Here is a 60,948-nt window from a genome sequence, read left to right as displayed (position 1 = left end):
CTCTTGTTGGTATAAAAAAGAAAAGAGGGTATAAAAAAATGAGAGAGCTAATCAAGTGAGGATTAGATCGGTCAGCCATATATGCGGAATCGGCTCCCTAGTGCACACATTTGAGAGGGCAGGCCATGTGAGAGGACGGCTCGTCAGGGATTTCGGTGACGCCACTGACCAAGTTCCACATAATGTGATTATGTGAAAGTGTTAATATTTGTGATTGCTATTATTTTGCCATTTGTGTGATTGAATGCATGATCATATAACTAATTGGATGACTAGATTGATTTATTTATGCATTTGTGTGATTGTGTGGGGTGAGAGGGTTAACTAACATACTCACTGAGTTTAGGTGCTTATCCCTGCCTTAATATTTTCTTTTTCCAGATTACAAGTCTTCTAGTCTCTCGTGATTCTTTGCCATCCGACATCTAGAGGAAATGTTGAAACGAAACCTTGATTAAATTTTGTTTAGTGTATTGAAGTGAAATCTTAAATTCTTAGATTGTTCCGCAATTACGATAGTCATATATAATAAAATTTAAAAAACCTTTAATGTATTAATTATTAAAGTTTCTATTATGTAAACATTAATATGTGCCTTGAGAACTTTGAAAATTGATTTACTATTGAATAAGGTGATACAGGCCAAGCGAGCCCAAGACTTATGATATTTGACTGTTAATAATATTGTCTGAGGCCATTTCGGTTAAACAAGAAATTTTCTTTGGTATATTTTGGGCATAATACGGGCTTTGGTGGCTTTAAACCTACCCAGGTCATAGTACCGATCCAACCCAAGGTAACAGGTCGTGATACTAAATTTATGGATTGACAAATATATCATTAAGGATTTTAATTTAATTGGTTGAAAAAATAAAGGTAATTTAATTTTAATTGGTTATATTAATTTTCTATTTAAATCTAAATTCTATTGAATAAAATAAAAAATTATATTATATACTAGGTATATATAAAATCTGGTAATATCATTTTGTTCCACTTTTCTTATAACTGAAACCGATAATTTTAAAATTGAAACCATATAATATAATATTAAAATAAGTTATTTAATGTATATATTAAATATGGTAATATATACATATAATATTGTAATACTATTTGTTGGATATTAAATAATTTATATATTAAATATGATAAGAATATAATATCTTTAAAAATTTTAATTTTATTGGTTATAAAAATAAAGGTAATTTAATTTTGTTTGATCATATTAAAATATTTAGTTTATTTATTATATAATATAATTTATTATTTTATTCAATAGAAATTATATTTAAATAGAAAATTAATATGACTAATTAAAATTAAATTACCTTTATTTTTCAACCAATAAAATTAAAATCCTTAATGATATTTAATGTATAAAATTAATAGGGGCATTTTTTGACAATCAAAATGTTTCCCTCCCCATTCCACTTTCATATATATTATAGATAATTAAGAATTTTAATTGTGAAAAATGAATCATAAGAAGGTTTTTTTTTTTTGGTTCCTAATATATCAACTTTACCAGAAAAATGATTAATTAGCTCTAATCGTAATGTAAAATGTGATTTTAAATCTGTAATTTTTAAACTTAACATAAAAATAAATGTTCTAGTCGTTGTAAAATAAAGAATTTTTTCAGAGTAGTTAATTCAAAATTTAAACTCTTTTTTCAATAACATGTCCGAAGTTTCCTTTTTAAAAAATCTATGAAGTTTCTTTATGGAAAGGGCAAAACATTTACTTCACAACTCAGCATATCATTAGAACAGTAAATAAAAATTTAAACAAAATGCAAATAATACACATTAGGAAAACAGTCAAAACATGACTAAATAAGACTATTTCAAATCTCTCGTCTGTTTAGGTAATAACAAATAACCTTCCTTTTTCACCCCACATAAGTTTGAACTAACAAGGCAATAGCTTTCAATTTTCTCAACTTAAACACACTACAACATGCCATATTAGGAAAGATGAATGCACAGCAATTATAAAGCTATACGAAATCACTTAGATACACTGCATAATTCAATTTAAATGAAATTTTAAACTATAATTAGGTAAAAACCAAAATAGGAAAAATAAAAACAAAAAAATATGGTTTTTATTATATATTATTATAAACCTTATTAAAACCCATGCATATATAAGCAGCCACAATTCTGTTCATTGTTCACATTAGTTCAAGAACTCCTCTTCCCAAGTATATTGTCAATGGCAGTAGAAAATAAGTTTACTAGTGTAGTACTAATAGTTGGCGCAGGACCTGCTGGTCTTGCAACCTCTGCATGTCTTAACCTTCTTTCAATCCCTAATATTATTCTTGAAAGAGAAGACTGTTACGCTTCTTTATGGAAGAAAAGAGCATATGATCGTCTCAAATTACACCTTGCAAAAGGATTTTGTGAGCTCCCACATATGCCTTACCCTCCTAAAACGCCTTGTTTTGTTCCTAGAAGTGGGTTTATTAGTTACTTGGATAAATATGTTTCGAAGTTTGATATTAGTCCTCTGTATTACAGATTTGTTGAGAGTGCAAAATATGAAGAGGAAAGTGAGAATTGGTGTGTTAGGGTTAAAAACCTAAGTTTGGACGTGCAAGAAATATATTATGCTAAATTTCTTGTGGTTGCTAGTGGTGAGAATAGTGAAGGTTTTATTCCTCAAGTCTCTGGGCTTGATAGCTTTCGTGGAGAGTTTATTCATTCAAATAAGTTTGTGAGTGGGAAAGATTTTAGTGGTAAAGATGTTTTGGTTGTTGGTTGTGGGAATTCTGGAATGGAGATTGCTTATGATCTTTCAAACTGGGGTGCAAACACTTCTATCGTTGCTCGTAGTCCGGTAGCATCTTCTCTTTATTTCTCTCTTTTTTTTTTTTTCACGAGTATCCTAATACTCGTGAGTATGGAACTAAACTAGTTTCGGACTGCCCTTTCAGTCATTTTTTTTTCATGAGTATCCTAACATTCTTTCTGAGTATGGAACTAATCTAGTTTCAGAAGTCGTTGCTGCCCTACCAATAGTCATCTTTTCTCTTATATCAGTTTTATATTTTGTGTACTTACACATAATTCATAATTGCTAACATTTATATATATGCGCAGGTGCATATTCTGACTAAGGAGATGGTGTTTCTAGGAATGCTGTTATTAAATTTCCTACCCTACAGAATAGTGGACTTCATATCCATAATGCTTAGCAAGTTAAGGTTTGGGGACATTTCCAAGCATGGGCTTCAAAGGCCTGTTGAGGGTCCATTTTATCTAAAAGCCAGAACTGGTCGGTCTCCTACAATTGATGTTGGAACTATGGACAAGATCAAAAAAGGAGAGATTAGGGTATTGCCATCTATTGCAACTATTCAAGAAAACAAAATCAAGTTCGCAAATGGACTGATGGATCACTTTGATGTCATTGTCTTTGCCACTGGGTACAAAAGCACTGTTAGAAACTGGCTTGAGGTACTATTATTTATCCCTAAATCTTTATAATTACTCTGATTAAATCTTAATCTTATTTATTTATTTATTTAATAATTTTAGGATTTATTTGATTAAGTAGTTAAAATTAGCTATTATTGGTAGGCAATTAGGGTTTTCAACGAGGAAAATACTTATCTAATCTTGTACACACCAAGCCCATAGTTAATTGTCATCTAAAAGTCACAAATTATTATTATTTCTTTTTTTCTCATAAAAAGACACCGATATCCTCTTTTGTATGATAAATTTTATGATTTTACGAGGTTAAATGAGCTAAAATGTTATGAACTATCGGTGCATTGAGTAGACTTTTTTATTATTATTTCTTATGTTTCACTAAATTATAATGAAATTTTTTTTATATAAAGTATGAAATATGGGAATCAAGATTCTGTACTTTTTCACTTCCTTAAAGGGAATGCATAGACTTAGTAAACCTGATTTTTAGGTTAATTTCAAAATTTCAATTTATAATTTTAGCTTCATATATACTCTTCCATTCCACTGTAATAGCAATATTTGCTCTTTTCACAAAATTTTAAAAAAAAATGTCTTTTTTAAATATAAATATAAAAATAAATTACATATGATAAATATAGATAAAATTGAAAAAAAATAATTAATATAGTTTCAAAATCCTAAATGATGACTTAAAGTAGAATAAGGTAAAATGTTTATTATTAAAATGGAGCGGAAGAAATAGTATTTTATAATTGTAATTATAATTTTTGCATTGTCTATCATTAAATTTTGAAATACTGTTTCAACTGTATGTATTCAAATCTACACTTAGGACATAAAATATTGATTAGACTAATTAATCAAAATTTGTTTTCTTTTCATTAACATTGCAGGATGGGAATGATCTCTTTAATGAAAACGGAATGCCTAAAAGAAATTTTCCTAATCATCGGAAAGGAGAAAATGGGCTATACTGCGCTGGATTTGCTAGTAGGGGATTAGCAGGCATATCCATTGATGCACAGAACATAGCAAAAGATATCAGTCAGGCATTAGATCAGAAACAAGTGGATAAAAGAAAATTTTGATGACATTATTGTACATCAAAAAGAGTAGAATTTACCGATGTGCTTTACTAATATATATTCCCTATTTTCTCTTTATTTAGAGAAAACAGGAAAAGCTTTTGAATTAAGAAAATTAGTTAAATGAAATTTTTTCTCTAAAATGCCCTTTATTTCTTCATTAATTATGGGAACAATAGTTGAAACAAAAGACAATCTCAAGAAATGCATTTATTATTTACTTGCATCATTTGAGTGTCAATTCCAACTTTTTTTATTAATTCTATCACACTTTATTAAAACGAAGACGTTTTACATATTATGTGCCTAAAAACGAAAAAAAATTTTGAAGATAAATTAAAGGCCAAATTTTTGAACTTATTCATTGAACGCCATAAATTTTCAAATTTTTCGGTGAAAATAAAAGAGAAAATACTTAAATTTTGGCTCTAACTTGTTTAAACTTGAATAGTTTTTCAATTCAAATTCAAAATTAAAAGTAAAATTTGATTTCTCCAAATTTAAATGAATTTTAGAAAGTAATGCCCAAATGCAATACATTGCAGCCAAAATGAAATAGAATTTGGAGCCAAATATTTTGATTTTACAATCAGACTCCTCTTTTTCTAAACTTTGCCCAAATATAAATGAAATCACAGTTAATGATCTGATTCAAGAAAAATCTATTCACTTTTCCATAATATCTAAATTGGTCACAATATATCCAGAAATTTTCACTACTTTGCATCTTCCAGACTTGAATCTCATACATGATGAAGCAGAAATGACTTTGGTTGTCTATAATATGAGTGACTCCTAAAATTTTGTTCAAAGCAACGTGAGACGAGGGAATAAAAGGAAAAATGTAGCTAATGATGTTAAAATCTCTGTGAGCATCATGCTTCTATCTGAAGTTGAAGATGGTTAGTTAAATGCGCACAGTTGTTTTTCGTTGAATTGGATTCAAACTATCTTCCTTACCAGTCACCATTTTTGATTTTTTAGAAGTAATGCTTGCCTTCTTGTTCTTCGTCGACATTTATACAAGTCGTCCGGCATTGATTAAATCGTCATTTACTAGCGATTACGGGAAAGAGGTGAATTTTAGGGCTTTTTAAGAAAACGGTTTCTAACCAAACTTTAGTTTTTTTTTTTTGAATAATTAAAACACACTCACACTTTTAAAAACAAAACGTGACCGTTTTCAAAACTTAAATGAGCATAACATATATTTGTTTCTGATGTCAACGGTTGTTGCCAAATTTACAATGATAAAAGTGGACATATATTCATCAAACATATAAATAAGGCTAACTTTGTATTTTTGTGGCCATTATTTTGACTTTAATATCAGAACTTTAATTTTGTGGTCAAATTTATAAAAACGACCACTATTATTATAAAACGAAATGAAAAAGTAAGTTGAGAACTTGTCCCTTGAAACACATGTGTATTAAATATTGAGAATATTTGTATTTGTCACTTTTCTTGATTGTTGAGCTTCAATCTCAAAACAAACACATACACTCCAAGGGTTTCCTAATCTTTTTAGCTTGGCTCACAACCCAAAATATGTGTTTTTTTTAAAAAAAATTAGAGTAAAATTCTCTATATAAAAATATGTGCAAAAAGGAAATTTTCTCTAAATAAAGATATATATGTGTTTTTTTTTTTTTAAATTCCACTGATTGAAAATTTCCCATCCAAACATTGCCTCTTATGTTAAATACCAACCAAGAACTTCCATAGATGATGGTTTGGCCAATTTAAGGTGGACATGTGATGGCAATGGCATGTGGAGTTGATTTTGTGTCTTTGTTTCCTTTGAAACGGGTATTTCTCTAATAAGGCATACAAAAGACCAATTCTAAGAGATCAAAATTGATAGTTATCAACTGCTTATGGATATCTTTCAGTCCTTCATTATTTAAGTTTTGATAGCCATATCCCAATTCTTTCCTTTTTTCTTTATAAAATCTGGTCTCAAGATTTGTTGTTATATAGCAATCAGCAAGAAATGCATATTAAATGTCTATAATCCTTGTTTTATATAGATGATTATCCCTAATATGCAATAAATGCATATTAATTACCTATTCATAGTCACATGCACTGAGAGTATGCAAGTAATTTTGCATTCGCTATATATATGATTATTTGAAATATTTTGAAATAAATCCGTTATACAATCGACCCGTAGAATCAGCATATCATGATGTTGATACTACTAGCAAATGACATATTAATATGCAAAACACATGTTCTAATGATTTTTTTTTTTTTTTTTTTATGGTGATTATGAAAATTAGTATTAGGTTTTTCCATCCATTTCAAGTATGCAAAGTAGATAATTTGACAGGGTTTATAAATGATGATGTTAAAGATGCAGTTAACTTTGCAGCGTAATTAGGTTTGTTAATCTCAATTAACATGAAATATTCACTAATTAATTATGTGAATGTATAATAAATTTATTTTGAGGATGGAGTTCCAAAACAAAATTTGACAAACAAATGGAAAGCAGAAAATGGTCTTTGTGTGCTGGGTTTGGAAAAAAACCCATGACCTTAATCAATGTTGGGGTCATAATAATTAAATTACTTTATGATAATTATGCAGTATAGTATATTGCAATTTATAATTGCTAATTAAATTGGTTTACTTGGAGGAATGAATCTCCAAGAAGGATATATATATATATATATAGTATATGTTGAATGAATTTATTTTTCACACTGTTATTTCAGTTCATTGAGCCTCCAATAAATTAAAAATTTTTTTTATTATTTTCACATCTATTCAATACCCTCTCATAGGAGAAAAAATTTGCTTAAGCTGGGTTCATGGCTCCACTTATGAACCAAATAAACAAAATTAAAAAGTACTACGACTTATCTTTTAATTTCATTCATTTAGTTCATAAGTGAGGCTATAGATTCGGTCTAAGTAAGTTTTTCCTTAGTTATAATTAGGACCGTAAATATATCGAGTCAAACTGAATTTTAAGGTGTTAAAGTTTGGTTCGGTAAGCTCTGAATGCCGGTCGAGTTGGATTCAAGCTTTTATATTGACTTTAAATCTATCTCACTTTAATGAATTTACTATTTTCCCAAACTTATACATAATATTACCACAGTATATAGGTTCACGAAACTGTTAATTAACATAACAAAAATAACATTCACAAGTATGTATGTAATTACATAGTTTTGGGTTAGGACTGTAACTTTTAAACGGAGTTAAAAAAAATTTGCAGAAATTTTTAAAAATTTTCACATGAACTAGATTTATAGTTAATTTGTTTGTGTTGAATTATGAATATTAAATCTGAACTAACAACTTATCAAACTGAATGATTAACGAGTGATATTAATAACTTATTGCTTAATGATTAAATTGTTTGGTAAATTATATATTTGAATCATCTGAATGGTGTTTTTTACATATTTAACCTTCTAAAAATTTAAGAACAAATTGATTTATTATATTGCATAAACTAAAGCCAAATATATGGATTTAATTTATTATTCAACTATTTTCACTTATATGAGAAGTAAAAAGTCTCGATTTAGAGTACTTTCGACCATAGTTGTTTAGCTAAGGGAGCGTTGCCCATGTTGTGTAGCCCACGGTGATATTCCGGCCTATCGGGTCTCCAATGATTTAAAAAATATATAATTTTTAAATTAATGATAAATATTATATTACCATAAATAATATAAATAATTAAGTTTAATGAATAAGTTTTTCTTATTTTTTTCTCCTCTTATTGTGATACTAACAATATAATAAGCAACCAGTCAGCCCAAACAAACTTTCATTTTTACCCCTAGCTGTTGCTGCTGTCTGCTAGCTTGGGCACTTCCCAAACATTCGATCGTAACTTAATATCGAAAATTAAGATTTAAGAACCATTTGTTATATTAGAAATTAGACTTAATAAGCTGTCCGAAATGTAAAACTCGTACATATACTGCATAATTTGATTATGAAAATCTACCTCTGAACAGTCCTACAAAGTTGAGTTCATGAGAAATTAGCTGATACTTCAACATCAAATTTCAAATTCTCTTGTTACAGCTCCTTAATTCTCCATCCCAAATGAAAATAATAATAAATAACAACTTAGTTCCAATAGGTTCTAGTCTTGTAGATGTTATACACATCAATGGTATTTTATTATAGATGAGGAGTTCTGCATATGATTGTGCTAGAAAACAGGACCAACTATACTTGGTCTTAGTTTCCTATGGACATTTCTTATTATGGAGTTTAAAGCTCACTGATTGATTATTTTAAGCAATTAAAATATGATAATAAGTCTCTCTTGATGAGTTTTCCGTCATTGATCTTTGCTGAGAGGATCTAAAAGATATTTCCAAGGTACCATCCACTAATTGCCTCTTGTTTCTACTTTCATATTCTTTTGAGGCCCAATGCACTTTCATTAGCTTCCAGGAAAATTCCCTTTTGGATGCTTATCGCCATAGGAAAACGAAAGCCTATTTTTAATTTCTTCTGGACTTGGTCAACAGCTACACCTGCCCCAGCCAACTGAAAAATGCCATTGCCATAATACCATATAGTTCTTGGTCAAACACATGTTTTTCCAATTCATTACATTTTCTTTCAAATCATAAATCTAGAAACAAACCCGAACTAAAGAAAATTGCAGAAACCAACCATGGAAATTCTTCATTTAATTCATATATATTTTCTGAATATAAAACTATTACAGAAACTGTATCAACCGAAACCCAAATTAGCTAATGCAGAGATTATTGTTATACATTAATTTTTGTAATATACTATATATATAAAATTCAAAAACTGAGTCAAACATGATCAAGTTGCTCTAGCTGAACGTCCTTTGCCTTCAAAGGAACATATTCTCCCAAATAAACTTCAAGATGATCCGATAAAGCCGATTTGTCAATATTTTCATGGTGAAACGATTTGCAGACAAAATAGATCACCGTTTGTATAACAAGACCGAACAAAAAGAACATCAATAACAACAGCAAACATATTATCCCATAAGAAACTCTGTTAACCATCCCAATGGATCTTCTATGTCCATGAACAACCAACCTCTCAAATGCAAATTGAATTATAAAAAGAGACACATTCAACATAAAGAATATAATTGAAGTCATCCAAATCTTCCCTTTGATCAAAGCTTTACTCTTCACCATAGCCTGAATTCCACAAGCCTCTTCCAAAACAGAAACAACACTGGCTAATTGCCATATTATGCTCATATACACAATACCCACAAAGTATAAAATCATGAAAATCAACAGAGATATGAACGCAAAACTTGTACCCCAAACTAAAAATGCCAATGCAAAAAAAAGAAGTACAGCAACCATATTATAAGCAAAAACAGCGGCAAATATACACAAAAACGTAACCATTAGCCTCTTCCAAACCTTCGGAACTACGCTCATAATCTTGGCAAAAGTGATTTCTTTTGCTGTATAAATGCATGCTATTGTATAAACAACAGCTGCAGTTGATAGAAGGGAGAAAATAAGCAAGAAAGTGAAATATACAATTTTGAAAAGCCAGAAATAAGTCCAATCAGAAGAAATTAGGCTATTGAGTTTGTTGTATCTTGTAGTGCCTTGTTGGGTTTGATCTAACTGTATCTCGTCATGGATAATATCGGAAAAAATCAAATCTGAGATTTGAATATGAGCTAGAAAGATGAAAGATAGGGGAAGAATCAAGGCCAGGGTTATTTGGGTAAAGATTTTTCTCCATGTAGAGATGATCTTGTAGGATTCTTTGTAGATGCCAAAGATTCCAAGAAATTGCATTTCTTCTTGTTCTCTATCCATGGCTATAGTTAGTTTCTTGAATGTGTTTGTTGACAGTGGAGATGGATTTTGGAGACGGAGAAGATGATTATAGAATAGGAAGAACAAGAAGATTGGAATTTCTTGGTACGAAACTGCCCTTCGTTTACCTATCAATTTCAAAGTCAATGTCGTATTTACATATTTGATGAGAAAAGCAACGAAGATGATTAAGAAACCATTAGAATGTTCCACGTGCTTTGAGCCGCGTGTATTCACATCCAGATGAAAATCAGCCTGAGTGATCTCATACCGTATTATCCATATTCCTACTTATGAATATGAAAAATAATTTTTTTAAATAAAAGTATTTTTTATTTATATACTAATAAAAAATAAAAAAAATTATTTTCATTCATTTTATCCATGTGATTTAGACCGATGTGGTCAAATCTAATCTATCGTATTATAATGAGTAATTGATTGGAAATCTTTTTTTTTTTTTATTTACACATGTTTTTACACTACATTGTTGATGGTAGTCAAATAAATTTTACAAAAAATAGTACATTTTGATTGATAACTATGATTAAATTGAAACATCATTAATGATATATGGTGTTATTGAACGCAATTGTTATTCTATTTCATTTTAAAATTAAATTGGTTTACTTTTTAATCCATTGATTCATGAAAATTTTCAATTTAAAAAACAATAAATTTAATTGAAGTTTTATTCAATTAAAAGTTGGAACTTATAATTTTTCGTCTTGGAAGTAATGTTAATATCATTGAACTAAGATCTTAACTATTAGTTTAAAAATAAATTATAAAAAGGCCCAATGCAAATTTATTTAGGCAAAGCGGTTGTATTTTTAATTACTATTAGCATTAAAATTATTTAAAAATGTAAAAAAGTTTGAGGGAAAATAATAAAATAAAGTGTAGATTTTTGGCATTTAGTCCTAATTGGACAGCAGGGACTTAAAAATGTGGATCGGGTCTTTCACGTCGATGCACGATATTTTCGTATTTTCCAATTTCTAAACTAATTGAAGGAGTCAATTTCTATGAATTGTACTAGTTGAAATCGAGCCCAGTCAACACGTATTTGTTATTGCTATGAATTTTCCCAATCTTTGGAAATTACTAAAAAGGACCTTACTAGTCAGCGGCCACCATTACGGCCTACTAAATGTTCTACAACCGGTTTAAATATGATATGGACACTACTCTTCTTTCCTTTTTCTTTTTTCTTTTATTTATTTCAAATTTATTACTACCTCCGTCCAGTGACACGTCTTTTTTCTTTTTTTTTGTTTAGGGATTGAAATAGAATTTATCAGGGATAAATTTTGTCGTAGAGAAGATTTAAGTTAAAGAATTCTCGCTCTTTATATTTTCTACAAAATATGAAAAAATTAATTAAATCACACGTGATTGGCATAATACATTTAATTTAATTTTTGTATAAATAATGAAATTAGAAATTATATTATTAGACTATAATTTTTATTTATTTTTTAATGTATTCTTAAATTAAATATTAATTACACATATTTTGAAGCTTATGGAATTGGTTAATATGGATGATAATAATAATGATTTTATTGTTTCAAATTAATAATAATAATAGTATATCTTTTTCATAAAGATGCATATTAAATGGGGCCTTTACTATTATATCAAAAATGTATGGTATGAATTTTTTTTTCCTTAAAAAAAATGTGATTTTTGAATAAATATAGAAAATATAATCAACTTATACTCGTTTCATTGCAAAATAAAAGACCTATGTTGATTTTTACACTGATTAAAAAATAATTAATATAGTTAACCATAATTTTTATTTAATTCTTTCCAAACATTACTCTTACATTCATATTAATATAATCCAAAAATGAAGGCAATCAAAGTAATAAATTAACTAATATAGGTGAAAATAATAATAATTTATTTATTTTGAGATTTGATTTATAGTCTATATTCTATAATCTATCTAAACTATATAAGTGTGAAAATAAAAAATAATGAGTTTACGATAACGCTCTTAATCTATCGTATTTTCCCCCTTCCTTGGTCAAACAAATCCGGTGAAGCAAAACACATCGATCCAATTTCAGTTTTATTCATATTAGTGTCCAAGGAATTCTTGGAGGTATCAATAAAAAATTAGATTTTGTATGTACATAGAATATTATTATTATTATATAGTAATTTTACCCATTGTTTTGAAAATCGAATCGAGTCGGCCAGTTCGATTGGGAATCAGACTGTGGTTCAGTCCGGGTTATATAGAAAAATCGAATGCTCAAAAATGGGCTTGTACCGATAAAAACCGAATGAAAACCGATTAAAAACCGATGAATCAGACAGGTTAAAAACTGATCAATTTAATTTCTGGATTTTTTAGAAAATATGGGCTTTTCTTAAAATTTGGACTCTTAATTGGGCCACTGATTTTTTAGTTTTTAGACATCTTTATTTCTAAACCAAAAGTCCTAATATGTTAATCAAATGAAAAATAATAATATATTTTATGATAATTAATTAATTTTTTTAGTTTTAAATTTATTCATAATTTTTTTTTACAAATTATTTACTAATTTTTATTCCTTTTGTAAAGCCAAATTTGAAAATGTTTTTTATTTGAATTCAAAAATTCTTTTTAACATATGTTTTCAATTTTATTTAATAAATATATTTAAAAATATTATATATAAAAATCCGGTTGAACCATATTGAATCCGGTTGAACCCTCCGATTCAATAAACCCCTCTCTTCATCGATTTACTGATCGATCTGGTTCTCAAAATACTGATTTTACCCTTAAATAAGAGTACAATAGAAAACTACAAAAATTATCTTATTTTAAAAAAGGAAATTATCACTATAATTTAAGACAAGCGAAAAACAAAAGTGGATCTATTTTTATGATTGAAGAGAGTTTGGGTTATACAAGTGAATCACACATTAACTAACAGAAAAATAATTGAAAAACTTATTATTGAATGGATGATGGATCTAAACTAATAGATTTTATGCAAGTGAGTTTTTTTTAACATTCACTCACTTATAAACCCTTGGGTGTATGATTCCATATATTTTAACATTTTAATTTTGAAATAGTTTGTTTAACTTAAAAAAAGAGCAAAATAACTATATATATATATATATATATATATATATATATATATATATATTTTGTTGAATTTGGATTGTATGGTTTTTTTTAAATAAAAGTAATTTTATCAACTATTAAATTTAAAATCATATTGGATAAATGTAGTTATTATTGATATACTATCCATATGCTTGTGTTCCACAGTTTTAACAAATATCAATTTTTAATATTAAATTTAAATTTTTAGCATTCCACCTTTATTAAAATCATTTTCTAATATTTAATATAATTTATTTGTAAATATCATTTTACAACTTGTAATTTAAAATTTCATTTAATAAATATAGTTAAATATTTTGTAAATATTAATTGTGATAATAACAATTATAATAATTAATGACAATCAAAATATATATTTGAATGAAAATTAATTAAAGTAATAATTACATCAATATATTTATAAAGCAAGCATTTTTTTCAAAAAATTTGACATGCGGCATTATAATATTGTACCCTATCCTTCTCAATTAAAATTACATAATATTAATATTAATTATTATTCAATTATCATATTATTATGTATTAAATAATTAAAATTATTATAATATTATAATCTATTTTTTAATTAAACATTATCATAATATTGATGTTGATTATCATAATAATATGTACAATAACTTATCTTTTAAATTAATATTAGTATAATACTGATAATAAATATTATAATTATAATTATTATTTATTATTATGACTGAAAATTTTATATTTAAAAGAATTGATAGAGAAGGTTAATGGTACAAATATGTATTAATAGTTTTATTAATAATGAATATTCAAACATTTCAATATTTATTTGTCTTAAAATTGCAATATATAATTGTCTTTATTAGTTTTAATGATAATATATTGAGTTGCATATCACTAGACTATAAAGAGAGAGAGCTCTTTGAGGTTTGGTAAGATCAACTTTTTGTTTTTTTTTTTTGTAATTTCAATAATTCTTATACAATTTCTTTTCAACATTGAAATATTTTTTTTTCTTCTAATTTCTGCTACTCATTAAATAATGAAAAGTTTAACAAATCATAGGAGAAAGTGATTTATATAAAATTATCATTAAGAATTATATATACAGGTCTATGATTGAATTTCTATTATCTCTTTTTCTATTCATTTTATTATTTTTAATATCATTTAAGAAAATTTATTAATTCAAAAATAAATTAAATCAATGATTTGTGAATATATATTTCCTTTTCTTTCAATTTTGTTATAGTTATTAATTTTTATTTAATTAGTCTAATATTTTAAATTTAAAATGTATATTCTTTAATTTAAAAAATTTTCAAAAAAACTAACAAATATGAAATTATAAATAATTTAAATTATAAATTTTTTCTTAATTAAATTATAAATTATATATTTTAAAATATTATTTGATAATATCTCTAATATTATAGATAAAGATATTTATTGTACATAACACAGACATACTGCTAGTATAATAAATAAAGGAAGAAGAAATGCCAAGTGGAGGTTTGAGCGTGCCAGGTGGATGCTTATAAAAAGAATGTGTCATATATATTTTTTGACTAGCCACATGATTTTTCTATGCACAATTTTAATTTTAGTATTTTACTTTTTATTAAAATTATTTTCTAATATTCATATAACTTATTTGTAAATAAATAATTTTAAAACTTGTAAAATTTAAATTTATAATTGTCACAACCCGTTTCCGTGGGCCGGACCAGCACTAGGACCTGGGTGGGCTTAAGGCCCGCGAAGCCCGTAATAAGCTTGTATTACTTAAAACTCGCATTCTATTCACAATTGTGGATTCAGGCCCAATAGTTTATTTCGCAAATATATCCAAAGTACAATCCATATAATAAATGTCTATACTCAATTTATTCATTTACAACCCAGTTGGAATACAATTGTGCAACTCTACTCCATAATTCACCATCTTTTGCATTTACATATTCAATACAACTCCTATCGATCCGTATCTCGTTCGTTCGATTGGACTCCAGGATTCTTCTTTCCATCTATTACCTGGGGAGGGTTGGAGGGGGGGTGAGTACTAGACTCAATGAGCAGAATTAGATAACCCTCTCACCCCACACAATCATACAAATGCTAAAATATTTTCATGTGATCACCTGTTTAGTTATATGATCATGCAGTTTGTCATACAAATGGCAATATAACAGCAATCACAGTTATTATCACCTTCATATAATCATATCACGTTGAAATTAGTCAGTGGAGTCACCTAAACCCGATGAGCCGTCCTCCCACATGGCCCATCCACTCACATGTGCATCAGGGAGCCAATCCCCTATTCTGGCTGACCAGTATAAGCCTCACACTGCCAGTCCTCTGATTATTTTTCCAGTCTCTCTCTTTTTTTTTTTTTTTTAAATGCCAACAGGAGGCAATCCGGTGGTCTCCATCCAATCTAGATCATCAAGTGCTCACAACAGGAGGCCACCCTGCGGACTTCAATCAAATTTAAATTATCAGGTGCCAACAACAAGAAGCCATGGTGACCCACTTACCCGGCTAATCAGGATCCATATAACGGTAACGGTCTCACAAACCCATGGTGACCCACTTCATCCCAATTCCACACAAACAAGGCACAACAATATCACATCACAAGTAATCAAGCAATATTTAATATCAACAAATAGTGCATCACAATATGGCAATAATGCATGATAACATTTAGCCGTGAATGCATGAATGCAGGCGGATGAGGTGAATTATCTAACACTACTCACAGTTCTTTATTGTCCTTTAAAGGACTATCTTTATTACTGCACGCTTCCAGCTTTTGTCTTCATATTCCGGAACCTTATAAGCATCTAAAATAATAAGAAAATTCTAAATAAGAATTCTTATTCGAAAAATGTTTTCACATTCATTTATTAGTTTTGGTTACTAGTTACTTAACTAACTTGTCAAACTACACTGTACATATATAGTGTTTTCTTATTTATTTATTTATTCCAATTAGAACCTTATAATAAAATTTATAGTTATTCGGTGAGGAATATTTTATAATAATAATAATAATAATAATGATATTATAATATTTTAAAATATTTCATAATACCTAAAGTTTTAATCGTCACTACTCATTAGGAATATAACTAATTTAATTCTTCATTAAGTGCTTTACTGAAAATTCGGCAGCATCTCTGTAACATCCCTTCTCGGTCCACCCGTAAACCCGAATAAACCGAGCCGAGATGCTACAAATTGGATGACTTAAATCCTGACATGCTGACATCATCCTGTATATGAACATACTAGCATGCTGATGCTGTTATATTAATACTGTCTATAATCTTTACAAGACATGATACTAGTTACAAAATGGATTGGGCCCAACTGTGTGCCCTGTACATGCCATAAAAAGAATAACAAAATGAGTTTCTACCCTGAAGACCGAGTCTTCTACAGATGAACGGCAGCAGTTGTAAACGGACCCTCTATGGACTAGTCTCAAAACCTGCGAGTTAAACAGGTAACTCGCTGAGCAAATAAAGCTCAGTGGATATCTCAACATAACAAGAAATAATAAAGCACATACATGTATAGAAATAACCATGTAAACGCATCTGGATAATTAAACATATAAGCACATATAGCATGATACTTGCTGTTTATTATGCTGTATGATTCATGAAATCTGTATGGCTCCATAAGGTTATAGCGAAACCGAGGTGATAAGAAAACTGTATAAACTAGATGAATACTGTATACTTGGCTGCTATGGCCCATATATAATCATATCCACTCAACGGCCTGTAGCCGGAGTAACAAACTGTATGAGGCGCGGATCTGCTATCCTATGTCGCGACATGGCCTTATCGACATGGTTTCTACCTAACCTCAATGGAGCATAATGTTGGTATGTCAATAATATAACACAACATCATAGAAATAGTTCATCACTTCATAAATCATATGTTCATATGAGTTCACATCATTTGCATGCTTGAATGTTGTTTTAATCCATGTTCTAATGTTGTCTTTTTGTTTTGAAATGATTGGATGCATACAAGTTGAGCAAAGAACCCAATTACATAGAAAAAGAAAGTCCAAAAATGCAGGAAAAGCCAAGTCGCGAGCGCGCCTGTGGAAGTCGCGAGCGCGAGATGCAGAAAATAAGAGACAGTGTGTTCTCAGGCACAAGTCGCGATCGCGTACTTGAAAGTCGCGAGCGCGTAGTGTGCCAAATGAGAGACAGTGAGTTTTCATGCCAACTACGCGAGCGCGCAATGCAAGTCGCGAGCGCTTCCAGGCCAAGGGCCAACTTCGCGAGCGCGCACTTGAGAGTCGCGAGCGCGTAATGTGCCAATTGAGAGTCAGAGAGTTTGAAGTGGAAGTCGCGCGCGCGCAGTGCAAAGTCGCGAGCGCGCGACGTGCTTTCAGCCTACGCAGTGCCAGGTCGCGACGCGTTTTCAGCCTGCGCAGTCTGTACTCTTTTGGTCATATCTCTCAATATACAAATCCAATTTGGGTGATTCAAAAACCCATGCAAAGCTAACACATAGAGGAACAAATAACTCTTCTATGACACTTCCTAATTCCCTCATTAAATGGGGTCAAAATCAAGATGAAGTCCTCCCCTGTTTTCAACATAAACTCAATACCTCCCCTGTTTTCTCACCACTACCATTCTCCAATATGAAGCAATATATTGTCTCAATAGCAACACACCACACAAATTCTCATGCAAAGACAATCATAAAAATCAAGAGATATCAAACCTTTACTCCAAAAACGCGTGAGCTCTGTTCTAGCTTCTCTTCTCTACACTCTTTGAACTCCCTTCTCCTATACACATCAAAATTCTTACAACTTATCTACAAGAGACTGAATAACAATAAGCTGCGAGTAATTCTACTTACTTGGAGAAAATTGAGGTTGCCTAAATGGATGAAGAAATATGAAGAAGATGAAGATAAAGATGAACAATGGGAAAGTGAATGGGATGATTACGGGTAAGTCATCACAAAATCAAGATAAATGATGGAAACTTACTACATGGTACCTCAATTGGGTAAAGCTACAACTTAATACTCAAGCTTAATCTTCTAATGCAAGTAACTCCAAATCTTTATACTTTGCTCTTTTTCTCTCAATCAAGTAAGTCCACTAATAAACCCATTCTACCCCAACCGGGTTTGGTTCAACTCGACTCAACTCAATGCAAGACTCGACTCAATGCAAGACTCGACTCAGTAGGATGTCACAATTCTCCCCTCCTAAATAAAAACTTTGTCCCGAAGTTTACCTGTTGTGAACAACTGCGGATACTGTTGTCGCATGGTTTCTTCAGATTCCCAAGTTGCTTGTTCTGTCTTATGATTCCTCCAAAGAACTTTTACCAATGCTATTTTCTTGTTCCGCAATTCTTTAACTTCTCTGGCTAATATCTGAACTGGTTCTTCTTCATAAGTGAGATCCGGCTGAATGTCAATCTCTTCTGCTGATAACACATGTGATGGGTCTGATCTGTATCTCCTTAACATGGAGACGTGAAAAACATTATGAATTCGATCTAAGGTTGAAGGTAATGCTAGGCGATAGGCTAATGGTCCGACACGTTCAACAATCTCGTATGGACCAATGAACCTAGGGCTAAGCTTACCCTTTCGTCCAAACCTTAGGATCTTCTTCCATGGTGAAACTTTCAGAAATACTTTATCACCGACCGAATACTCAATATCCTTTCTCTTTAAATCAGCATAAGACTTCTGTCGATCACTTGCTTCTTTCAGCCGTTTTCTGATGATTTCCACTTTCTCTTTCGTTTCTCTAACCAAATCTGGACCCAAAATCTTCTTCTCACTCAGTTCTGTCCAACACACAGGTGTCCTGCATTGTCTACCATACAATGCTTCATATGGTGCCATTTTAATGCTCGATTGATAGCTGTTGTTGTAGGCAAATTCCATGAGAGGTACATATCTGTCCCAACTGCCTTCAAATTCTATAACACATGATCTCATCATGTCTTCCACTGCGTCTGAGGTAATCCAGTAACAAAATCCATCGTGATCTGATCCCATTTCCATGTTGGTACTGTTATTGGATGAAGCAACCCAGATGGCAATTGATGTTCTGCTTTTACTTGTTGACATGTTAAACATCTTGTTACAACATTTCCGATGTCTTTCTTCATGCCCGGCCACCAATAGCCTTTCTTCAAATCTTGATACATCTTGGTACTACCGGGATGCATTGTATATGGACTGTTATGAGCTTCATGCAGAATCTTTTGTCTAAGCTCTCCTGTCTGCGGTACAACAACTCTGTCTTCATAAAATAAGACTCCACTGTTATCCAATCTGAATTTCCCACCATGATCTTCCTGTACTTGTTTCACCCATAGTGCTGTTTGTGCATCTTTCTTCTGTGCTTCTGCAACTTCCTGAACCCAAGATGGCTGTATTTGCATCTGTGCTATCACTCCCTGCTGTTGCAACTCCATGCGAATTCTCATTGCTTTCAAAGCAAACAATGATTTCCGGCTAAGGGCATCAGCTACCACATTAGCTTTGCCCGGATGGTAATTAATGACATAATCATAATTAGCCAGAATCTGCATCCACTTCCGTTGTCTTGAATTCAAATCTTTCTGTGTTGGTAAATACTTTAAACTTTGATGATCTGTGTAAATGTGACACTTTTCACCATACAGATAATGCCGCCATACTTTGAATGCTAGAACAATGGCTGCCAGTTCTAAATCATGGGTTGGATAATTCAATTCATGTGGCTTTAATTGTCTGGAGACATAAGCTACCACTTTCCTTTCTTGCATGAGTACACATCCTAACCCAATATGAGAGGCATCACTGTAAATCTCAAAGTCTTTACCTGACACTGGCTGGATCAACACTGGTGCTTCAGTCAACTTTTTCTTCAAAGTGTCAAAACTCTGCTGACATCTATCATCCCATTGGAATACAACTGCTTTCTTCAATAATTTTGTTAAAGGTGATGCAATAATGGAGAATCCCTTTACAAACCTTCTGTAATAACCGGCTAAACCCAGAAAACTTCGAACTTCTGTAACATTTCTGGGTGGTCTCCAATTAACAATAGCTTCAATCTTTTTAGGATCCACTCTGATACCCTCAGATGATACCACATGTCCTAAGAAAGAAACTTCTTCCAGCCAAAACTCACACTTACTGAGCTTGGCATACAGCTGTTTATCCCTCAATGTCTGAAGTACAATCCGCAAATGTTTATCATGTTCAACCCTGTCTCTGGAGTAGACCAAAATGTCATCTATGAACACCACCACAAACTGATCTAAATATGAATGAAACACGCGGTTCATGAGATCCATGAAAACCGCTGGTGCATTTGTGAGCCCGAATGGCATGACTAAAAATTCATAGTGACCATATCGGGTCCTGAATGTAGTCTTAGCGATATCTTCTTCCTTTATCCGCACCTGATGGTATCCCGACCTGAGGTCGATTTTAGAAAACATACCTGCACCCTTTAGTTGATCAAACAAATCATCGATTCGAGGCAATGGATACTTATTCTTGATTGTCAGTTTGTTCAGTTGTCTGTAGTCAATGCACAATCTGAATGATCCATCTTTCTTCTTTACAAATAATACCGGTGCTCCCCAAGGTGATACACTGGGTCTGATAAAGCCTTTGTCTAATAACTCCTGCAGCTGAATCTTCAACTCTTTTAACTCTGCTGGTGCCATTCTGTAAGGTGCAATTGATACTGGTGCTGCTCCAGGATAGACATCTATGGTAAACTCCACTTCCCTCCTTGGTGGTAATCCTGGTAACTCTTCTGGAAATACATCTGGATAATCACACACTGTTGGTATGTCTTGCACTTTTGACTGTTCTTGCTCTGCGTGTAATGCACATACCAAGTATGCTTCACAACCCTTCTGAATTAATCTCTTTGCTGCCATGGCTGATATCACATTACCCAGAAAATCTCGCCGCTTCCCGACTACTATTATCTCTTCCCCTGCTGTAGTATATAATGTCACCCTTTTCTTTGCACAATCAACTATAGCCTGATGTCTGGATAGCCAATCCATACCCAGAATAACATCAAATTCTCTAAATGGCAACTCCATAAGATCTCCTGGAAACTCTTTTCCATGTATCACAATTGGGCATCCTTCGACCACTGTATGGGTTTTTACTACATCACCTAGTGGATTAGTAACTACCGTACACTGACTCACATATGCAACTTCTAACCCTTTAACCCAAGGTTTAGGTACACTAATGTATGAATGAGATGATCCAGGATCAATTAAAGCATAAACTGTATGACCACATAGAGAAAACTCACCAACTATTACATCTGGAGCTTCCTCCTCTTCCCTGGTTCGCATAGCATAAACCCTGGCTGGACCTCTAGTATCGGGTCTGTCAACAGTCTCTGATTGTTGTCTCTGCCCTCCGGAGCTCTCACCTCTACCTCTGCCTGTTATGAACTGTGTAGGAACTCTTGCCCTCTTAGGACAGTCTTTCTTCTGATGGTCTGATGCTCCGCATAGCCAACATTTACCAGTCACCAACCAACACTCTCCACCATGTCGTCTGCCACAATGCTCACAAGGTGGAAAAGGATAACCGGCTGACTCTGCACCTCTACTGGTGCCTCTACCAGTTCCTCTGCCTGAACCTCGGCTACCACCGGCGGAACTAGCCACAACTGATACCGCTGGCATGTTAGCACCCCTAGCTGCGCCTTGGCTAAAGGAAGGTCTAGAACCAGCTGAACTACTAGCACCTCTGAATCTCTTGTTTTCTGACTGATAGCTACTAGGTGCACTCTGAGTTTGGTCTCTCCTCTGCTGAGTCCGCTGGCGTCTGGTACGCTGACTGGCCTGAATTCGCTCTATCTCCTGAGCTGCCTCTACCAAAGCTGAGAACTCTCTGAATCTGGAAGCTACCACTCCCATCTGAATCTCATCATTCAGGCCTTCCTGAAACTTTTTACACCTTTCGGCTTCTGTAGCCACTATCCCCTTACCATACCGGCTGAGCCTGGTAAATTCTCTTTCATATTCTGAAACTGACAGTCTGTTCTGTCGAAGGTATAAGAAGTCCTTCCTTCTCGCATCTAGGTAAGCCTCTGTGATAAACTTCTTCTTGAATTCGTCCAAGAAGAATTGCCATGTACGCTGCTCTGTTGATACTCGCTGCTGAACAGTAGTCCACCATGTATATGCTTCATCTATTAGCAATGATGTGGCACAAATCAATTTGTCTTCTAGTGTACACTGTAATTGTTCCAGAACTCTCGATGTCCCATCTAACCAATACTCAGCTATTTCTGGACTATCATCCTTACTGGCACTGAATTCCTTCGCACCATATTTTCGAAGCTTCTCCAGTGGGGGCTTTCTTTCTCTTTCTATTACGACTGGTGCTTGCGGCATCACCCCTGCAATCTGTCGAAAAGTATCTGCAAGTTGCTTTAACAGCACCTCCTGACCTGGTGCTACTGGAGCCTCACCCTCCACTGCCCTGGAGGCGTGTGACTCGCTCTGACCTTCTTGTGACATCCTCCTAAAAGAACAACAACTGCTTAGTTCATCAGGGTAGACATGGCATGTACACTATACTGACTTATGAATGCAAGCCCAGGGAAACTGAACCTAGGGCTCTGATACCAAAATTTGTAACATCCCTTCTCGGTCCACCCGTAAACCCGAATAAACCGAGCCGAGATGCTACAAACTGGATGACTTAAATCCTGACATGCTGACATCATCCTGTATATGAACATACTAGCATGCTGATGCTGTTATATTAATACTGTCTATAATCTTTACAAGACATGATACTAGTTACAAAATGGATTGGGCCCAACTGTGTGCCCTGTACATGCCATAAAAAGAATAACAAAATGAGTTTCTACCCTGAAGACCGAGTCTTCTACAGATGAACGGCAGCAGTTGTAAACGGACCCTCTATGGACTAGTCTCAAAACCTGCGAGTTAAACAGGTAACTCGCTGAGCAAATAAAGCTCAGTGGATATCTCAACATAACAAGAAATAATAAAGCACATACATGTATAGAAATAACCATGTAAACGCATCTGGATAATTAAACATATAAGCACATATAGCATGATACTTGCTGTTTATTATGCTGTATGATTCATGAAATCTGTATGGCTCCATAAGGTTATAGCGAAACCGAGGTGATAAGAAAACTGTATAAACTGGATGAATACTGTATACTTGGCTGCTATGGCCCATATATAATCATATCCACTCAACGGCCTGTAGCCGGAGTAACAAACTGTATGAGGCGCGGATCTGCTATCCTATGTCGCGACATGGCCTTATCGACATGGTTTCTACCTAACCTCAATGGAGCATAATGTTGGTATGTCAATAATATAACACAACATCATAGAAATAGTTCATCACTTCATAAATCATATGTTCATATGAGTTCACATCATTTGCATGCTTGAATGTTGTTTTAATCCATGTTCTAATGTTGTCTTTTTGTTTTGAAATGATTGGATGCATACAAGTTGAGCAAAGAACCCAATTACATAGAAAAAGAAAGTCCAAAAATGCAGGAAAAGCCAAGTCGCGAGCGCGCCTGTGGAAGTCGCGAGCGCGAGATGCAGAAAATAAGAGACAGTGTGTTCTCAGGCACAAGTCGCGATCGCGTACTTGAAAGTCGCGAGCGCGTAGTGTGCCAAATGAGAGACAGTGAGTTTTCATGCCAACTACGCGAGCGCGCAATGCAAGTCGCGAGCGCTTCCAGGCCAAGGGCCAACTTCGCGAGCGCGCACTTGAGAGTCGCGAGCGCGTAATGTGCCAATTGAGAGTCAGAGAGTTTGAAGTGGAAGTCGCGCGCGCGCAGTGCAAAGTCGCGAGCGCGCGACGTGCTTTCAGCCTACGCAGTGCCAGGTCGCGACGCGTTTCCAGCCTGCGCAGTCTGCACTCTTTTGGTCATATCTCTCAATATACAAATCCAATTTGGGTGATTCAAAAACCCATGCAAAGCTAACACATAGAGGAACAAATAACTCTTCTATGACACTTCCTAATTCCCTCATTAAATGGGGTCAAAATCAAGATGAAGTCCTCCCCTGTTTTCAACATAAACTCAATACCTCCCCTGTTTTCTCACCACTACCATTCTCCAACATGAAGCAATATATTGTCTCAATAGCAACACACCACACAAATTCTCATGTAAAGACAATCATAAAAATCAAGAGATATCAAACCTTTACTCCAAAAACGTGTGAGCTCTGTTCTAGCTTCTCTTCTCTACACTCTTTGAACTCCCTTCTCCTATACACATCAAAATTCTTACAACTTATCTACAAGAGACTGAATAACAATAAGCTGCAAGTAATTCTACTTACTTGGAGAAAATTGAGGTTGCCTAAATGGATGAAGAAATATGAAGAAGATGAAGATAAAAATGAACAATGGGAAAGTGAATGGGATGATTACGGGTAAGTCATCACAAAATCAAGATAAATGATGGAAACTTACTACATGGTACCTCAATTGGGTAAAAGCTACAACTTAATACTCAAGCTTAATCTTCTAATGCAAGTAACTCCAAATCTTTATACTTTGCTCTTTTTCTCTCAATCAAGTAAGTCCACTAATAAACCCATTCTACCCCAACCGGGTTTGGTTCAACTCGACTCAACTCAATGCAAGACTCGACTCAATGCAAGACTCGACTCAGTAGGATGTCACAATCTCCTTTACAAACTGGACTATCTAAATTTTATATATTCCACATGACAATACACGGCCCATCCATCGGGCAATTTTCATTAATTGATCCTGTCCGCTATAACCATCATTCATTCTTTCATTCAATTCATTCATCGGGCACATTTTTAATCAAACTAAAGTCTCATTATAATTAATTATTCTATAACTATTTACTTATTAATAAAATTTCTAAAATTTACTTACATTATGATTAGCTAGGACTTTATATTTCAATACCGATCTTATAGTTATAATTAATATTCATAAAATACATTTAACAATATCCAATTTAATTTATTAAATACTTAAATAAATTCATTAATTAATTAATTTGAGATTTATTCAAAAATTGCGAATTAAGCTTTAGAGTGTACCGATTGAAAATCAGATTTTATTTCCATGATCCGCGCAAAGAGGAGAGCATTCTGCCTCTTGAAGTCTCGCCGGCCGGTCGCCAGACCGCCGCCGTCACCGCCCTGCACGGTGGTCGGAAAATCGACTTTTGCCCAGAAATTCGCCGCGATCATACCATTCAACTCGAAATTCACCAAGGATTCCATTTCTAGTGTTAATTTAGTGAGCTCGGTCCTCTAATTGGTCGGATCGGGCTTCGCAGTGGTCTAACGCCACTTTCGTCGTCGCCGCCAAATCCAGAGCAAGCGACTGCAGCTCACCCTTGTTCAACGCTCGTCATCGATGAAGGAGGTGACTGGAGCTGATCGCTGGGGAATCGAGCTGGAGACGCAATGCGATTTTCGTCCACAAGCTCGCAAGCGTTCTGTGACTATTGGGTACACAGAAGCGAAAGAGAGACAGAGGATCGAAACCGCTACAGCGAGAAGCTGATGGCGAGGAAGCGAACTTGATCGGCACCGATGGCTAGAACGGGAAGGGAAGGAGGAGGAGAAAGAGGAAGTCGCGCGATCCAGGGGAAGGGGAAGAAGAGAAGAGAGAAAAAAAAAAAGAGAGAAGGCGTTTCTAGAGGGTTCTGGGCCATTCCGGTTCGATTCGAATCGGTTTGGTTCAACTCAACGATTTAGCTCGATTTTTGTTTGATTATCTGGTTTTTCTCTTGGTTTCAAGAAACTTTAAGCCGGTTTACGGTTCCTATTTATCAATAATTAAATATTTACTGAATAACCCATTTTATTCTTTCTAATGTGATTTATTTAATTGATTTAATCAAATTTAGGATTACTAAGTGGTAAATCTAATGTTATTATTATTTTAAGTGGTTCAATATCAATTCTAAGAAGTTTAAATTATTTTCGACTAAATGTTCCGATAACTTGTTTTGGGTTTGAGTCTATCCCGCAATTTAGGCCCCGATTAAAACTGCTCAGTACTTAAGCCCATAACGTCATAAATTCAGATTTTTGATTTATTAAAAATTCAAAAGTTTTGAAAATAAAAATTCAGGGTATTACAATGATATTAAATTTTTTTTATTTTAAATGATAAGAATATCATGATAGAAATAATAAATGACAATTAATAATTATAATAATAAATTATTTTAATGATAATTAATTGAAAATAATAGTTATAACTTACATGAGAATTAACAAAGGGAGATGAAATGTCAAAGTGTAGAAATAAATATTAATTAATATTTATTTTTTAAATTTTTGTGTCTCAGTTTTAATTAAAACATTTTTTATACTTATATAATTAATTTGTACATAAATAATTTTAAAATTTGCAATGTTCAAATTTAACAATGTAGATAATATTTTGAAAATTGTAAGTACAATGTTAAATCATTTTTAAAAAATATATGATAATAAGCTTACAAATTGAAATATTCTATTAGTTAATTCTATTTATATTTATGATTATATTTATTTATATAGTCAAATAAAAATTTGGAATTTTGATGGCCGTTTCATTTAGTGAAAAAATTTTGATTGAGATTTATTCAAATGAATATTTTTTTTCATATATTATTAATTATTATGTATTGACATTTATAATTTTGCATTTAATTAATTAATTGCGATACATGCTAAGTGGAGGCCAATTAAAAAAGTATGTCACATATCATTTCTTGGAAAAATATACCAAGTGAAAGCCTTATAGAAGGATTGTGCCACATATCAACTTCTTAAAAAAAAAATATTTGTTTTATAGATACATATATATTAACTAGACAGTACCTTGCACTTGGCGTGAATGCATGATACTTATATTTTTATTTCAATTATAAAATAGGCGTGATAAGAAAATATAAATACTAATAATACAATTAACAATAGCCATCATTTTTAAAACAAAACAATAATAAAAAAAACTATTTTAATAACTAAGAATCTAATATTGTATATTTGAATATATAAATTATTTTTTTTAAGAATATATATATTACTTTAATTCCTTATTTTTTGGAGAAGAATTTATTCAAATTTTATAAATTGAAATCCAAAGTTTAAAGATTTCAAAAAACATGAAAAACACAGTAATATAATACATCATAATACACAAAAAAAAAAAATAATAAATGTGTGCTTTGAATTATTTAGAAAAATAAAATTGAACTTGAGTTGATGTGAGATAAAAAAGAACCGGTGGAAATAGAAGAGTTTCATATACTCCAGCAAGACATTTTACATAGAATAGAGAAGAGAAAGTTGTTTTCATTTTAATTTGATGAAGACGTATTTTTCTATTTTTGAATTTTAATTTTAGTGCTATATATGTTAGAAGGCATTTTATTTTAATTTTTAATATAGAGAACATCAATAACCGTATTAAAGTATATTTTATGTTTAAAACCCATGAAAGTCAAATTCACGAAAAAACTATAAATTAGAGAGATAATATTTAATGAGGGAAGCTATAAAATTTATGCATTTTTTTAGCCTTTCAATTTTAAAGCTCCTTAAGTTTATATATTTTAATTAAATTTTAGTATGCATATAATATTTATTTGTTATAGATCCGAAATAGAATACATAAAATATTTCCAATTGTTTTAGAAAAGTAAAAGTTTATTTGTTGGTTAGAAAATGAAAGATAAAAAAGTGGAAAGAATAAGACATTTGCAATGTTTGACGCATAAATCATTATTAATTAATTCTATTAAAAATTTTAATAATATTTGAGTAATTGTATAAATTAAAAAAAGATGAGAGGAATGATAATTAGGCAACATTAATTATATTTTATAATGTTGAAAATAAAAAAGACATCCTTAAATAGGAGAGTTATATTTTATAATTTACAATGGTTTATAATTTATAATGTCGAATACCTAATATTAAAATATGTTTTCTATCATAAAAAATTACTCTTCTTAAGAAGTTTTGTTGGATTCCAACTTTGGACATGTTTCATGTCCTAAAATGGTAAAATTTCAATCAAACAATTCTGTGTTAGATAGGTTCATCATTTCTTAAATATAATGAATCTATGATTCATAGAACATTAAAATCATAATGCTAAAAGATTAGAATTTCATAGAATTATTTATATATTACAATTTTTTAATGAATAAAATTATCGTGACATTTGATTTAATTGTTTTTCTTATAAATAATTCATGTAAGAGTCATGAGTTTCAACCACTGTAAAAAATAGATTTGGCATAACTGAACTTGATAAAACTATACATTTGTAGTTTAAATATCTTTTTGCAGATATTAATTCTCAAAAAGCATCCAAATAGGCCTCGACCAAGACATAAAATGTTTAGGCCCATGATCTGGCCGATCCGACTTTCTGACAAAACATTTTTATTGATCGCAATACGCAGGGAGGCCCAGTACCATTTCAAACAGATAAAGTATATATTGGGAAAATTTTTACCTAAAACGGGTTCATATCTCCACTCATAAACCAAACCAATAAGAATAAGATTTCTTATTAAAATGAAGATATTTCTGACCATATATTAAAAAAAATGGATAAAATCAGAAAATTTTTTAAAAAATTATTACTGTGATTGGTTTAGTCCATAAACGTGGCTATAAATCCGATCTAGACAAATAATTTCCATGTATATATATATATATATATATATATATATATATATATATATATATAATTCCATTCCAGGTAACAATGGAGTAAAGGAGGACATACAAAAGTATATAACAAACGGCAATGATTTATCCACTTGCCATTACTCATCCATCCATACAGTAAATTAATAAAATAAATAAATCTTTTATTATAAAGAAAATATTTCTTGTCATTCATTAGAAAAAGTAAAGAATAAAATAATAATATTTGTTAAATTTTCGAATAAATTTTACGAGGTCAAAAATTTAAAATCTAAACTAATTAGTAATTACTCGACTTAAAATTTATAAAGTGATTTCTATAAGATATTTTTGAGATCATGGTTGGCTTGTGTATTGAGAAATAGCCTAATGGTAAAAAAAATGAAATATGTTAAAAAAAGTTATAATTGTATCCAAATCTTTAAAATTTACTATTTTACACTAATTTTTTTTATTGATTATAAGAGTTAAAATGGACTGAATATGATATGTTACAAAATAACAGTAACTCTCTTTTAAATACACCAAATTAGTGAGAATAATTATATTGAATTGTTATATAATTAAAATAAAATATAATTATCATCTAAATAGAAATATTGTCATAATTTATCACTTGTAATAAGTAGTGAACTAAAAATTTTTATAGAATCCGGGGGACTTCCATCATTAGATGGTTCTGAAACTATGGTTATACTCGTCTCAAGTAATTGTACCACGTAAGTGTAATATATATATATATATATATATATATATATATATATATATATATATATATATATATATATATATATATATATATATATATACACACACAAAGAGAGAGAAGCATGTAACTATCACGTGGTATTTCAAAAAAAGAAAAAGAATTATAACATGGTTGATAATTATTAAATTATAGAATATTATGAAATTGAATTTTTAGAACATTATTGGACAGCCGTGTTTAAGATATATGGCGTGGCAGACCGTTGGTGGTGGGAGACATGTGGGCGTTAAGGTTGTTGGATCCCAGCCATGAACCATGTGTGTCTATGCAGACAGCAAATGACATGCACCTTTTAAGTCTTGAACCTCTGTATTGACCATATTGGCTAACTCTGGTTTGGGACTTGGGTTGGGATTTATTGATTGACTATTTACTTTTGAGAAATCATTGAAGCTGAAAGGTTAAAAGTTTCTTTTGCCAAAAATTGAGCTTGCTTTAGGGTTAAAGCGGATTGTATTATAATTTTGACATAATTTCAATTTATGTCGATTGGGATTTTCAATTCAATGTAACTTAATAAGAGTATCAAATTAATTGATTTCAATTACTGTTTAATTTCAATATATCTCAAGCATGGTTTTACCTTCGATGTCTCTATTTTTATAGTGTCCATATGTAGGATCACATGTGATTGAAATTGAAATTATATGTTATTACTTATAAATATATGAATCAATTTAGTCACAATAAACTAAGGAATGAGATTTTATTTAGGTATCAATTGGATGAGTTCCGAATAGGCACATGGTGTTTTATTAAAACCCATCATATGTGATTGAAATTGAAAATATATATGTGTAAATACATTAAACAATTTATTAGTCATAATGAATTAAGGAATAAAATTTTATTTAGATATCAATTGAATGATCTCCAATTTGAGCCTATCACATATGATTTAGATTAAAATTATTTGATTATTGGTGAATATATTATTCAATTTAGTCACGACAAAGTAAGGAAGGTTGTTCTATTTAGCTCCAATTAGGGGACATTATTTCTAATTGGACCTTGATATGATTTCAAATTTAATTCTTCCCATTTTTTTTTAATTGAAAGTCTTAATTTGAATCATTATATTTACCTTAGGGATATTCTCAACAATAAGCAACAGATCAAAAACAGAAACAACATACCTTATGACTAAAAAAGGAAACCATGAAACAAGATCAATAATGAAAAGAATAACAGCAAAAGGATAAAAAATGACAAGAAAATAATGGACGGTAGCAAAAGGAAAAAAAACCATCTAAAAAATGATGAGAGCTGAAAAAATGGCAGCAGAAAATATTATTAACGTACTAAAAAAAAAGAAACAATAGTGAAAATAGAAAATCAATACAAAATATATCATAGAAAATCAATACTAATATATTAAAACATTGAAATATTAATAAATTAATATTCTAACAATAAAAAAGGGCACAATCGTAAAAATATATCACAAATGACAATAATTTAAATCTTAACGTCAAACTCACTGTTTTGTAAAAATAAATTTGAAAAAGTGACATTTTCTATAATTTCTCTTTGCAGAATCCAGTGAGTTAGATTGTCTTTTCCATCTTTAAGCTGACCCAGCAATATTTCCCTTTATTTCTTTTTATTTTCACACTTTTTACAATAATATAAAAAATGATAGCTTAATGAAGGTTTAGGTGAAGAGATTCATAATATCATAGACTCATTTACTTACAAATATACAATAGTAATTAATAACAAATGAAATTCATTTTAGAACTCTTAATTTTTTTTTTTTTTTTGCACAATACTAATTTTTTTGAATTTCTATCAATATCAAAAGTTCTTCAATAGTAAAAGAAAGTTCATGAAAAAATTGCAATAGATAATCTCTAAATAAGTATTAAAAAATATTTTATTATATTATTTACAATAATATTATATATATTTATAAGCTAAAATAAATAAAAGTAGACTTTTGAGCAAATACGAATGCAGATGAGATAAGTAGTATAACGTTTTATTGCTTTTTTGAGGGACCAATTTTAAATGGTGTATGTGAATTATGATACTTTTGGGCTTAGATGGGCCCAGGCTCTCTGGATCCACTGCCTTGCCAATGAATGGTGTAACAGTCACCGCATTTTGATTGAGCTATCTGTTTGATGTGGAAAGTGATCGCAAAATGATACTAAATAGACATGTTAGGGATTCCAATGGACCTACAATCAATTATTGGAATATTCTTATTAATTGAATTGGATTACATTATTATGGTTAAGAGCTCAAACTATAATATAATTAAGGACTGTTTCACGTGTTTTTTTTTTTTTCCTTTGTTTTTGGAATCTTAGGACGGTGGATTCACAATACTAGTATTTAATTTAAAACAAAAGAAAAAAAAAAAAGACAACAGTTTGAGCAGAAGAGCTGATTTATTCAATTTAACAATAATTGTAGTACAAGAATACAAGAACTGGCTTGAAATCATATTTTAATACAACAACCTGAAGCAATAATTCTAGTACAAGAACCTTACAATTACAGAAACTGACTTGCATAATATAATTTAGTACAAGAATTTAAACAATAAACTGTAGTACAAGAACTGACTAAATTGAAACAATTGCAATACAAGAACTGATTTATTCAATCTGGCAAAGGGAGTTCTGGTTGAGTTTGTTGTGGTCGTGGTGATGGTCGAGATTACAAATGCAAAATGCGGCTCCATTGCGAAATTCTGATTCATAGATTCTTCTTTCTGGTACAAATATTTACTTTGCTCGGCATTACTTTTCAATTTTTAAAACCTACACCAGCTTCTTCAAGATCTCTGACAATAGAACCATTGGTGTATTTTGAAAACCGTGATTCGAGTTGATACCAGTGGTCCAAATTGACGACTTCGTTAAATTCACTAAAAGAAGCCATTTGGTGAAGGTCTTCTCTAGTAGTTCCCTTCACCCTCAGAGTTCCGAGGACATCAGTCAATGATTTTGCTGCGGCATAGATGGAAGTAGTTGAATGAAGAATCAAATGGAAGCCCATTGCTTTTAGCTCCTCTGGTGTATGCAATGGTGTTTTCCCTCCTTCAAGCATGTTACATGCCCTGTAACCCTTTGTCCTGCGTGCAATTTCCCTTAGTTCATCATCATCCCTTGGTGCTTCCACAAAGCATGCATCCGCTCCTGCCTGCATAATTTCATTATAGCACTTAAACCTTGAAGATTCATGATCTGGAATCCAACAAAGACTAAACATATACGAATATAGGCCAAACTGAATTGATTTGGTCCATGTCTTGTCAAATAACGAGAAAGCAAAATGTGGCATTATGCATACCTCCAAGTAAAAGTTGGCCCTTGAAATGGCATCTGAAAGACCTTTTTCTACTGATGTTGCACGTGCATCAGTCCTAGCCACAAGGAAGAAATCAGAATTCCCAATGGCATCTCTAGCAGAAGCAATTTTTGCCGCATGTTCTTCTGCAGGAATAACCTGTAAACGAAAGGATAGTTAACAAGATGAACAAATCTTTTTAAGTTTTTAAATTCTGATCATTATTTTTATGGCTAGCTTGCAAGTATTTAGAGAAACGAAAAGGTACCTGTTTGCCGGCGAAATGCCCTGCAGTTGATCGAAAAGGAAAAGGGAGAGTTAGTATCAAATCCTAAAAACTGAAACGTATAGAATTCATTTCATTCTGATCATTCATTCAAATTTAACTTGAATTAAAAGCTGATAAGTCTTACCGCATTTCTTTGGCCATGCTTGATCCTGGAAAGAATTTAAATTGCTTTAGTTAGAAACACTAAGGAATATATATATATGTATATGCATAACAATCGGGGTTTTTAGAAAAAAGAAAAAGAAATCTGAAGTAGCACCTCCAAAAAGCATCCAGCAGCACCAGCCCTGATCAAGTCCTTGATGGTCCTCTGAATGTTGAGGGCATTGCCACCACCAGTATCTGGAACAAAAGCAAGTAGAAAGGGCAAATTAAAAAAAAAAAAAAAAAAAGTGAGATTTCATTGCACAAAAAACAATATTGCTGATGTAAGATATCCAATTAATAAAAAATATTCTCTCTAATGTTTTCTTTTCGTTTTTGTTTTTCCACTGTAATTCACCCAAAAGTAAGGAAGTCAAGTCACAAATTTTTTCCATGTTTAAAACAACTTTCAAACAACAGAGAGAGATTAAGCCTTTAAGCCCTTCAGTGGAAAGGATCAATCAGCTGATTCACGAATTGTATTTTTTATGGGTTAGAACACAGAAGTGAAGGAGCAGCAGATTGAGGAAATGGCAAGAGAAATTTTTTACAGGAAAGATTCAAGTGAAACATACTAAAACGTTATGCAAAAGTTCCAAAAGACTCTGTTCAGGAAAAAAATATATAAAAAAAAGTCCCAATTATTTAAACTCAAAGTATTGCTATTCTTTTACTCCTTTTTGACCCAGCCATAAGTAAGTGGCACAGAGTCCCAAATTATTACGATATGGTATCCTTTTAGGCCCCTATTTTAAATCGAACATGTGATGCTATGATGTGTCGGTCACGCAGAAACAGAGAGAGGACAATTTCTTAAACCAAATAACAGCAATTTGTAAACATCGGACAATAAAAATTTCAATTATGATGCTAACGATATTAATTATATCAGCCAGACAATTTATCCAGCTAGTAATAGTCATTTTGGATCTGCCCAACTAACAGCTGACAAATGTTCACAGAAAATTTTGGCACAATTAAACCAAAACTCTTTTTTAATTCTAACATATTAATGGCGGATTTGCAAAAACGGATCGGAAAGCATAAACGGAAAAATCAAACCATAGGAAAGGCAGAATTACAATACCAGCATCAGCAATAAAGGGGATGTCCGCAGCAGCACACACTCTACTTGTCGTGGCTGCCATTTCTGGTGGCCTATAAGCAGTAAAACAAATTCAAAGCAAGAACCAAACAAGATTAAGCAATTAAAGTAACAAAAACAAAAATCGAATGCTAACAGTAACAAAAACAGAGTGAAGAAGCGTACGTAAGGAAACCAATGTCTGGTTTGCCAAGAAGAGAAGCAGAGACACAAAAACCAGAGATCCAACCGGCACTAAAACCGACCTTCTCTAGAATGGAAGCGGAAAGAGCGTCATAAATACCAGGCAACAAAATAATTCCTTCATCTTGAATCAAACGTTCAATACGCGTCATCATTTTCACCGTCGGATAAGTGGACTTGATTTTCTGATTTTTAGAAATCGAGTTTGCCCGGAATTTGAGAGGATTCCGGTAGTTTAATTGTGTAGGAACTCCAGTCTTGAAGCTGAAGGACATTTTAACAGAAGGAGGGGTTTGGCAGTTGAGTGTAGCAGCTCCGGTGGCCAACGTCAACGACATTTTCACACACACAGAAAGAAAGGAAGAAAGAAAGAAAGAAAGTGTGTTTGTGTGTGTGTAAGAGGAAAGGGTGGCTTTGTTTTGAAAGGTAGAAGTCGAAGGAAGAAGACGACCTAAAAAGAGAAAGGATAGATGGAGATTGGAGAGGTTCGCGCCTTCAAAGCCACGTTTGTTGTGTGTGCTTGAGAGTGGGTATCGGGGTCCTTTTAAATGTGGATAGTTCTCGTCGGGAGGCTGCTTTGTGCAGAAAACTGTTTGAAGGATGTTTCCTTTTTTACTGTTTTGTCCTTAATTTTAGCTTTTTTGTTTTTAATTTATAATTTTCTTTTTTTCCAAACTTTTTCAATTACTTTTCAAATACATTAATTAACGTTTTCCCAGTAGATCTCCCTTTTGGGGTCTTTGAACGATGAAATGCTAATTTGGCATCCAACTCTTTTTCAATTCTTTTATTTTCTTTTTTCTTTTTTTTTTAATGAGGATTATTGGAGGAGAGAAAAAGAGGGGAGATAAACTCTGAGTTGACTCAGGCTTTGCCTGAAAATTTTGCCATTAGCCTAAAGTGTGAACCTCCTGCTCTCTTTTAATTATGGATATTTAACTTTTTAATTTGAAATTTTTTTCAAATAAATTAATTAAATTTTTTCTTTTAGAACATAAGATCACCCTTTAAGAATTTCATACCATTTTTAGCATCCTAGCTACTCTTTTACAAACATAAAATATTACATGGTAGTTTATTTTGTAATTGGATTTAATTTACAAATTGTGGCTAGATCTATAGTTATAAATTATTATAGTGCTAAAGGATTAGATATAATAAGAGATGGTAAGTTATTAACTCATAAACCATCTTTATTAGTAGATAGCAATAACAATTAAACTTTTATATTAAAAAAAAAAAATCTTGTAGCTCCTTACCAATTAAAATTATTTTATTCCCTTTAATTTCGCTTTTTGATTTATTGCCACTTGAACTTCACCTTTTAAAAATAATATCACATCTTGTTATATCGAAAAATGAATAATCTTTGGGAGCAGCAAATACAAAAATTCAAGGAATCAAACCGTCTATTTGAAACAAATGAATTTCATAATATTTTTATAGAATTTGTTTGGAAATTCAAAATTTTGTGATTGCAATAAAATGAAATATACATTTGAATTCTACAAATTGAATTCCAATTGGACATCCCTAATTTAAATTCTATTAAAATTAACGAAATTTCTAAATAGATTCCAAAATACCATTCACTATTGAGAACTATTTCCTTTTTTCTTTTTGGAAATTTCCTAACTTATTACTATGAAATTATAGAAACTAACCCTATGAATAATTGTTTCCAAATATAGTTAAGGGCAGTAATAACTTTTTTAATTATTTCTAAATATAATTAAAAACAACAATAATCTTCTTAAATACTTTTGTAGTTTTCAAATTCATTACTCAAATGGACAAGATTTTTTACACCCATTAAAAATAATAACTATTATGATGAATGTCACTGTATATATAATAAGTAAAACTAGTAATTAATTAATTAATTAATTAATTAATTAGGATGAACCGTGAGTGTATTTATTTATATGAATTTTATTATTTATATTTTAATAAAAAAATTATTCTATTGGTGTTTGTTATTTATTTTGATAAATTATTATGTCAATATCATTTTAGGAAACAGAGACAAATGAATTATCATTTAAAATTTTATTTCTAACATAATTTTATAAAATTTAATTAACTTTCTTATTTTAAATTATAACATATCAAACATGAGAAATTAATTCACTTATAATTCATTTATAGATAAATTTTACATAATGAAAAAGTCAAAAAGTAAATTCAACGACTCATAATATCATTTTCAAAGTTTAAGGAGCCACAAATTAAATTATATATATTTAACCAATGATAAAATGTGATGGTTGTTGTAAATTACATAATATACCTAAAAAAACTTAAATAAGAAAATATTTAATAATTGGTTTTCTATTTGATTTTAATTGTTTATTTTTGATGCAATTCAGTTTGGATATCATTTCAGTTTAATTCTTAATAATAACTGAAATAATAAATTATATTTTGTTTAATACTTATAATACCGTTTTTTTCAATCTTGATGGGTTTACCTTAAACTTTCCAAGGATTATGGACAACTCTATTGTTAGAATCATTTTTAGAATTATAAAATTATTAATTTTATATCACATTTTTAGTTAATTAAAAATATCACATTTTTAGTATTTAATTTTGATAAAATTACATCTAAATATATCATATTATTTATAAAACTAATCAATTCACGAGTTAAATGATTCAATCGGCTGGTGGGATCTAATTTTCTAAACATTCAATGATAATTAAGCTCAAAATATTTTCAATTGTTTGGTCAAGTTGTAAAACCACTAAAAGTTCTGGGGCTAAAATGTAAAAGCATTTGCTGGAGGTTAAAATGGTATTTCTGACTTAGGACAGTTTTGTCTGTTTCTAGGATTGATAGTGCTGTACGACACCAAGCACGTTCTTCATTTTCTTCTTACCCATCAGAGTCAGCAAAAGGATGAATCGATTGCAACATCAACTATAGTAATTTTTAGCCTACTATTTTCAAATTAGTTTTTTTTTTTCTCAAAATATAAATTATTTTAAAATAATTATTTTATTTAAATATAAGATGTTTTTAATATTTTAATAAGCAATAATAATCATTTTTTTTGAGTTCAGGTTTATTTATATTATATACAATAATTATTTCCATTATTTATTCTTAGTTTTAAAATAAAGGACAATTTGATTAAATATTTTTTTTATTTTTATTATAATTTAAGAAATTTAAATGCTTATTTAACCCTCTTGTAAAACATTAAATTATTTATATTTTTAGAGGAAATGAATAGCAATGTTAATTACTCGTTCCATTTTATTAAATTTGAAAATTTTTTACTTCACACAATAAATAAAAAATGATTAAATCACCTCAATTTAGAAGAAAAATAACATCAATTGCTAAACTATCTTTTAATTAATATAAAATTTAGTAGAGATATTTATACAAAGATAAAGTTGAAACAAAATAATTAATACTAACTCAATTTTCTAAAAAGATCATCTAGAAGAAGAAAAAATTAAAAGCTGTTAAATTTAAGGGAACCGTTAGAGTACTATTTTGAAGAGAAAAAAAAAAATTGATGTGTTAAATATTTTTTAAATTTATTTAATAAAAATAATTGAAAATCATAAAATCTGAATCACACACGTATGTAACTTCATTTAATGATTGGGTGGTGCTATTTTTCTTGGTTTACACATGTATATTGACTTTCACACTATAGTAATAATGATAATTTTATATTTCATGACTCCTTTACTTTAAATGTAAAATTCACATAAAAAGTTAATTTGCGGGTAAAATGTAAATCAATTTTAATACTTCATACTAATCTACCTTAGTATTATTTAAAAGCACATAATATATATGTTCAAAACGTGAGATTTATAAATAAAAAAGATTCTTAGTTTATGATTTGTCGTCCCTAATAATTGAACTAAAATAATGAGTAAACGTGCTTATCTATTAAAATTATGTTGAGATACTTTTCAATTCATTATTTTAATTTGCTGCCATTAAAATTTTAATATTTTTCCAATAAAAAATGGCAACCATTTACATTATGCATAATTATAAAATTATAAAATATAATTAAAAATTGGGCTTCACTTGACCCTAATAAGTGCATCATACATGCTTAGATTCAGATTCAAACGGTTCAGATGTTCAGATTTCAGACAGGCAATAAAAATACTAAGCAATAATTGTTAGTCTCTCTCTCTCTTCCCAAAAGAAGTGAATGTTTGGTGATGGATTGTGGCCATGTGGAGGTTCTTATCAAGGCCAAGTCACCCTTTTGTCATTACATAGACAAGTACGGATTCACACAAGTGATATGTACATTATCATATATATCCATGTGATAAACCTTCCCCCGGTTCGATTTGGATCAAATCCAACAAAAAGTGCTCTAATAAATTTGATTTTAAATCAGACCTGAATCAATGAGTGGATAGGCTTGTTTTAGTTTCATTCTTTACAATTAAAATCAGCTAAAAATCATCAACAGCGACTGATTTAGAAAAAAAAAAAAGTACTAAAATTAAAATTCTCCCCGAAAGGAGTTCGATTTCAATCTTTTAAAATTTAAATTAGCAATTCAACGAAGACTAGTCATTGATTAATTGATTCAAATCGATTTCTCTCTCTATATATATAAAGATAATTTAATTCAATAATTTAATTTCTTATTAACTGCTACATGATATATACGTACCACCAATGTATATTCTTATTATTTTATGTGGCTAGTTGAGGGGTTAGCTGAATTATTTTTTTATATATTTATTATTTTTGTATTTATGTATTTCTTCTACCACTACAATTGTGATTTAATATGGCAAGTGGATGGGTGGTAGCCAACCAAATGAATTGACAATTTTGAACAATAATAAGAAATTTCTTGCAAGATCTAATTTGCCAACAACTCTTGACTTTTTTTTTTTGTTTTTTTTATTATTTTTTATATCCATAATGCTTTGTTTTTTTTTGAGGAAATAATGCTTTGTTTTGGATTGTTCAATCATGTGCGTAACATCAATTTCAAGGCTAAACCTGCGTTGGGAAAATTTTATTTTATACATGTAATAAAATATATGAATTATTGTGATTGAGGTATTTAATAAACTATTTAAATTAATAAAAAATTATGAGTTAATTGTTATTAATATATTCATTAAAATTATTTAGTTCATAACTAATGTACTAGGTGTGGTTTTTAATTTGGTTCAATAACATTTTTATATTATTATTACATACATGGTCTCAAAGAAAATCATTAACCAAATTCTATCTTTTAATCATTTTTATTTTTATATCAATTAACCAAATTTCTATTTTTATATCAATTAGACTACATATACAGTTGACTGTTTTTGATTATTTAAGTGCCAATACATTTAATATAAAACTATTAAATGGGATCAACTTTATTTAGATACAGTAGCAGACCTAACTCAAATAATTAGAGGAGTCAAAAAATAATTTTATTAATTATACTTTTTCAAAAAATTTCACTCCAAAAATTTTAAAAATTTTTAATTTAGGGGCCACAGCTCCCCTAAAACCCTCTCGGTGTGATCTTATTATACATATATGGAGTGGCTCATGTCCTCTCTAATAAATTTTCTTTTAAAGCATCACCTATAAAATATTAAAATTTTTTTATTTTATATTTTAAAATAATAATTTTTTTAAAAAATTTGTCCTCTTAAATTTTGATTTTTTTTATATTTCTTAATTTTAATTTCTGACTCCGTCTCTCTTTTTATATATATAAGAGGTTCCTTACCATCATTGAGCTACGGATGAAAATGAGATAATTAAATAAAATCTTTTTAAATAATAGCGCTTTTCAATTTTTAATATCTGTAAAATAAACTTTGCGGATAATAAAATTTATATTTTTAGACAAATAAATTTTAAGTAAATATAAATTAAAAAAAAAAAAAAGAGAGAGAGAGACATAATTTCAATGGGAGGATGTCCATAAAAGAACATGTGGTGGAAGTTATTAGTTGGCACATGATAATAATTTATAGGCAGCTTCGCTTATTGTTTTTATATAGGCAGTTTCGTGGGGTACTTGGTTAATTATATTGTATGTTACTAACGCAAATTGGCAGTTTGCACATGAAAATATTTTATAGAGGCAGCTTCCTGCAGGGTAATTCAGTAATTATAATTGTGGTCTCATGCACATACATCTGGAGAATAATTTGCAGATTCCTGGATTAATTATTTTGTGGCCGAGTCTAGGGTATGGCTATAGGATTCAGATCTAGTCAAACGATATAATTGTGCGATGTACAATTTATTTTTAAGAATGCTGTGTCGTTTTCAAATAAATTATAGTGGTTGTGGACAAGTATGTGGAATTATTGCCCTTTTTTTTGTTTATTTGGCAGTTATATAATAAAATATTCCTCCTTTTAACTTAGAAAAAACTTTTGTAGTTTAGAAAATTAAAACTCGACATTTTTCACTTTTTCACCTAAATTAAAAGACCAATAAAATCATATCCGACTGGTATTATTGCCTTCCGCTTTCCCACTCTTCAAAATGTAAAGATGTCTTTTAAAAAAAAAAAAGAAAAGAAATCACCTTTTTAAAATTACATTTTCAAAAGTTGCATTTTAAAAAAAATAAAAGTTGAATGTATTTAGTATATAAATCACTTATCGCATGCTAAAAAGATTTTTTTTAAGGAGTAATATTTAAAAAAAAACTAAAAATTGACTAAATTCACTTTTCACCATTGTTCATGTAACGCCCCATTTTTTTCCGTGTTTCAATAGTAGTTTATCGGTCTGTGAATAGTACCACCGGTTCGAAAGTCGGTATTATTTTTGGTCCGGACGGTGCTTCCGGCATCGAATGTGACATCCACCGTCGGGTCTTTCGGGATCGGGCGGCTGGTGTTTCAGTTCAATTTATAATTTTAAAATTAAAAAAAATAAAATTTTACTTATAAAATAATTCAAATCTTTAAGAGGGATTGGACTTTTACGGATTATTTTATTATTATTCTTGCTGGAATAGTTATGTTTTATTTTCTCCAATAGATAATTAATTACCTGAAGCTGCAGATCCAATGTAATTTTTGTTTGGTTTTACAACTGTAATATCAATATTCTTTGGCACTAAAAAAATATTTATTTGAATATAGTTAGGTCTATCTAACCAAAATTAATAAATGTAAAAAGACTGGAAGGCAACACAGGTCTTTGTCTATGCATTTACCATCCCCATCAAAACCACCAGTGGTGTTTAATGAGGCTGAGCTTTCCTACATTCTCACTCACATGTTTATATAAAATTTATTTTATTCCAAAGTTCAATATTAGAATAATTTCAGAATTTTTTTTTCGATTTTATTCGCGTCAATAAACAATTTAAAATGCTTCCACTTCCTAAAATTATTCCTTTAATTTATTATATATATTTTTTCTTTAAAAATAAAAACATAACATCACCAATAATAAGGTTTGGTGTCATTTTTAATTCGGTATTTATAATAAAATTAAAAAAATTTAAAAGACAAATATATATATCTCTTTCATGACCTATCTTTGATTAGTGAATGATAACTATAAAGTAAGATCGATTTATTTACTAATTAAGTCAATTTTTTCCTTTTTAAATCTATGATTAGAAATATTATTAAGTTGATTTCTTTATATCGACTAATATATTTTTTGAGGTCGTTCTGAAAATATGCTCACTCATGTTAATGTTTTTTTATATACTAATTAAAAGAACTTAATATAGTGGAATTTATAAAAAGTGAAAAACAATGAATCCATCATGTAGTCACATGTTTGCCGGGCTGGACATAATTTGGTCAAACCAATTAAAACAATTCAAATCAAATTAAACGGTTTGATTTAATTTAGTTTACCGTTTAAACTATTACATTTGATTCTATATAAAAAGAATTGAAGAAGTTTTGGTTTTATTCTAAAACTAAAGAAAAACTGAAAAATCAATTCAATTCAATTATTTTCTATGATTTACAATAATTATTTCGACTTTCGAGCAATAAAATAAAATGACTGAGATCTATTATTTTTTAACTAAAGGTTTTGAATTCGAATCTTAGATATGAACTTTTCTTAAACATTCGAGAGTAAGTATTTTATCTCTTTATGAATCTGTTTGGCGCCATTTAGATTAATTCAATTTGTCAACTTTTATTGTTAAAAAAAAAAAAAAAAAAAAAAAAAAAAGTTTCCAATCGAACTCATGGAATGTACGACCGCACATGTCTGGCCTTCCAATGCAAAATATATATATATAAAAGTCCAAACATCACGACAGTGGCATGGGACCAACATATATGGATATAAAATAATGGCCACTAAAAAACCTTGGCCCCTTTCCAGCTAAAAGCATCAAACGATTATCAACTTCCTTTTTTATTTTTAATTCATTTCACATCAATTATAATAAATAAATAAATATTAAATATGCATTTATATTGGTAGATAAGAGTAGTATCATATCATAACACGTCTACTAATATTTAATATTTCTGCCATCTCATTTATTTTTTTTAAAGAAAAAAAAAAAACCAATACTACATTGGAAATAATTATTAGTGAGTAATTATGAGATTTACAAATTTAGTCACATCTGTAACCTACTTGATAGCTAACAGCTCGACATAAAAGTAAAAGTGTAAAACCCAGACAATAGGAATTATTTCACAAGCTTTGAGGGTAACTTTTTGCATGCGTGAACTAAAAATGTAAATTACAATAGTGAAATTATTCCAAGCATATGAGCATTTTAAACACAAACACAATATAAGAGTTTGCTTGCTTCAATTTAATTTTGATTTTATTTTTTTTTTCTATTTTCAAATTAAAATTCTCAAGTTGATCTCAATCTAAGTCTTTTTTTATTTGATATATATATATATATATATATATATATATATATATATATATATAATTTTGAGTTAATTTTTTAATCTTTTGACTTTTTAAAAATAGAAATAGTGTTTGAGATCAAACTTCTTGAGTTGATTCCAGTCTAAGTCCTTTTTAATTTGATTTGATGTGAATGGGATCGGTATCTAGGTCTAATTAATTTGCTAAAATTATTAATAGAAGTTCATTATCCCCTAGCATGTGATTTATAATTTTATTATATATATATATATATATATATATACCAATTTAATTCTAATTTGATTTTTCTTTTCTATTTTTTGACTGTTTATTTTTTTGAAATAGGAAACCAATTTCAGATTAAAATTCTCCAGTTGATGCCAGTTTAAGTCTTTTTTTTTTTAAATTAATTTTAATGTGAATCAGATTAATGGCTAGATCTAATTAATTTGCTAAAAATTATTAATAGAACAACATTATCTCTATTATAACATTTATAAAATCTAGATATATTTGTAGGTTATACATACACATCAGTCACTTAATTGATATAACATCGTGTGCTTTTATTAGATTGGCAATACAATTTTAAAGCGTTGTTCGACAAGAAGTATTGTTTAATATTTTAATTGGGTCAAAATATTATTTTAATTAATTTTATCATTCGGTAATATAATATATATTATAATATTTAGATTTTGAGACAATGTTCATAAAATATTATTTTTATTAACATTTAACGTTTTATAATTTTGTTATGACACCTGTACTTATCACTTGTCTTTACTTTGTTTACCGTTTTCATACTTTTTTTGTCATTTGATATTAAACAGCTCACCAAACAATAATTTATACCGAACACTTTTATTCTAAAATGTTATATAAGCAGCTAACCACTAACAGCTAACCACTAATTAAACAGCCGACAGCTATTAAAACAAATAACAGCCAAGTCGGAAAATTGATTGTTTTGGTAGCTATTAGTTATTGGCTGTTTTAGCAGCGTTTTGAGTAATAGCGTTTAGCTATTAGCTGTTTGAGTTGAGTAGTTTTCATAAAATGTAAAAGCTAAACGAGTTAGTTATTTATAAAACATTTTTTTTTAATTTCTAAAAATTAATTCAAATGCTATGTTACTTAATATTATAAAAATTAATATTTAGCATTTTGATATCTCAAAATACTAAAAACTGTTGATGAACACCGCCCTTATCTCACTGTTGGAAAGTCAAATTAAAGAAATAGAGCAATTTATTTACGTAGGGGATATAATTATAAATTGTAATATTAGAATTAATTAAAAAAATATTTTATTTTTGAAAACTTAAAATTAGAAATGTAAATATTCTTTAACACACAAATTTTGTAAAGAATAAAGTTCTTAGATTCCTAATTTCTATGTGCACCTAATCAAATCACAATGACGTCATCCTATGGTATTTACTTCCATCACTTTATTACATATAGTATCATCTATGATTAGACTCGTTAATTATTTTATATATTTTCTCCTTTGAAAATTAAAATAGCGCTTGAGTTGAACTCAATCAACAATTATTATTATTATTATTATTATTATTATAAAATAAGCTCAACATTTCATATAATCAGTGAATGAATATAATAAACGAATAAAGATTTTATCACAAATATTTTTTTATAATATTATCTATCCATGATGAATGAGGAAATATAAAATTATTTAATTATGTTTTTTTTATTTACAAGAAATCACTAAAGTTGAGTATACGAAATTTTGTTTATGCAAAGGGGAATATGATAGAATTAGTTTTTATTAGTTAATGTTGTTTTGAAAGCAGGGGTAATCCCTAACTTACTTCAGAAGAAATTTCCTAACCTTAAGAAATGCAAATTAAAGACCAAGAAAAATACTTTATATTATTTGACATTATTCTAGAAATAGAATTTGTCCTTTTAACTTATTCCAAAAGAAATTTCCTCACCTAAATATAAATTACAAATGCATATTAAATTCCAATAATTGCGGCTCGCATGCAATTGGCTTCTACATTACTCTCTATGAATCAAATTTGATAACCGTGCAAATATTGACAAACGACGGGTAGGTGTAGTTGGGAAATTGAAATTCAAATTCCCAATTTTTTAATTATTAATTTTTATTGGTCTTTTTTAATTGATTCTTGTTAGTAATTTATTGTTTAATACAAATTTTTTATTATATATTTGTTACCATTAAATTATTAAGTTAAAAACAATAATAATAACAATCACAATAATTTAATAATAATAACAACGACGATAACGACAATGATGATGATGATAATAATATCAATCAGGTGTTTGATTCAGGGAGAGAGCCGGACTTTAAAATTAAAAGAAAATTTTTAAAATTAAAGGGGGCTAAATCAAGAAAAAAATTTTTTTACACTATTTACAGATAAAATTTTGAAATATTTTTTTAGGTTGGGGGTTCGGGGTCCCCCATAATTCCCCTCCCTTTACCCCTGATTTAATTGACTTTCTCATTTATGTGGAGAAAATGTGAGGTTTCAAGTTTCAAATCTCTGGATCATACTAGTTTTCACTAATTTAATAAATAAAGGAAAAAAAATTATCTCTTATTATATAGCTCATAATGTTCTATTGGCGTGATTACATGATATTTATTTTAATTAGTCATTTTCTTATAGCACCTATAGTTTTTTAATAAAATATTGACTCAAACAAAGGGGAAAAAGGGCAACTTTGAGATAATAAAGGATGTTTGTTAAAAAGAAGAAGAGTAAGAAAAATTAAGGGTTAGACCAAGTAAACCAGTACCGCACGTACTAAATTGAAGTAAGAAAAAATTTCACTCTTTTGCAAAGAATGTTTAAGAGAATTATGGAGTTTAAGGACTCTGGGCTCCCAGTCCTCCCCTCTGCTACTTGTGTGAAAGATCAAATAGTCAAATATTATAGAGTATTCAATAATAAAAAAATGATATTTTTTGAACAAAAATAGTCAAACATCAGAGCCTTCACAGTAATGTCTTCAAATAGTAGGGATGGAGTAGTAATTGCAGTCAACATAAAGGACTTTGTAGTAATTGGCCATATATTTTTCAACTGTCAATTTCGTGATCACCAAAATTTGGAACACTTCACGTGTTTAAGTCTATAACATTTATATTAATTGATAAAAAAATTAATTTACGCGTTGATAAGCTCATCCTAATAATTAGCTTGCGTGTCTTAAATTAAAGTTAATTCAAGTTTTGTTACGTGTTTAATGTGTTGATTTGAGCTGATTGGCATTAACTGAGACAGATGTTAGGTAGTTATCCACTAAATGCATTAGTTTTGCAGAGCTTTGGTCCTATCCATACACTGTTTTTATTGCGTGAATATGTGCAATTTCGCTTGACACAAAAATCCAACCAACTTAGAAAAATATTATCTGAAATTGGTCTCACTTGCATATAATTTTTTTTAGTGTTTTATAAAAAATTAACTCATATAACGTTTAGTTTTTAACATTTTATAAAAAGCAAATCAAATACCTAATCACTAAACAGTACTAAAATCGCTAAGCTACCAAAACAATTAATTTTACTGAATAGACAAAAAAAATTAAGAAAAAGAGGAAAAACCAAAGGAAATAGAGATCAAAATTTACGATGGATGAATGGGAGGGAGATTAGAATAAGTTTTTTTTTTTAGTTTTTTAATTTAGTAATTAGCATAATCTTTAATTGCATTAGAATAATAAAAATAGTATTTGCTCATCGAGCATTAAGAAGTAATAATTAAGCAATTGGCTAATAGGCGAACGGTATCTCATAATGCATGATGTCAAGATTCCTTGCTTAAATGATTTCATTTGTACCAAAACAAAATTAAAAACTAACTAAATAATTTTAAATGACACACAATAAAATTAAGGTCGGCAATTTTAACTTTTAAGTACGTAAATATTTGTATGGATTTAAAAATAATAAATGACACAATAAATTTACGGATTTTAAAAATTAATTTCCACGTTTAGGAGCCATTTTGAATATTTTTTTTTATTTAAATTTTCAAGTATCGTTTTGGTTGTCCAGTCCGACTGAACTGCAGGACAGAAAAATACCATTTTAAAACTCCATTGCTAAATCTAAGAAATCCGATGCTAAAATGAGATTAGCAATCGATTGCTTCCCTTGCTAAACTAGGCTTTAAACATATGAGTATCGAAAAGAAGTGAGTTTTTATGTCGTGACATTGCAATTTGGATAGGTTGTTCGAGATAAACACTGATATTATCATCCACACATAGATTCCACTTATCCTAAAGTGGCTTTTCCTATCAATAAGTTGAATTTCAATTTTTTTTTTCAAATCAAATTTAACGGCTTTACTTATTTATTTATATCTTTATTTCGGAGTCTTTATAAAAATTTATTTGCAATAATCTTAGTTGAGTATCGAAAGAGAAACTGTAACTTAGAGATGTATTATCAAAAGACTTCGCTCTAATTTCTACGATCAAGAAGATTGATTCTCTTAGTGATACAAAAAAAAAAAAAAAAAAATTTAATCTAACAAGATAGCGATTAAAAATTAATATTAAATACTTGAATTTTAAAATTAGTTTGAAATGTTCTGCAAATTCGATATTTGAATTGACATTTGTAACTTTGCCAACTATAAGGGATAAATATAAACACCAAGACATGACATGATATCTCAAAACGGCCTTTTCTTGTCCATGAGTTCAATTTTAATATTTTTAGCAAATCCAATTCAATCAACTCAATCATAGCTTGATTTAATTGATTTCAGTATTCAGAGATTGAGTGTTTGAGGGGAGACTTCGACTTTGACTTTACTTTTATATTTAGAGATGCATTATAAATAAACTTGGATAATATTAAACTAGAAGAAGGCTCCTAACATAATCATTATAATGGTAGATGATAGTAATAAATAGAAATGATATTTTTGTCCTATTAAAAATTTTTGCTCTAACGGTACCCTTTATAAATTATATTTTGTATGTTATTAATATATTAAATTATCATTTTTTTTTTAGTATTGGGAGAGGATTTAAACCTGAATCTTAGCTGGATCGTATATGCACTTATCACTAGACTATGTGTTGATCTGTTATTAAATTATCGTGTTGTAGTAATGGTGATGGTATTAATTTATTTTAATTAATAAGAATTCAATTAATAATGTCTAGACATTAGTTAAAATTTATAATTCAAACAATTTAAATACCGTATCTTACCATAGATGATTCTATTCAACAAAATTTTACAAGTCCAATAATTTAAAATGGATAATAATAAATAAGTATTATTTAATTATTTAATATAAAATATAATATTAATTTTTTATTGTTAAATATCAATTCCACAAAACTTAGAAAAATAAAGAAAAAAATTAAAAATTCCTATACTAATCTATATTAATCCAAAATAAAAAATATTTTAGTTTAATTTAAATTATATAACTTAAATAGATTAAAAAAAATAGAAAGTGGCATATATGTATTTACAGACAAGAATTTTACAGATAAGTTCAAAAATTTTGAAACTATCTATTTATATAAAGAATTTTTTAAAAAATTATATCCATTTATAGAAAATAATTTTTTTAAAAAAATCCAATTTGTTTTTAAAAATAAAAATATATCCAAGTAAAATATAAAAAATAAATAAAGAACGAAATATATAGATAAATATGGATATTTTACAGACAAGTTCAAAAATTTGAAAGTGGTACATATCTATTTACAGAAACGATTTTGTTTTTTCAAAATATGTCCAATTAAAAGATAAAAAAATAAAGGAAAGAAATATATTAATTTCTATAAATAAATATGAGTACTTTAAAGATCCACAAATATTCAAAATTTGAAAGTAATATATATTTATTTAGAAAATAATTTAAAATATATATATATATATATTTGTGTGATTAAAAAAAAAACAAATAGAGAAAAGAAATCAAAATAATTTTTTTAAATATATATATATATATATATATATATATATATTTGTGTGATTAAAAAAAAAAAATAGAGAAAAGAAATAAAAATTTTTAAAATTTCTAAAAACAGAAAAATAGAATATTGAAAAGGAGAGCATCACATCAATATTTTTAAAATAATTTTTCTTCAGGATTATATATAGATTTAGATTCTTAAGTTTCTAAAATATCTACATCTATCTATTTATAATTCTACAATAGGGAATGAGTAGGGAACATTGAAATTGTAAAAAAATACTCCCATTAAATTTATATATTCATATAAATATTATTAAATATCATTAAAGATTTTAATTTGATTGGTAAAATAAAGGTAATTTAATTTTTTTTTAGTCATTAATTTTTTATTTAGATCAAATTCTATTCAATAAAATAAGAAATTATATTATATAACATATAAGGTATATATTAAATATGAAATACCATTTGGTTACAGCTTTCTTGTAATTCAAACCGATAGTTTTGAAACTGAAACTATATAACATAATATTAAATAACATATGTAATGTATATATTAGATATGGTAATATACACACATTATATGGTAACATAATATAATATAATAATATTATTTGATGGATGCTAATGAGTTATATATTAAATAAGGTAAAAATGTAATATCTTTAAAGATTTTTTTTTTTTAGAATAAACATAAAACTATACAATAAAAAAGTGCAGCTATATCAGCCTACACTAATGGGAACAAACAAACTGGAATTCACAAAGTGCAGCTATATCTTTAAGGATTTTAATATGTTGAAAGAAATTTTTTTCTAAAAAAAGTAAATATAAAGTTAATTCTGCATACATTTTACCAAAAAGTACAAAGAAATAAAAAAAATATATCAAAATTGTAAACAGCGATATAAAATAATGATTAATAGATTAATTATTATAATAGCTATTTATCTATAATATATAATAGCTATAATATAAATTGAAAATTTAATCAGCGAATCAAGCTAATCCTAACTTTATGAAAATTTATTATTATTATTTTTTATTATTTCATAAACTATTTTTTTTCTATTTTATGAATACTTTTAGATTTTTACTAAAATAAACTGTTTATAATATTATAATTTATAATAAAATTAATAGAAATTAAATTAAATTACATTTATTTACAACAACTAAAAGTAAACGAATACACAAAACATACAATACATCCGAAAAAACTAGCTAATTTTAAATGTTAAATATCATATTTGAATTGGCATTTCTAATTTTAATGATTGTTAATTATCGGAATTGAGAGTATTTGAGAATTGGTCTTTGTTTGGAGTAAATTTGAGATATATATATATATATATATATATATATATATATATATATATATATATATATATATATATATATATATATATATATATATATATATTGGAGTCAAGATAAATTCTATTAGGATAAGAATTATGAGAATCATGTATAATCTGTTAGTTAGAGTTTATTTAGGAACATAAAATCTTTTAATATATTTATATATATTGATCTTTTATATATTTTATTATTGTATATTATGAATGATTATTGGTTTAAATTCTTAAATGTAACCGTTTGCTAACATTAACCTGATTGATGTAAATGAGGCTTAAACTTGTGAGTATGAAAGGGTTTAGTTACAGTGGAGTAGCAATTCGGCCATATTAGCAATCACGCGTGATCCCAATTGTCTCAAGCTGGTTTACAATATTCTTAGTTTGCATATTCGATGGAAGATCATGACTTTGAAGTCGCATTGAGTATTGAAGGGGAGATTATGACACTGAGCTTCTTTCTAAATTAAGACATCCACTATCGATAGACTTGACTTCTTTGAATTGTTTTTGAGTATTGAAGGGGAAATTATGATATTGAATTCGCATTTTGAATATTGAAGGGGAGATTATGACTTTAAATTCATTTTTACATTTAGAGATGCACTATAATTAGACTTAGGTCTGCTTGACTTTGAATTTTTTTTTTTTTTTTTTTTTTTGAGTATAGGAGGGGGAGATTATAATATTGAGTTCGTTTTTTGAGTATTGAAGGAGAGATTACTGCTTGTTTTGTATAGATGAACAGAAAATGTGGCATTCCTTCATAAATGAATTTTAAATAAAATTCAAGTTGTAAATGAATTTTCATGTTTAGAATAAATTCAAAATTGAAAACTCGCTTGCTTTTATTTTCTAAAATATCATTCACATAATAAATTTAGAAGCTAAAATAATGGACAGTTTTGTTATAAAATTTTGAATTATTTCATTTTGCGGAATTCATTTGAAAATTTCACTTTTTTTTTTTTTTTTTAAATTTGGTTTATTTATATTGAAATCCTTTGCGTTCAATTTATAGACTTTAAATTTCATTTTTTTTCATATCAAACATAAAAATTAAGGTTTATAATTATGAATTCCATAAAATTTTATGGAATTCATTTATTGTAAATTATGGTTATGATTTTAAGTTTATTTTTAAATTTAGAGGTGCACTGTCCTCTACTTAACTGAGGTCTAGTTGGATACCAATTGAGAGTTAATATTAAATACTTGAGTTCTCAAAAAGTAGTAAAGTGTTGTGTAAACATAATATTTTCTTTTTAATTCGTTGGGAGACCCAAAATAATGTGATGAGCTACACAATCAAGTGTAGTATGATTGATCTTTTCATTTATGTAGAAAGTTGAAAGTCTTAACTTCGAAACCTCTCCACAGCAAAATGTCTAACCATTTTAACGAGTGAAAGAGTAGACCCATAAGATCAAGATCTAGCGACCACAAGCCCAGTATTATCAACTATGGGCCTAAATTGTAGTGACCTCCAGAATCCAGGACTTGAAGCGGCTTTTCCAACTTGTGTTCCGGGGCAGGACTCTTCCTTCATGCAACGACATCATTTTGTTTTCTGTTACAGTACACACATCAAACGACCGTTTTCTTTTACAAACTTACAGACGTCTTTAAGGACAAGATCTTCGATTATTATTCCTAAAGCTTCTCCTTTTTTTATCAAATTATTTATCAATTTAATTAACAATGGTTTTCTTAATGAGTGTTTATTGATTGGTCCCAAAATTATTTGTTTTTTTTTGTAATTATTTAATTTTATTTATTAAAACTAAAAAATAAATAACATTAATTTATAGCATGTAAAACTAAAAATTAATGTGCAAAAGTTAATTTTCAAATAACTTTTATTTAATTTTTGCTCACAAAATCATTTCAGGAATACAAAATTGGTTCAGAACCAGGAAGAAGCCCCCATTTTTACCAACTACACTAATTATGTTGGGTGGTATTAACTAAATTAATACTAATAACAATGTACTTCCATTTGATTACTGTTCAATTGCATAAAATTATGCAAATTAATAAGTATTAACAGTTGAATTATATATATCTATATATATATATATACACACCCTCGCTGCTCAGTATTCACCTGATGAAGAACAAGAGAAATCCTCTCTACTTCGGGTTGAGGTGTCAAAACAGTATTTGTTTAGTGGCTAGCTAGATTTTCATCCACCATGTATTCTAGCACTTTTTTAATGCTCGAACATGCTCGGGCAGAGCCATCTAGCATTTCTCCTCCATTTTTATATTGAAAGAGCGCGCCAATTTATACAACAACGTTAACTCATTGGCAAGAAATGCACATTAGTTCCAACTTTCGAGATTCTAACTGACACTAACAGTGTTCGGGATGAACGATATTCAATATTTGCTTTTCTCTTATCATCTCTTCATTGCAATGCCATTCTTGAAATTTGAATACCGAGCTTCAAGATCAAACTAAGAATTCCAAATTGAGCAGTTCGTTAAATTCCTCAAAGTAGCCAATTTCTGGAGGTTATCTCTATTAGTTCTCTTCTCCTTCAGAATTTTGAGCACATCAACCAAAACACGGGCTGACGCGTATAGGGAAGTAAGTGGATGCACAATCAAATGAAATCCCATCGCCTTTAGCTCCTCTGGTGTGCGTAATGGTGTGACTCCTCCTTCGATCATGTTACAAACCCTGTATCCTTTTGTTCTTTTGCCAATCTCTTTGAGCTCATCGTCACTCCTTGGTACTTCATCCTGCCTGCGTAGTTAAATCTAAATTCGATAATCCAGGTGACAAAATCTCTCATTTATAGACATTAGAAGGAGAATTAAGATTAAAGAGAAACCAGATACCAATGTAATGAGATCAGATTAGTAATTTAGTAATGAGCACAAACTTAACCTAAGTCTCTGACCCCAATTTATTACCCAAAAGCTGCAGAATGTCTGTAAGTTTGGGTTATATTATACTACAAAATATTGGGTAGTATATTGGGCTGTCCAAATATTTTATCAAAATAAAATCACTGAAAGATATATATGAGCTTAACCACTTAAGTTCATCAATCTAAAAACCTTTCTTCCTCATGGGATTTTCCCATCAGATGACTGCTATTAGTCTGTGAGGTAGGTTTTTAGAAAGTACTTGGGTTAGACGCAGATAATGATCCAGGTTATTGACAGTCACTCACACATGCAAGCAAACTTGCCCAATCAAAAGTATTTGGAACAAATTAAAGGCCTTGTCCCTTGGAACATGATAAGATAGGCCAAATCATTATTGGAACAGAAACAACTGAAATTTTAAGACCAACCTTCTCCAATGAGAAAAAAAAAAGTCATCCGTGTATATGCAGATTGTGACAAGCTACCCAATATGAAATTTATTTTACCACAAAGGAAATAAAGAATTTCTATCTAAAAATGCAGGAAACAAATTAACAATTCTGTCATGTTAACTGGAATTGTCCATGATGTGGAGAGCAAACGGAAGTCCAAACACCTTCCAGATAAGTACAAAAATAAACCAAACTGAATACCACATCCTGTCGACAAAGTGAACCAAAATGTTACATAATATATACCTCCATGTAGAGATTGGCCCTTGAAATGGCAACTGAAAGGTCATTTTTTGCTGATGTTGCACGTGCATCAGTCCTAGCAACAAGGAAGAAGTCAGAATCCCCAAAAACATCCCTTGCAGAAGCTATTTTTGCAGCATGTTCCTGATGGGACCACGCGTACCATCCAACCCCGAATTAGTATGATATTGTCCGCTTTGGGCCAACCCCTCACGGATTTGTTTTTGGGCACCACACAAATCGTGACCTCCCCTCAGGGATAATCTGCCCACCATTATATTTTGATTCCACTTCTCCTCTTTATCCGATGTGGGACTTGGGAGGATATCCCAACAAACCTCCCCTCCAACCAAGGACCACACAAATCGTGACCTCCCCTCAGGGATAATCTGCCCACCATCTTGTACCGCCGCTACAACTTTGCGGGATACGCCGCCCGACCTCCTCTTGTCGGGAAGACTTTCGACACAAGGCACCACTTGCAGATCTTCTTCTGGTCTTGGTCCTGTTGTTACAACGTCACACCGAGATTTTCTCACATCTGTGCAGTTCACACCCGCTTCGAACCAGGGCTCTGATACCACTTTGATGGGACCGCGCGTACCATCCAACCCCGAATTAGTATGATATTGTCCGCTTTGGACCAAGCCCTCACGGATTTGTTTTTGGGCACCTCCCAAAAGGCCTCATACTAATAGGTTGGATTTGAACCATTATATTTTGGTTCCACTTCTTCTCTTTATCCGATGTGGGACTTGGGAGGATATCCCAACAGTTCCTGCAGGTATAACCTGAAATATAAAGAAAATAGTGGAGAAAAGGAAAAAAAACAAGAAGAACAAATTCTTAAAATAATAAATTTTGAGTTGACAAGAAACAGCTTATCTAATCATCAGATGTCAAAGAGATCAAATATAGGATATTTATATCCAAAAGTTTCTAACTTTTTAAAAGTACTTGGTTAATCTCCATCTATAGCTAACTAAAAGTATTTTATGAAATAAACAAGTACCTGTTTGCCGCGCATATGCCCTGAAAATGCAAAAATGAAGATAGACAGTAAGTACCAAACCTAGCATCTTAAACATAAAACATCTAGAATCCATTCTCTTCTTAACCATTCCAATCTAACATGAATCAAAACAACGAATAAACAGTCTTCTTAAGCAATTACCAACACAATTGAATTAAAAAAGGAAAAAGAACCTGAAGCCGACAAACAGAGCAGAAGAGCTAACGTGAGTAATCCAACGTCAGGTTTGCCGAGGAGAGAAGCAGAGACAGCATATCCGGATATGAAACCCGCGGTGAAACCTGTATTTTGAACAATGGCCGCGGAAAGTGTGTTGTAGCAACCTGGCATCAGCATTATCCCTTGATCTTCAATTAGACGGTGTACACGTGTATGCATTTTCACCATTGGATAAGCTGATTTAAACTCCGTCTATTGGAGTTTGATCGGAATGTGGAGGAGCTGGGGAAGCATGGTGTCGCAGCTCTGGCTACCACCAGCAATGGCATTGTCATTGACAGAGAGAGGATGCGTACGTGTGGTGATTGGTGACAGTTACGATTTCGTGCTTCAGCTTTCAAACAAGCAAGAGTGTCGAGGCACGTGTGGACCACTGTACAGCAATCCAAACTACTGGGTTGGGCTGACTTTGGCAGTCAAAACTTAAAAGGCCCACATAAAGGTCCGTTGGTTAATAAAAACAAGGGCAGTACCATATAATCCCTAAATTTTAATTGTATGAATAACTTGGTCCTTTTAGCAGACTCATTGTAAAGAAAAGTTTATCTTCAACTTCATTTAAAAAAAAAAAAAAAAAAAACATTGCTATTAATATAATTTTCGATAGAGGGTCAAGATTTTTAGCCGTTTTAGGCTTTTTTTGGGCAACAACTTGCAAATTATGAAAAATGATGGCATCCTTAACTTTTATTTAAAATACTTTATCACCAAACACTATAAAAATTACTTATATTTAAATAATTTACTCAAGATAATAATTAATTTAAATATATAAATTAAAATAAAATAAATTAAAAATATCGGAATATGAAATGAAGGGTTAAAGATAAAAAAAAAAAAAATCAAGTTATGAGGGTTAAAAAATAAAATTTGGTGTTCACAAAACCAAAGAAGGAGGAAAATTTTATTGGTGTATTAATGTATTTAACGTTTGATTTGGTTATTTGTGTAGTTTTATTAGTGTTTCTGTTTAATTTTTTTTTTAGCTGGTGTAGTAATGAATTTTTTTTAATTTTAAATTATTTACTCTCAAGAAACACTTTAAGTTTCTTAAAAATATTATATATATAAGTTATATTGCTATATTCTTATGTATTTTTGACAAAAGTGTATTGGTTCCTCCTTTTAAATATATTATTCATTCTTTCTTAAAACTTCAGAATTTTATGCATTTCAACTATTTACACTACTAGGGCAAGTAGTTTTTACTCAAATCTCTTTTTTATCTCATTTTTTAAAGATTATTTAACATGTGTTTGCAGTCGTAAATTATCAAATATAAGTGAAAAATACGATATAATTCAAATTTTGAATATAAATAGAGATGATTGAAAAAAAAAAAGTGAGGGTATCATGATTGTGGGATGTGTCTTTCAACAATAGTAGATATTTTATGAATATAGGGCATTGCTGGATGAAAAGGTTAAGTATAACATTTTACATTTTTATTATTTGCATAACCAATTAAAAATAATGCTATCATTTTAAATATTTAAGTAATCATTTTTAATATTTATTATTATAGGGAAATTATATGCTAATCACTTTAGGACTTAGTTCTTTCTGTTTAATGATGTAAAATCATTTTACATAAACTATCGGTTTTAATTTAGCTGCAAATTAATTTTTTTTTTCGAATATTTGTACTAATAGTTCAATTCTTTTTTATTTTTTTTTAAAAAAGCCCAAAACTAAAGTTTATATAACGGAAAAAATAAATATTGTAACTTTAAACTTTTTAGATGAAAAATTAAGGATAAAAGAAATTAATATTGGATAAACTTTTTAATTTTAACATTTAAATATCTTTAAATTTTAAACCCGCATATTGAAGGGTAAATATAAAAATTAATGTTGAATTTAATATTAAAAGCTTTCATTATAGAAATTAATTTTTAAAGAAACTAATTGGAATTAAAATTTAATTTCGACAAAATTTAAAACATACTATGCTAGTTATTATTAAAAGTAAAGTGGACTTGTAAACAATTTAAAATGAATTAAATATTTGATTTAATTTGCCATGAAAAATAATTGGACAAATAAGTTTAAGTGAGGAACAATAAGTTTATTACTTACTAATTCAACAAATCTTCTTATAACAGGAAGATTTATCTCCATCAATGTCTATCTTCAAATACAAAAATTTAATATTTGTTTCTTTTAGTTTTATTATTATAAATAATATATAATTCTTTTAATTTGTTAAATAATATTGTTTCTTATCCAATTGAGTATTGATAAGTCTTGATTTTATTATTTATAAATTATATTTCTCAAAAAAAAAATCTTTTTATAACAAGAAGAATCATCCACCACGAAAGTATTGTTATTATTTTGTTTTAATAAATTAAAAATTATGATTAATATTGCTGAACAAATTTCACTTACAAGTTAGAATTGACAGATTACCAAGGCTTTTTTATTCCATTCATTTCCCCAAAATAATTGACAACAGCAAAGAAAATAATATGATTATAAAAAATTTCTTCCCTACACCCAATTTATGAGTGGTCTCATACGTAAAGCCAATCAAAAAAAGATTTAAAAAAAAATTTATTGTTTTGTCTTTTTTTTTTTTCAATGCATGATCAGAAATATACTTGTTTAAACTAAGATACCGTTTGTAATTGGTTTGGTGTATAGGTTGACTCATACACCCGAATGTATATAAGTCTTTTCCATGATTATAATCTCAGTCCACAAAAATAGAAAAATTGAAATGAATTAAGGAAGAAGAAGAAAAAGGGTGTGTGAACTGAAAGAGATACCCATCAAATAAATTTTAACTTTTCCATTTCCAATATAACTAGGTTTGCTATTGTAGGTGATCATAAAAATACACAGGAACCAATTTTTGATATCAAAGAATTTAATTAATTATTCTTGAAAGAAAGATGGATCTGAATTTTTACTGAGTAGGATACCTTTTGTCTGTTATTACACTATAATCATATATTTATTCAATATTATATTTATTTTCCAAAATATAAATACATATATACCAATACCATGTATCATATCATATAACATTACAAAAAAGAAAGAAGAAAAGATATATAGAGAGAGAATAATATATGTGTTATATATTAAAGAAACTTTGACATATATTTTCTTGTAATTCAGTGCATTGATTGAAATAGGACAAACAGAAAGCTCTGATACTGACAAAATCTTATATGCTTCACATCCCTAACCTAGAAAATAATTAAGGATGTCTCTTGAAACTCACATGAATGTCTAAATCATATGTTTGATTCAGGCACAATATATAAGGTTGAGAAAAAAAAATATTTATAGAATTTTCAGAGAAATTAATAAATTAATATGACATCTGAACTACTGCTACTTCATTTGCATGCCATCAACATTTTTCACAAGATGATGAAATAAAAGTGAAGCTAAAACTACCATATGTTTGTACTAACTATAAAGAAAATAAAGAAAAAAAAGAAGTCCCTTTTTAATTTGGTGATCAAGAAGATATACCCACACCAAGAAAATCTATGAAAGGAACCTCCTTATTATGTCTGATAGATTCTTCTCCTCGTTCTTCCGCCTGACTGCTCATCATTCTCATATTATTCTTCAATGTAAATGATGATGAATTACCGGAATAGCTCATCATTTCTTTCTTCGAAATTCCATTGTTAATATCTTCATCTTCATCTCCAATTTTTAGATACCCAAATGGACTTGGAACAATTCTTCTGTAACTCGGAATCCCAAAAAAAGTACGGCAATTGTTTCTATAAATAGTAGAGCTTTCACTAGGGTAATTAAATCTAGAAGAACTGAAGCAATAATCTCTTTTTTCTTTTCTTGGTAATGGCAAATGATGATCAAGAACTACAGAAGGTGAAGAGTTATTTGATGGGGCAAAAATCCAAGAAGGTGAAGAATTATTTGATGGGGCAAAAATCCAAGAAGGTGAAGAACTAGTAGCAGTGGAAGAAGGGATAACTGAGAATAATCTATCTGTACTTGGGTTTTGAAATTCTAAGATTTTACTATTTTCAAATCCAATTCTTGAACTAAAAAGATGATGTTCTTGATGAGATCTTGCTTTTCTTGGATTATTGAAGTGATGATGATCATTAGGTTTTGTAGATTTGGAGTCATGACTGATTATAAGGTTTTCTTGATGATGGTAACTTCTTTTCCCACTTATCTTGGCTTGTTCTCTTTGTTTTCTTGCCATTATTACATGCCAGTGGTTCTTCACAGCATTATCAGTTCTTCCTGGAAATAATCTTGCTATTAAAGCCCACTTGTTTCCATGAATTCTATGAGCTGCTAATAATCTTTCCTCTTCTTCTTCACTAAATGGTCTTCTGTTTATTCTAGGGTCTAGTTGATTAAACCACCTCAATCTACAGCTCTTCCCTACAGAAAACAAAAAAGAAGAAAAAAATTGATGAAACAAAAGTAACTATCAACTTAACAATCAAGTGTCTATCTTACTTTATACAAGCTAAACTATTCAAACTTTAATAATTTCCTTTATTTAAAAAAAAAATCTAAGAAATTAATTAATCTAAAATCCATTTAAGCTGTATATAAAATTGAAAGATCCTTCTAATAAATCTAATAAAATAAAAAAATAAATTTATGCAGATGTATTTATAAACCCTAACAGCTTCCATCATCTTTAAAATTTTCAGATTTCAAAAAAACTAAAGTAACAAAATCTAAGAATTAATTAATTAAAATCCATTTAAGCAATAAGCGGAAGGAAAGAAACAAATAATTGAGGCAAATCTATATATAGATAGAAAGATCATAATAAACCTAATTAAGAAAATAAATAAAAAAAAAACCTGATCTTCCTTGTAGCTTCTCAGCAATAGAATTCCAATTTTGTGCACCATATTGTTCCACTAATTGCCTGAGTTTTTCATCCTCAGCAGGTCTCCAGTGGCCTCTAGGACAAGAAGC

The 60,948-nt window shown here is 29.6% G+C and overlaps 5 protein-coding genes across 5 annotated transcripts in view; 1 reads left to right on the top strand and 4 right to left on the bottom strand.

Annotated features, from left to right (window-relative positions):
• Positions 1-2,220: 2,220 nt before the first annotated feature.
• Positions 2,221-4,567, top strand: LOC149493552 (putative indole-3-pyruvate monooxygenase YUCCA11). The gene is made up of 3 exons (XM_089725939.1): positions 2,221-2,847; positions 3,111-3,467; positions 4,343-4,567. The coding sequence occupies exons 1-3, from the start codon at positions 2,221-2,223 to the stop codon at positions 4,535-4,537; spliced, it is 1,179 nt and encodes a 392-aa protein (XP_089582065.1). The 3' UTR covers positions 4,538-4,567.
• A 4,615-nt stretch (positions 4,568-9,182) lies between these two features.
• On the bottom strand, positions 9,183-10,495 carry LOC149493551 (uncharacterized). The gene has a single exon (XM_089725578.1). It carries the CDS (start codon positions 10,354-10,356, stop codon positions 9,349-9,351), a length of 1,008 nt encoding a protein of 335 aa, XP_089581704.1. The 5' UTR covers positions 10,357-10,495; the 3' UTR covers positions 9,183-9,348.
• Positions 10,496-32,681: 22,186 nt separating this feature from the next.
• LOC105629178 (Phosphoenolpyruvate carboxylase family protein) lies at positions 32,682-35,554 on the bottom strand. Its single transcript, XM_012210719.3, has 7 exons — positions 35,004-35,554; positions 34,821-34,891; positions 33,849-33,931; positions 33,714-33,738; positions 33,569-33,588; positions 33,304-33,459; positions 32,682-33,153 (listed from the first exon to the last, which is right to left on the bottom strand). The coding sequence occupies exons 1-7, from the start codon at positions 35,357-35,359 to the stop codon at positions 32,758-32,760; spliced, it is 1,107 nt and encodes a 368-aa protein (XP_012066109.1). The 5' UTR covers positions 35,360-35,554; the 3' UTR covers positions 32,682-32,757.
• An 18,032-nt stretch (positions 35,555-53,586) lies between these two features.
• On the bottom strand, positions 53,587-56,521 carry LOC105629208 (carboxyvinyl-carboxyphosphonate phosphorylmutase, chloroplastic). The gene is given in 6 exon segments (XM_089725938.1): positions 53,587-53,935; positions 54,751-54,935; positions 55,031-55,263; positions 55,771-55,885; positions 55,933-56,198; positions 56,201-56,521. Coding segments are annotated over 6 exon segments (1,233 nt in total). The 5' UTR covers positions 56,286-56,521.
• Positions 56,522-59,287: 2,766 nt separating this feature from the next.
• LOC105629209 (uncharacterized) overlaps positions 59,288-60,948 on the bottom strand; it is a 1,942-nt gene continuing 281 nt past the window's right edge. Inside the window, exons 1-2 of the mRNA XM_012210753.4 lie at positions 60,831-60,948; positions 59,288-60,396 (exon numbers count right to left, since the gene is read on the bottom strand). The exon at positions 60,831-60,948 is cut by the window's right edge and continues 281 nt beyond it. Of these exons, the coding sequence (XP_012066143.1) occupies positions 59,486-60,396; positions 60,831-60,948 (1,029 nt within the window). The 3' untranslated portion in view covers positions 59,288-59,485. The remainder of the gene's footprint in view (positions 60,397-60,830) is intronic.

The sequence above is a fragment of the Jatropha curcas genome, chromosome 9 (assembly GCF_041381405.1).
Source record: "Jatropha curcas cultivar XTBG-Jc1 chromosome 9, XTBG_Jcur_1.0, whole genome shotgun sequence".
NCBI classification, from domain to species: Eukaryota; Viridiplantae; Streptophyta; class Magnoliopsida; order Malpighiales; family Euphorbiaceae; genus Jatropha; species Jatropha curcas.
This window is presented reverse-complemented; position numbering and strand designations above follow the sequence as displayed.

Bases quoted from the DNA above. Each gene is read 5' to 3' on its own strand.
- LOC149493552 (XM_089725939.1), top strand. From the start codon at position 2,221: ATGGCAGTAGAAAATAAGTTTACTAGTGTAGTACTAATAGTTGGCGCA. The intron at 2,848-3,110 runs GTAGCATCTTCT...ATATATGCGCAG, and splicing joins CTATCGTTGCTCGTAGTCCG to GTGCATATTCTGACTAAGGA. The intron at 3,468-4,342 runs GTACTATTATTT...TTAACATTGCAG, and splicing joins CTGTTAGAAACTGGCTTGAG to GATGGGAATGATCTCTTTAA.
- LOC149493551 (XM_089725578.1), bottom strand. From the start codon at position 10,356: ATGGATAGAGAACAAGAAGAAATGCAATTTCTTGGAATCTTTGGCATC.
- LOC105629178 (XM_012210719.3), bottom strand. From the start codon at position 35,359: ATGTCGTTGACGTTGGCCACCGGAGCTGCTACACTCAACTGCCAAACC. The intron at 34,892-35,003 runs GTACGCTTCTTC...TACTGCTTATAG, and splicing joins CCAGACATTGGTTTCCTTAC to GCCACCAGAAATGGCAGCCA. The intron at 33,932-34,820 runs GTATTGTAATTC...CTTTTGTTCCAG, and splicing joins CCCCTTTATTGCTGATGCTG to ATACTGGTGGTGGCAATGCC.